This window comes from Uloborus diversus, chromosome 2, assembly GCF_026930045.1.
Source record: "Uloborus diversus isolate 005 chromosome 2, Udiv.v.3.1, whole genome shotgun sequence".
NCBI classification, from domain to species: Eukaryota; Metazoa; Arthropoda; class Arachnida; order Araneae; family Uloboridae; genus Uloborus; species Uloborus diversus.
The window spans coordinates 17,761,202-17,814,176 of NC_072732.1; the positions used below are offsets into that span (position 1 = coordinate 17,761,202).

At 32.0% G+C, this 52,975-nt stretch overlaps 1 protein-coding gene across 1 annotated transcript; it reads right to left on the minus strand.

Annotated features, from left to right (window-relative positions):
* Nucleotides 1-375: 375 nt before the first annotated feature.
* LOC129216882 (V-type proton ATPase subunit H-like) lies at nucleotides 376-45,630 on the minus strand (the record flags this gene model as incomplete). The annotated part of the gene is given in 10 exon segments (XM_054851097.1): nucleotides 376-2,012; nucleotides 17,579-17,692; nucleotides 20,242-20,343; nucleotides 21,339-21,464; nucleotides 22,689-22,867; nucleotides 25,631-25,715; nucleotides 36,587-36,694; nucleotides 38,952-39,049; nucleotides 39,334-39,438; nucleotides 45,529-45,630. Coding segments are annotated over 10 exon segments (1,080 nt in total), but the record flags the coding sequence as incomplete, so codon positions are not given.
* Between the last annotated feature and the right edge of the window lie 7,345 nt (nucleotides 45,631-52,975).

Genomic DNA, 52,975 nt, shown 5'->3' on the forward strand with positions numbered 1-52,975 from the left:
GTAATACTATATATACCACCGCCCGATGACAAAGTTATATTGCGGTTGTGTAATTTGCAAATTTGTGCTTCTTCTAACGTTGTTTTGCCTTACTTTAATGAAAGTGCTTGCAGCAAAAAAGAGGTAGCTTCAAATTTTAACTTTCAAAACGTGCACACTAAAGCTTAAAGCACCAAATAACATTTTCCTAAATTTATATTTTTATATCTCCTCTACTATGACTATACTGAGAAGCATAAGAAGAAGGTTATTACAATACTAAAAAGTGGACCGATATTTTGAGCTCTATTGCAAACCTGAAGAAACATTGAAATAGCTACTTCCTTTTTACAGCAAGCCCTTCAATTAGTAAATTTAGCAATGAAAATAAACATTTCGAAAGCATTTTATTTTAACAGTCTGGAATACATTGGAATAGTTGTTTTTTTAATAACACATAATTTTGAACTCTTTCTGTTCAACAACAGACCAAAGTATGAACACTGAACCAGCTCACAGTTTGAAATACCAGATAACAAAATTTTTACTTTTATGAGGCTTTGTATAAAATAAGTTAATTGCATAAAACATTTACATAATAGCCAGAGGCTCAGAAATCGAAAGATGTTTGTTGAAAAATGAACTTATTTTATAAAACATCAACCAAATTTCTATAACTTGTTACTTAATGCATATGAGAAATACATAATACAAAAATGTATATTATATTAAAACTATTGAGTTAATTTCGATCATGCTTTAGTTTTTAAATACATCCTAACTTTTTTTATTTGAACTAGTCGGCTGCAAAAAAATAACTGTACACATTATTTGAAATTTCTAGCTATATTTAAAAATAGAGTAATAACAATACAAATGACAACTATGAGAAAACCCAAAATCAATGCCTTTAACATTACTGTACCGAAGAGGAAAGTGCATACCAGAAAATGAGTATGAAAGCATTACATTTGTTTACAAATGTTTAATTAGATGAAATATATTAGTACTGATGATGTAATTAAAAATATTACAAGAAGTAGTTAAACATCTACAATTATATGGATCATAATCATAACAAGTGTCATGATTTATTTTCAACTTCAAAACATGCAACTTCTTTGAACAATTAACCTCAAAAAATATAAGGATTCATACAGAACAGAATCTTACTTTTACTTTTGGATAAAAACTTAAATGTTGCTTAAGTCCAAACTACTATTAACTTATTTAAATATATGTAGATACAAAAGTACATTATATCTATTTGTGCTCAAAACTATTTTACTAATTTTATTTAGCTTATAATCAATAAAATACAGCATCACAGCATTTCATTTCAACAATAAAGAATGTTTAATAATTTATCTTTTGTTATAAAATAAGTTTGATTTATTATTTCAATAGGAGTTATTGAAAGATGAAACCTGCAATTAAAAAATTAGTTTAAAACAGTCCTGCACAGATTTCTGATGAGTTTTTACCAAAACTGAAAATTCAATTTTCTAAACCATCTTTGTACTTATGCTCATATTTATACAGTAAAATTTGTGGTTTTCAATGTTCCATAAAACACAACTATACTCAGAATAACAAAAATTAAAAACATGCCATGAATTGAAAAATTCTAAACAAAAAATGGTGTCTAAAATCAGCCAGAGTACTCATTAGATGATTGAGAAATTATTACGAACAATAACAAAATAAATCACTGAATCAAATATTAAAATTATTTATAATCAACAATATATGTTCCACATTAATTCGCGAATCGAATACCAGTATCTACAAAGTTAACACAATACCATCATTCATGACGTAACATCATGGCTTTCTGGAATGTATAGATCAAGGTGCCTTGAGCACGATATCGGCTCAGAAGAGCGGAAAAGCAAACCTCAAAATCTGGGCTATAAATAAATATATTCTCTATCCAAACACTGAAATGGTTCCTCTACCGAAGAGCGTTTCTTTAAGCTTTTGCAGAAACTGCCTGACTAGTCTCCTTCTCGAGCTGTTTACCCAGATACTCCCTGGAAAAAAAGACACAATGACTCTTAATAAAGAGATATAAATTACTGGAAAATGTTACTGAACTCTATTACTATCAGGGCAAACAGTTTACATCCGATTTTTACTTCCTTTTACAAAAAAGGAAGTATTGTATTCGCAAAATTATTTTCACTCAAAAAACGACTTTAATCTTATACATATAAAATCTGAGTATCTATCTATCTATCTATGTCCAAGCTTCTTCTCCCGAACGACAGTGAACTGACCATCGAACCAGGTATCGATGGATTCGTCATCTTCCCGTCTTCATGTTTGGCTATTTAACATAATCCTCCGATAATAATTAGCGGAGATATCAATTAAAAATTATTAATTATGACTCTTAGATTTCAAAATAAAATCCATATTTTTCGAAGGCTTTCCTCCATTCAAATTATTATTCAGTGCTTCATCTCAACTTTCGGCAACAATGCTTTTATTAAAATTTATAGCGGGGGTAAAGAAAATCATTCAGACGAAAGATATGTTGCCATTTTTTTTCTCGAATATGAACAGGTAAAATTCTTGTTTTTATTTTGAGGCTTTTCCTGTAATCAGGGGATTTAAAATGTTTACTTTTTGGGGTTTTCCGCAATCTGCCGCAAAATTTCAGTGACTTTTTTTTTTTTTTGGTTCAAGCCTGAGTGTTGAACTCGCGTCACTTGATATAACTTTTATTTTCAAGGTGGACCGTGCAAAGCCGATCCACACGTGGATAAGTGCCTAAGAACGTATAGACACTAGAGATGAGACGGGCTCAGCCCGGGCCCGACAGCCCGAGTCCGAGCCCGGGCCCGAAGCGGGTTCGGGCTCTAGAACCGAAAATAGGTTTCGGGCTCGAACGGGCTCGGGCTCAAGCACAGATATTCAATTGCCAATCTCCATACAAATTCAAAGCAAATAAACATTTTCCTACTGTGAGAAAATGAAAGGATCAATCAATGTCAAATCCCCCCCCCCCAAAAAAAAATAATTAACGCTTATTTATAGTATTTTTTTGTGATTACTACTGCAATATATCATACAGTAATGGTAATGCATTGAAAGTGGAGCATTTTAAGAAAATTTAGAAACTTCTATTAATGAAGAAGATTTGACGTAACATTTTTCATTAACAGAGAGATAATCTCAGACTGTAGAAGGCTCAGTTTTTGATACAAGAAAGTTTCTTTCGGGCTCGGGAGGGCTCGGATTTCGGTCAGAGACACTATCACTCGGGCTCGGGCGGGCTCGGTTACACATTTTCGCGCTCGGGCGGGCTAGGGCTCTCGAAAATGAGTCCGAACTCATCTCTAATAGACACGCCAAATATCCATTTTGACGATTCCCGAGTTAATTACAACAAACTTTCTCATGACCTCTGTATGTGCGTATATATGTCGCATAACTCAAGAACGGTCTGTCCTAGAAAGTTGAAATTTGGTACATAGACTACTAGTGGGGTCTAGTTGTGCACCTCCCCTTTTGGTTGCATACAGGTGTTTCTAAAGGGATCTTTTGCCCCTTTTTGGGAATCATTGTTAATTTCGATGTAAACTCAAGTGGTGTTATAATTTAGCAGACACTTCAGGGTTTCCGCTACGGTCGCATTTTTTGCATAATGCGAAAACACTATCTGAATTGCAAAAATAAAGCAATGTATTTTCTCTTTTTTGCTCAAATAAAAAATAAATTGTTTTTTTTTTAAATAAAGAAGAAATGTATGATCCTAGAGAGGAAGCGTGCGTGGCGATAATGAACTTAATCTTTTTTAAATCTTAGCTAAGATGTTTAAACTACAATTAAGTTCAATAACTATTAGTCTTATCCAGCATTATGTCCCCCCCAAAACTGCTTTATTAGGAGGAGGGGACTGCAACGTTCTAAGCACCAATCATATTTTCTTTTTTTTATTTTATGTTTTAAAAAAATAGCTGTTGTACTTATTTCTTCAACGATGTCACAGATGAAATATGAATTTTATTTTCAACTGGAGATGAAACACACTGAGGCATATATAAATATATGAGAATGTGTAACATTTTAGCATTTTGCTAACATTTTTCCATCAATTTTAGCTTTTATGCTAAAGAACTTTTGAACCCAGCTTAAACCCTGAGACACTTAGCGATATATCGCCAGTATTTTGGTCGCCAAGTTTTGTCACCAACTTGGCAACAAATTTGGCGATTAAATTTTTTTTTTTTTAAATCTGGTTTCAATTTGGCCACTGTTGGTGATATTTAGAGAGTAAACTATTGAATCACATTAAAAATGACAATAATAGGGAAATGACATTGAATAGGAGTAAAAGGAAGTCATGTGATGCACAAATCAGCTTGTTTTTCAAAATATTTTTGTAATCAGGATCAATATAACTGATTACTGATATATAAAGCCTTTTATATCAAAACCGGGTCAATTTATTTTTTTTAAATTTTACAGGAGAGAAAAAAAGAGAACATTTCACACTCTGCTCCTGTAACTTTTCCAAACTATTTTTCTTTTTCCTCTCGTTTAAAAAAATTCTGTGTATGGCTTCAGTTATTTTTTTTAAAGCAGCATCGTCTAACTATTTTAACAACTAAGCAAAATTGCCCACTAAAATGGACTCAAGCAAATGCCATTTTAACTTACTATTAATTAAAATTACACCTACTAAATAAAATTTTTTAAACTAAAATTATCGATGCTGGCATACAATTCTTCTCTTTTTGCAATTTGTATGAAATCAAGATTATTTTACTTTTTGCTACTTATTCAACACAACCTTTGATAAACTCAAATAAAGGGGGAAAAAATCATGCAACACATGCGAGTGAATGTGACGCATTTACCTTACCATTAAAGCCATAGATTCATTTGAGCACTGCACACAGACAAAACAAACATACCCATTACCACTTTCCTTTACAATAACATGAAAATTACTTCAGTTTCAAGATGATGGGGAAAATATCTGGATGATCATTAAGAAAAAGAGAGAAGGGTGCAATAACAGGAAATATCCAGCATTGCTTAACACAAATACACAGAGCACTGAATATACATGTTTCAGGGTTTTCAGGAACCCCCTTTTCAAAGTTGTGAGCTTTTGGATGTAAAGACATCCTGTAACAGCAACAAAAATGAACGGCAGACAGCTGAAATAGCAAAAAAAAAAAAAAAGAATTAACAGAAACAAACAAGACGAAATGGAACTCAGAGCCGAAATTTATTGCATGATTCCCTTCAGAAAAAACCGTCAAGCAATAAACTTCTTAAAAATCCTGTAAAATACATTTTGCTGTCAAAATGAAGCCGCTAATTAATAAATTAGCAATAAATTTTATGTTCGAAAAAACAACAAAAAAGCAAACATGTACAAAATAAAACAAGTAATGGAAATGTAAAGACAGATAAAAATTAATTTAGAACAGCGGTTCCCAACCTTTTTCTCTTTGCGAACCCCTTGGAACAGGCAAAAAAGTTCGCGAACCCCCTGATGTTGAAATTAGTAACATGTAAGAAACAATAAAAAAACAGCATGTTTGCTTTCCATTTTTTGCAGCATTTGATTGCAATAAACAAAAATATAATTGTAAAATATCATTAAGTGCAAACATTAATAAAAAGTTAAAACTACATCTACAAGAAAAATTATAAACAAGAAGTTTTACAAACCAACTATTTTTTAAGCATACTTTAAATTGGGGAAAAAATCCTTAATGCGATATTTGTGGCTGTTTGACGGAACAAAGAAACTGAAAGTTTGGTTCAATGTCTGACAGTTTGAGTCTTAAATCAGGCTCTGCATTCAATCTGCTTCGGTATTTATCTTTGAGATAAGTATAGGAGGAAAATCCTTTCTCGCACAGATATGTTGTACAAAATGGTAATAAAATTCGAATTGCTTTTTTGGACAAAACGGTATAGTCATTTCTTACACTGAGCCAGAAGTCAATTAACGAGAGCTCTTTAAAGGTAGTTTTCAATGAATTATCACAGGATAACTCGATGAGCATTTCCTTTTCAGGTAATGTCAGGGTGTTCTCTAAGCATGGATTTCCTTCAAAAGGATTGTGTATCCAGTTGTTTGAGAGAGGGACGTTACGCCTATTAGGAAAATACTCGTCAAAAGTTAGTTGAAGATGTTGCAGATGTTCACATACATTTCTTTTAACGCTTTCATCAAGTTTCATTGAGTTTTCTGATAAAAAACTACTAAGAGAAGTGAAACAAGAAAACTCACCCATTTCCAGGCATTGGATCCAGAAATTCAATTTTTTTACCATAGCTTCAATTTTATCATATACAATGAAAATATTAACAACTGCACCTTGCAAGGATAGATTTAATTCATTTAATTTTGAAAAGATGTCAGCTAAATATGCAAGCCTTTGCACCTAAAGAGGATCGAATATGCAAGTGGACAAGTGAAATGGATGATCAACAAAAAATGCTTGGACTTCTGACTTCAATTTAAATAAGCGTGTCAAAATTTTGCCACGGGAAAGCCATCTAACTTATGTGTGAAGAAGTAAAGTAACATGAAGGCTTCCCAATTCCTCACAAAGCGCGTGAAATAGACGGCATTTTGTGGCACGTGATTTTATGAAATTTACAATTTTTACCGCATCATTCAAAGTAGCGGATAATTCTGCGGGAATACGCTTACATGCTAATGCTTATCTATGAATGCAGCAATGAGTCCATTCAATTTTCTCGTTGACCTTCTTTACTCGCACCACAAAGCCAACAAATTTTCCTGTCATTGATTTTGCACCATCCGTGCACACACCCACACACAAAGACCAATCTATTCCATTTTCTTCAAAGTAACTGTTGACCAGCTCGAAAATTGCTTCTCCAGTTGTGTTGGTTTTCAAAGGTTTTGCAAATAGTACATCTTCTTTAATTGTATCGTTAAAAATATACCTAACATAGACAAGTAATATTGCAGCGTTTGCTACGTCAGTCGACTCATCAAGCTGGATTGCAAAATTATTCTCTTTTATTGTATTCACAAGATCTTTCTCCACATTACTTGCCAAATCAGTAATTCTGCGTGATACTGTGTTGTTTGATAGCGGAACCAGGTCAATTTTTTTTGCTGACTTTTCTCCCAGCATACACTTAGCAATATCTTTAGCACATGGTCCAATTAAATTTTCTGCAATTGTATGTGGCTGTCCAGATCTTGCAATTCTATAACTGACTCGATATGAAGCTTCAAGGGCCATTTTACTATCTTCGTTGGATTCTAACAGGAACGTAGAGACGCTACACTTTTTATTATATTCCAATTTTCTTTTAAAATATTCGATAGGTTTGTCCTTGTGTGTCGGATGCTTTGTTTCGAGGTGTCTTCTCAGAAGTGACGGTTTCAAACTGCTGCTCGCTAGAACTTCGTTGCAGAGAAGACAAAGCGGTCTAGGTTCAGACTCTTCTCCAGTAAAATAAAAGCCCATTTGTAAATAGTCACTATCATATTTTCGCTTTTTTCCTTTTTTCTCCCCTAGTTCACTTTTCTGTTTAGTCGGGGGAGGCAGCAGTTCATTACAGCTATCTATTTCAATATCCTGTGTTGATTCGAAAGTTACTGCTGATGTTGAGGGTTGATCGATTGACTGCTTGTCCATTTGTCGCTCAACCAAACTACCAGTTTTCAACCATTGATCCATAACAGCAGAAAGTTATTAAATCATAAAAATTACCAACACGATTATAGTTTCACAAACAGAGTAGCAAGTTCACGTAGCAAAACCAATTGCAAACAAAATCACTTGTTTTCAAGCATCTCTAAAGTATCTCTAAATACGTCTGTTAACAACTATTTCCCTAGAACTATGAGCATGCTGATGTTATATATTTTTGAAAACGAACAGATGGGTAAAATCCAGTAATAAATTTTAAGTTTTAATAAATTTTAAGCCTTTTGCTGTCATGTCTGCTATTCGATGACTGAATTCGACGGAAATTCCCGAGTTATATTTCAACCAGATTAGAAATAATACCCCTATGATGCATTGTTTGAGAATTCTTTATTTTTTTCGACATATGTATATTATGTATATTGTTTGATTGACTCCACGCGATGGTGCCATTTTCAGGTCATCGTGATCCCCGCCACAGCTTAATACAACGTTTCTGCATGGCGCCTCGCAATAAAGAAGCAAGGATGTCTCTTTTTGTTGTCTATCGAAAAAAAAAATGAGAAAATTTCTTTTTAACCAAGATTATAAAACCGCTGAAAGATTTTTTTTTTTTTTTTGAGCTTAATACAAGAGCCTGGCGCGTTTTCAAATTAAAAAAAAAATTTAGTAACTATGTGTGCAAATTGAATATTTTATAATTTTTTACCAAACTAGGAAAAATCCGCCATTGCACCGAAATTTTCGCGAACCACCGGTTGGGAACCTCTGATTTAGAAGAACATGACAATAATCAACTGCAACACAAAAAACCACAGTTGTTCACAGAAGAGGGCAAAAAAAGATTGCCCATTAAATGAAGATGCCAAACTGCAGAAAAATACGGAATGACTTTAAGATCGTTAACTAAATTAGAACAATTGTTCAGAATGCGGAAAGACTCCCAAAAATCAAAGTCTGACAAATTTAGGCATTTCTGGATAATTTTATATGAGTTAAAATCAAAGGAGTGATTTGGGTCCCAGCAGTGTTGAGCAATACTAGACTTATTCAATTGTTATTTTTTCAGATAATTTTTATGCTCTTAAAAGTGAATTTTCTAAGAACGGTCGGTCTGTCCGATATAGGCAAGGCCACAAATGCAATCAATTTTATAAATTCCACAACAATTAGAAGATGAATAGAATTCTTAAGAGATGAGAATGAAGGTTTATTAATTGGAGAAAACACCACCTGGAATCAGAAACGTTTAAGAATCTTCATGACCAGCCAATTTTCTGTGTCTTTGTAAATTCATCCAATGGAGTCGGGTTTGGACCCGCACCTTTGGACATGCTTTGGAAATAAAGAGTTCAACAGCTAAAAAATACACCACTCTGCTGCCCTTGACATAGTCTATCGCAGTAAATAAAAACTACATCAGAATTTATAGAAACAGTACCCGAAAAGATTTGAGCACTTACTTGAATGTGCACAGAAATCAAAGTGGTACTCAAAAGCCGCGTTCACAACAAACTTTTCGACCCGGTAAATCCTCACTCTGCCTCCACAAATAACCGATTGAAAAATTCCCCGTTTCCATGTAAAAAGAGGTTCTCCCATTATACCAGAGAAAGCGGTTTTTACCCAGCATCCTTAGCGGCTAGTAGACGAACTTGTTTCGGGTATTGCATTCTGGGTAAAAACACCACTTTCACTCCAGAAGCTAGCAGGAGTAGAAAGATTCCATATAAACCCCACAAATAACCGGAATGCGGTGAAAAGCAGGTTTTTTTCTGGGGTCGAAAGTGTCCATGGAAACGGCCCTAAAGACTTCTTTATAGGATATATAATATAGATACTTAAAAAAAACCTTTAAATTAATTACTCAGTTTGCATCAAATCAGGGGTCTGTCCAGGATTTTTCACAGGGTCCGTTTTTTGTGAAAAATCAAATAACTTTGTGAAAAGTGAATTAATTTTGTGAAAAATCAAATAAATTTGCAAAAAAAAAAAAAAGTTTTTTTTTTTTTTGTTAAAACGAAATTTTAGAATTTATAGTGGGCACACTGTATCATTTAAACTTAAGTTGAGTGTTTTCCTCTTCTATGCTGAGAATATCATTCTGGGGTGTTTTTCTAGTATTTGGCGGGGGGGGGGGGGGGCGGCATCGCTCTCTCAAGTATCAATATTTATCTACCATTTTACGTTATGTTAAATTATACTAGAAATATTTCTGTACAGTATTTAAAATAATTGTAACAAAAAAAGAAAAAAAAATCAGACAAGGTGTTCAGCATTTAACTTTTTGACCTAAGACACTCTTAAAAAGCACAGAATTTCTTTTAAAACACTTAAATTCCGTGATTTTAACAAAAATAAAAGGAGATTTTGTTTACCTCTAAACAAAGCGTACTAAACATCAAAAATTCGAAAAATCGGATTCCCATAGCGGATGCAAAGAGATCGCAATTCTCAAAATGAAGGCATCAAAAGTATAAAAAACGGCTTGTAAAAGAAGTATTTTTGATAAAATTATTTAAAATTGCATTTTAAAGTCCTATGATAAACATATCATTAATATCTATGGACACAGTTGAAGCAAAAAAAAAAAAAAAAAAAAAAAAAAAAACAAGCCACCAATTCAGCATTTTAATTTTTGACTCATAAAAGAAAATGAAATTTTGCTTTAAAAAACTTGAAGTGAGCGTTATATTAAAAAAAAAAAAAAAAAGACTTTTCATTTATTTGCATTCTAATAAAGCGAAGTTAGCTTGAAAAAAGAACAAAATATGATTTTCATATCAGATGTTAAAAGATTACATTTTTCAAAATGTAGACATCTAAAGAAAAAAAATCGGTAAGTAAAAGTGTTTATTTCAAGTTAATCATCCTTGTTAGCATCGAAAAATCAAACCCATATAACTTTCTCCCAAAATAACAGTTAAACATTGCACGGTACCGTAAAAACGCAAATATTGACAAGCTGGTAAAATGATGAGAATATTTTCTAATCAAGTCATTGTAAAGGTTTAACACCAGACGCTAAGTGGCGATAATTTTGAAGTTGGTAAGCCCATCTGAAGCGATCATATTTTTTCCCCACCCTTACTATCCCTTTGCAGTTCTAAGTTCATTTCGCTGATATATATTATTATTATTGTTTATTAAATCATGAGTGCTTACCAACGCCTTTTCAGAAAAGTTTACAACAACACCGCTGCTAATTAGCTGTGATAAAACAAACAAACAAAATTATTTAAAACCAAACTTATTTTCAACTGTTCATTTCTTTCTAAGAAATAAACAAGCATTATATTTATTTGGCAGTAGCAATTATTTATCGCTTGCAGGCGCATCACAAGAGTGCCGATTTTTTTTTCTTAGCAAAATTAGCAGATGTTGTGTAAGCTGATCCGTCTAATTTGACTTTAAAAAAGGTTCCAAAAATTATCCGTTTTATACACTTCATACATGGGAAATATGCCTTATTTTGCTTTCAGATTTGCTCCTTCAGTAAACAATTTGTGAAAGATCGGTTCTTGTTTATCAGAATTTTGTGAAAGGTCCGTTTTGGTTGATCGCATTTTTGTGAAGGGTCTGTTAATGGACCCAAATATCCTCTGGCCAGACCCCTGCCAATTATTCATTAAATTCAAAAATATTCTCTTAAAACATAAGAGTCTGAAACAGTAAAAATAGCCTGTAAAAGTACTTCTGAAAAATTGGCTCTCAAATTTCATTTTTTAAATGAAAATATGAAACATTTTGTAAAAAAACATATGTTCTTACATTTGCAATACATAAGAGATGCAAAAACAAAAAAACTCTTATCTTTTTGACACAACTTCAACAGGCATGCTCAGAAACAAAACAAACAAAAAAAAAAAAAAAAAAAAGCAATAAATGAACATAAAAACCTACCTCGTGGTGAAATTCAAATTTCTTTCTCAAACAAATTGTTTCTACTACTTAGTAGCAAAATCAGTTTTAAAGAAACAATTTCCGTTACTACACTCGGGAGATTTTATACGAGCATCTAATCTAAGTCCACTACACTTTAAGCATAAGCTAGTCCTAAGAGAAAGAGAAAGGGTTTAACGCAAAAACAAAGAATAACAAACACAGGGATACATATGCAGGATAACAGAGAAACAACATAAGAGGGTCGGCAGAAACAAATACCAGAATGCAGATCACAAAGAGTAGTCCCTTGCTCATTTGACTTGCTCAACTACCACTACACATCTCTACATAGTATAAAATGAAGTCTCCAAAAAAGCGTCTGTGTGTTTGAACTCGCAAAACTCGAGAACTACTCGGCCGATTTCGCTGAAATGTTCACAATTTGTTCCTTTAAGTCCTGAAAAGGTTTGCATTCCAGTTTGAAAAAAATTCGAAGAATAGTTCTTTCTTTATTTCAATTTAGTCCCAATTTTCACAAACATTCCCGAATATGGAGGCGAAAAATTACTTGCACATATTAATATTATATATCATTGGAAAGAGTAGAATGTTCAGAGTTCTACGTAATTTGTACACTTTAACACTTAATTGTAACACTCTAACTTAATTACGGCGGGAGTTATTTGCGTTTTTTTCTCTCAAATTTTTTTAGGCTTAGTTGAAATTTAGGCACTACTTTCTTCATTAAATCCATCAATAAAAAGCGAAGGAATTGTCCCACAGTTTTCTTTTTGACTCCATTGGAAAGAGCTGCTTTTTTTACTCCAGATCTAACTCGACCTAAGGTCGAAAGTTTAACACTCTATCTCCATTAGAAAAAAAGTTACAAGCGAATTAAATGAAGTTCAAAAATCTGTTCTCTATTCAAGTTTTTGCGTTTCCACGGTAACGCTTTTTGAATCCATTGTTTATTTCCATCTTTCTCATTTTCAATTCTTAAACTTATTTTATTTTGTGTTTCCATGGTTATGCCTTTTAAATCCATCTTTCACATTTTATTTTAATTTATTAAAGGCATTTTAGTAGCTATCGATATTGTTTGGCGGGGAAATTTTGCATGATGGTTTTTTTTTTCTTCCATTTAATCCTGGTTATTGAATATACTTCACTTGACACAATGGTTTTTTCTAGATAGACCGAGCAAAGCCGGGCAACGCAGCTAGTTATAGCTAAGATTGAAAAGTCAAAACTAACCAAGGTCATTTAATTTATAATTAAAAAAAGAATATTAAAATTTTAAGTAGCACAAAAACTTTAACATTTAATTGGCTACGGGAGGAAGGACAATCAAATGCAATGAAAGGGCCCACAAAACTGAACTATTTTTATTTTGGTTGCCAGTAAACTATTAATACTTTGAGATCAAGAAACCAATCTGCTTATATCTTAATCATACATTTCATTAAGCTTAATATATAAGTATATACAGGGCGAACTTAAACTCCTGGGCTAAACTTTATGGGGTGTTAGAGACTGGATCATCAATTGAAGAAAATAAATATCTTTAAAGTAATAATTAGGTGATTGAAATTTAATACTCAATTATAAATGGGGAAAGTAAGAGGAAACGATGTTCATTAGATAAAATAAAGAACACTTAAAAGTATTAAGAGTGTTCCAACATAGTCTTTGGTGAATCACTCCTAAATTTTACTATGTCTAAAAAGAATTAAAATACTGTAAACCCCGATTTATCGAATATCGTTGGTTCCAAGAAATATTATTCGATTAAGTAGGGTATTTGATAAAGCGGAGAATTTTTTTTTTTTACTTTTGTAAATTGACAATATTTGACTAAAAACTTAATAATAACAAATCAATAGCTATATAAAAGAAAAATCTGATGTTTTTGGTAAAAAAATAAAAAATACAAATAAGTCAAGTAAATTACAAAATTGTTTAATAATTTGCAATGAAAATTAGAAAAAAAAGACTAACAACTTGAGTTATGAAATGTTAGTTTTCACACCCTATTTCAGCATACTATGTTTATAAAAATTCTATGAAGGTGGATTGCTTGCTCAAGGTCTTTTGGAAAACTTATCTAACTCCTTTTCTCCCCTCCTTTTCTGTCATGTATTACATTTGATTTTTATCACTTTTTAATATCGTCTAAAATGTGTATATTTTTTGGTCTTATTAAATTATTGACTGCGGTATTTGTTTTTTTTTTTTTTCGTAATTGCTACAAAAAAATAAATTAGATAGAATAGGGAAAATGCTTTGATGGAAAACAAAAGTTTTTTCTCGCCGTTGATGGCAAAAAATATTGTAACATATTTTTGCATCAACAATTGTTTTTACTTAACTCATTTCTAATTCATTCAAAAATTTTCTCAGCAAAAATATTTGGGAAAGCTGATTCATATTATTCGATTATCCGGGGAAATTATTTGATTATGCGGGGATCTTTATCATTGCGTCTATGGGGAAATATTCTGTTCCAGGAGGATCTATTCGTATAAGCAGGGTATGCGTTAATCCGTTACCCGATTAAGCGGGATTGACAACATTCCTCATTTATTTTTTCACTTTAAGCAAGCCAAAAAAGCATGAACTTTCTTACTAAGCATTGTCATGAAGGAAAGTCACTACTAAACAGAAGATAAAGAAAAAAGAGAAAAGCATAAGTGCACATTAAAGTCTTTTTATTTTTAATGTATTGCATATGATAAAAGCACATAAATAGATTCAGTATTTTGATTTTGACAGATTACAATATCTGTTTGCCTCTTCATTATTTTGTATTTTGTTTCAAACATATGAGTCTAATTTTACAACATTTTATTTCAAAAGCATTTTATCCCAAGATATTCAGTAATACATGATGCCATTCATGTATTCACTCAGTTCAAATTAAAGAGTTTTGTATTTACTATCAGTTTAAGATAAATGTAGTTATTAATTTTGAATGAAATCTTACGGTAAAAACAAAAACATACCATTTGATTATCCACTAAAAGTGATATTTCAGCTTTGCAGTAATACATTTTTAATATTTTTAATTAAATCAGGAAGGGGGGGGGCACTGCTTAGTAAAAAGGGAAAACATAAACAGCTTTTTGAAAAATAATTTATTAACCTCAAAAATATAAATCTTATTCTTTACTTAAATAGGCCTATGAGGGTCATTAAAACATTAGGGAGTTTTAAACAGTTGGTCTCTTCTTTTGAGGGAAGGACCCTTTCTTTGACTATTCCATACCATTTTCTGAGGGGTGTGCCATTACTCTCAGGAACAGCATAGCCATGCCAGCATATGCCATGTGCAGCATAGCATCATGGGATCACTATAATATTTTCTCTGACAAATTTATTCAAATGCACATGAAAGGAATAAACAAATCACGATTGAAAAATGTCAATCAACATGAATTTTAAAGCTAGCAAATACAACACAAAGGCAAAGCAAAGTTAGATAAGAATAAGTGATAAAAGCAAGAACCCAAAGTCTTTAAAGAAAATGCTGCAAAAGACACAAACCCTTAACCAGACTTAAGACCAACTTTACCTCAAAATACATTCTATAATTAAAGATGATATGCATTTATACTGCAATATTTCTATCTGTTACCTGCAAATTTATATTATTTTCTTCTATTTATTTGCGTATTTAATTGTTTATATATGTAGTAAATAAGTTAAATAAGGGTCATTCTTCAAAAAGTGTAACTTTTCTGCACACGTCTTTTACAGTAAAAACTTTTAAGGAACAATTCATTTAACCATGATTTTTAATTTCATCAAAAATATATCTATTTAAAATTGCCAATAATTTTTTAATAAAATTTTTTATTTTAGCATATTTTTGGTTCACAACATGTGAATTCTCACCTCCGTGGCATGTCACACACCTTGTACGACTGTTTATGTTGCTTAATAACTTATTTAATTAAAAGTATATACTTATTTATTGATTATTCCTTTCACAAATGTCTCAAATACTCATTGTTTAAGTATATTTAATTTTTTTATATTGTGTTTTAGTTAGTTTTAATAGGACAAGAAGTCATGTCACACAATAAATTCTCACCTCCCTTATCTAAACACAAATGCCATTCCTCATTAACACGTCGCAGTAATGACATCAAATTTTATTTTCCATGATACAAAAGAGCCCCCTCGTTCATTTTCAGTCATAGTTGAAGTTGTGAGAGTTTTGTTGAAAAACAAGAATTGCTTTAAAGATTTTGTTTTAAAAACTTAGTATGGTTATTCTGACTAAATTAATGTAAAAAAAAAAAGTGAACATGTTTAGATTTTCTATTATTTTTATGTAAACGTCGTACATTTCTTACTTTTATTTTTTCATTTTTTGCTTTCTTATTTCGTTTTGTGATTAACTAATTCCAATACGTTTATCCTTCACTCTGTTTTTTCTGCATTTCTCCATTTGATACATTGCTTCCATACATAGTTTTTCCCGCTGGTAAATTTATTGCTAATTTATTCAGAGTGGTTTCATTTTTGGACTTTTTGCATTGTTTATGGGTTTTCTTTTAAAATTTATTACTTAACGGATTTTGTTTCCTGATGGAATTATATAATAAATTTTGTCTCCATGTGTCATTTTATCATTTTTGTTTTGTTTAATTTCTATTTTTTGATATTTATACTACCTCCTGTTCCACCGTGTTGCTTTTCTCGGATGACTTTTCATCCAAAAGCTCACACTTCTTTGCATTGAAAAAGGTGTTCCTTGTAACAAAGAAACACGTGTCTGCAATCATTTGCAAGTTTAGTGCTTAATAACGTTGGATTACTGACATTTTAATGTTTTTATATGCTTAACATGTGCAGATTGTAGCAACAAAGAAAAAAAAACATTTCCTTGAAAATGTATCCATCAGGCCTATATTAATGGCAAATTCCTCACCTCCATGACAGACCCTTAACAATGTCATTTCTGAGGTGAAAATAAATGATGGAGGGAAAATACATCAATAATAGGCATTCAACCAAAATTATAAATTGCCAGTTCATCCTCAAATTTACTAAATACAGTTTTTTTTAACATACATTTGAAACTTCTAACTAAGCCGCACTTTAATTAAGAGAGTTTAAAATTATATTCCCACTAATCATTAAAATAGCTGATTGTTTGCACCATTTAACAAAATCACTACTTTGATATTAAATTGGCCTCAATTTTTAAATTTTAAAAGTTTTTCCTTGTTTTTTAATTTCTGTGAACAAGGCATTTTTTTATTTATTTTTTTAATTTATGAGTAAAATAATTGGAACTTAACTGGGCCATTGCTTATAGTAACTTCTAGTAGGTAACACTTTCATGTAAAAAAAAAAAGAAAGAAAACAAAAGGTTTCAAAATTGAAAAATTTTTGCGTTCAAAAGTTATGTTTTCTGGAGGTTTTCTGGTTAACCATAAATGTCATTAAAGAAAAAAAGAAAATACACAAAATTTATCACATTCCATCAACTACAATATAAATGCTAAATCACACAAATAAGTAATATATAAAAGAATGGTACAAAGTTTTCATCAGCTTTTGTCTAAATTAAGCATCAAACACCTGAAATGTGAGTTTATATTTTTTGAAAAAAAAAAAAAAAGAAGAAGCTAAATTTAAATAAAATAAAGTGCCACAGAAAACTTTAACTTCTAATTATAACTGTAATATAAAGATTTATTAAAAATCAACCTATTAATGAGCCTACATTCATTCACTCTATCATACGTAAGACAGTCAAAGCAAACTAAGTAGAACAAATGAGATACAAATTTTCGAAGACATTCACAAAAACTACTTTTATGAAAAATTGTAATATATAAGACCAATAACTTTATTTTAGAGAAATGAAATAACATCGAGAATGGTAATGCTATACAATTTAACAAAGAATCTTATATTAAATCGAATCTTTTGAAAATAAATTTATGAAATTTAATTAGCAATCAAAATCATGATTTCACTTAGTAGTTTTGAAAGAAATTGATCAAAAAAGGCTTTATATTTAAAAATATACTGACCAATTATGAACCATAAGTTTCTGTACACATAGTAATGCTTGATATCTAACATTAGGGTCTTCATGTGATAACAGATGCATGACTTGCTGTTTACCACCTAGACCTTCTATTACACTGAAATTGAAAACATACCAGCAATAAATATCTTTTTTTTTTTTAACAAAGAAAGAAAAAAAAACACAAAATATTCTTGATCACATAAACATTTTTTTTTCCTTTAAAAATGAACTTGAACCAATGTTAAAAATTTACAAGTAGAAAAGTAGGAAAAACTGGAACTGCAGGGTAATGGCATAAACAATTAGGGATTAATGACTTTTTTTTAAAAGTTTTTTTTTAGCAATCACGATTGCTTATTACTTTCATTTGACTGTTTTGATGTGCTATCATTTTATTTTCATGCCAGCACCCTCTGCCAGCATCACCGTCGACCGGCTCCTCACGATGCTGTGAAGAGGATTTTCGCCCCTTCTTCTTTGTCACATTTCCCATGTATCAACTTTGGAGAGGGAGAGAACTGAAGAGACTACGTTCATTCACAACACACACAAACTAATTTATTTTCTATATACGGAAACAGTATACATGATGGGCAGCCAATTTGCCCTTTATCCCGAATAGCGGTCAAGAGATATCCATATATTTATCCCGCTATTCGGTCAGGAGATTTTTTTTGGCAGTCATGCCTTCATAACTGCCTATAGCCGTATGAACTCAGGCGCTCACATGCATCTGCGCAGAAGTCAATCGCGTAAAGCCCCATAGCGCAATTATGGAGATCCCGAGTTATTAATCTTGGGATCCCTGTCAAGTTTTACGCAATGTAACCACGTGAAGCATATTGTTGCGCGTCAAAGTAAGTTTCTAAATTTAAAAACTCTTACCATCTATTTAACTTCTTCAACGCTTCCAAAAGTCGCGGGGCAATGAAATCATTTGTACTGAAGTCTTCAGATATTCCTTCGTGTAGAAATTGTGACACAAACACTTGAACTTTTTTAACTTAGAAAAATTTAATTACAGCACAATAAACTACAATGTTAGTTGCAAATAAAAACTTGTTAATTAATAAACACAACATAATGAAGATATCGGCAACGAACTCTCTCGAAAATAAAATCTCCAGAATTTTGAATATTACATACTGCGATAAGAACTGCTACGAGGTGCGCGAGTCCGGCTAATTTATTTAAACTTAACTACTCAGTTCAGTTCAGTTCTTGGGCGTTTTCCACACATATAATTTCTTACATGCTGATCCTATAGCAAAAACCACCTCCAGGTTGCATCCATATCCTACAAACACGTGCATCATACACAACTACACACACACACACATGCACATACACATACACCTACACACAACACAAACACACACACAAACACATACATACAGACACAAACACATACACACAACTACCCACACATTCATGCCTACACACACATACCCCCACACACACATTCATACACACAACTATCGCACTTATGCCTGCACAGACACAAACACACATGCCTACACACATACAAATACCCCTACACACAAACACACATACCCTCCCACAAACACACACGCCTACAAACACACACTTGTGATTGCGAAAAACATAATTTGAATTCAAGATGTCAAAATTCAAATTAATTTTTTTTTTTTTTTTTTGCATCAAAATAAGAACAGTAATATTATATATATGTTTGAACAGCGACATATCAGCAGTAGGTCATCTAGCAGTATAGCACATTGCTTCTGTACTATGGCTGCCGGATTCGAAATCCAGTCAAGGACAAACATCAAAAACACACATTAAAATTCAATTTTCTCATGGGTTGTGAGCTAAAAGAATTTAATTGTTGCCGTTATGACATGCTGGCTGCGTTTAAATTGATTTGCCTGAGAAAGACCAGTTTCTTTTGATTGTTCTAAAATGCATGTGTGTCAAAGTACAATCTTATTCAGTTTTTCAGAATAAGTAATTGTTATTTTGAAAGCTTATCAAAAATTGTTCTCCCTACTTAAAATGTTATGAAAGTGTTTTAGAAGTGAAGTGACTAGAACAGTTTCTGGAGGTGTTATTTCAGCCCCTTTGAAAATTTGTTTATTTGAACCTTAACAGAAAGGGCAAGTGAATCCACCTCTTTTTCATTATTAGTATTAGATGTTATTTCCCACAGTTTTTTAATGGTTGAATATGCTGCAAAAAAATATAAATTTCATATTGTATGTTTGCTACACACATTTTTAAGAAAATAGAAAAAAAAAAAACTTTGTAGTTAAGCACACTTATCCAACACCTTCAGAAGTTAAAAATTCAGTTGAATTATCTAGCAGTTATTTCTAGAACAATGACAGACAATTTATGAACAGGCATTTAATCAATATTCTCAGTAAACATTGCAAATACTGAGAAATGAATCAATAATCAATACCATTAAACAAAGACAAAAACAGAACAAATTAAATACTTCTTATATACTTTAGAAATTTGATTCAGTATATTTAATATCACATTCCATTATAATGTGCAATATGCATTTCCATGAAAACTGTAAGGAAATTTATCAAAATACATACTAAAATTCAATGGTGCAAAAATAAAAATTACTTTGCAAAATCAGATCAAATTTTTTACAACTACACAACAAACAGAAATGAGGACAAAACTCACTGCTTCCCACGAGGATAATGGCGTACATATTCTCCAATATCATGAGCTGCAACACTTAAGACTAGAGGATCTTTACTATTTTCAAGAAGACAAATTAAGATCCTGAAAAGGGAAATTGATTTTACAACACAATACAGTGAATATTAATTTTTAAACAATATGATCACTAAATTGGTAAAAAATAACGTATGATACCATCTTTCTGACAACAATTAACTATATCAAAAATAATTAAATAAATAAAATGCAAAATTAATAAAACACTCATTTTTAAAAAATAGCAACAGTAATTCAAAGCATCAGCATGTACATCTAGTCATTCAAATTTAAATAAAAGTTACTTCAAAATATTAAGACATACAGTAAAGCACCGTTTGTACGTTTCTCTTTTGTATGTTTTTATCAATTACACGTTTTTTAAATTGGTCCCGGCAGAGCCTAATACACATTAACGTACACCTATTATACGTTTTTTTTCATTTATACGTTTTTTTCATACGGTCCCTTCAAAAACGTATAAAAGGTGTTTCACTGTATGTCTAAATACAAAATGAATAAATGCTTTTGTGCAATGAAGTAACAATGGTAAACAACATATATCATGTGCAAATTAATTTCAGACACATATTTTGGGCTTGCAGGAGCTTCATTGCTTTTCTGGAATAACTTTTCATCCTAAAGCTCACACTTCTCCGCATTGAAAAAAAAAGAGTTCCTTGAAACCCCAAAACATGTGTCTGCAATCAATTTGCAGATACGTGTTTGATATAAACCGTTTCCAATTGCTAATATACCTGAATTTTTTAAGGCATTTATAAAATTGTGTCCAAGTGTCCAGAAATAACACAAAAAGCTGTTAAAATATTTAATTGTTTCTGAATTTTTTTTATAAAGGTAAAAGTAGCAAAACATAATAAATTACAGATCATTTTGTATATTAAAAATATAATTAAACAAAGAAACTCTCTTTGAAAATAATTTCCTCTTGAATGTACACAGACAATAAATACTTACTGCATAATTTTGGCAAACATTTTTCAAAAACAAACAGGATTTTTTTTTTTTTTTTTTTTGTAAAATGTATTTCAAGAGCTTACTTTAATAGTTCATAATTTTTTTCATTCAAGCGATGAGTGTTTTCTCGCCAAAATTTCTCAGAGTTGTGCACAGGACTCCACTCTAATCTGCCTGATTTAATTTCTGTAGAATATTCATCAAAAGAGCTATAAAAGACCAATTGAATTTTGTGATTAAGTAGTTTAAGAAATTTGTTGAAAATAATTTTTAACACTGTCATCTCTCTGATAACAGTTCAATTATAACTGAAACACAAAATTTATAAAATGTCCATTTCATTAACTTTTCCAAATAGTTGTATTTCATGACAAAAGATAACAGCATAATATTTATTTGGCGTAACTTTGATTCACAATTTCTATATTTTTAGCATCCCACTCATATTATAATAGTGTTGTTACATATATTGGCTTAAAACCACAGAAAAACTCCTAAAATACTGTGTACTAACCAAATTTAATTAACGATAATCATAAAAAATGCTTAAAAGGAATAATTAACCTGGTTTAATGTTATTCTGTTCTTTAGGGCAACTTTGAACCATGTGAGAACTGAGCTGTAAAATAAATTGAGACAAAAAATTCTTCAAGAAACAGGGAGAGAGGTCATTTGGAACTTACTACTGTAAAGTTTTTAAGGGTTGACTTCACACATTCCTATGGAAAAAGGGGGGTTTAAAAGCTATTTGCCAAAGCTAAGACTCCAACCTAAGTACAGCTCCTCATTGCACAGGGGGCTTAAGCATAAAGACATCAAAAATTGCTTGAAGATAATAGGTTGATTGAGGCTTTTATACAATTAAAAATATTTCTTTTAACTTTTAGCCCTATTATTTGATAGGGGGAGGGCAGATCATTCTTCCCATATTTAGACATTGATATATTATACTTTTCTCAGCTTTGACTAAAATCAGATGAGGTGAAATAGTTTATAATGGACACTAACATTCACTTCCCACTGATTTATTTACATAAGGCAAATGAAGTGTATAGCTGAAAAAGTAGGTATGTATCCCAAAAAAACAAATTTTCAAGGACAAATTCACATATCTGCCTAGACAAAAAGATATTAGTAACAATAACTTTTCATGTTTTGTTTAGGAAAACATTTAGGAGACCATGTTGAAACTCTTGGGTTGTTGGCCTACTTAAGTAATGCACTGAAGAAACTAAAAAGCGCATTTACACAACAATTGGAATTGGAGACACCTACTTTGCTGCTATGTGCTTCAAATAATACCTTGGTTAGCAAATGTTTCACTAAATTCCACAGCTGTACTTATTCTCTCAAATTAGAAATTTCAGATATCAGCAGTTCATAGCATTTTAGAGTCGGGATAACATATTGCAGCATGAAATTTCAATTCTAACCTTAAATCTTGAACGCTTGTCTGAAGCTTTTCATTGAGGAATTCTAAATCTTCCACAATGTCTGGATCATCAAACCTGCGACTCTGAAGTATGTCCAATTGCTTCAGCACTTTGCACTGCACCATGGCAATGGCATTATCTCGGCTAATGCTTAACTCCTCTGGCTTTTCAATCAGGTTCTGAAATACGAAAAAATATTTCACAAAAGGTGCAAAAAATAAGGGAGGGGAAAGCAATGGAGCATCTTTAGAAAAACTTTTCAATAACAACTGAAATGCTCCAACTAAGATTTTAACTCTTCAATGCAAAACTTCACACAAGTCAGTTCCATTCCTTCAAGACATTTTATTTTCATAATGTAAAAATTTAATCCAAACATATGAAATATTTGTTCTCACTACTGCTGATAACTTCAAGTGAAAATATCTGAAATTATATATTAAAATGCAAAAGGAAAATTTCAAATCTTGGTTTCCTTTAAGACAGTTCTTGTTCAAGTAGTTAACTAGTACGTTGTAACTAGAGATGGAACGAAGCTTCAGCCATTCCACTGAAGCTTCAGTTTGGCCAAACCATGAGCTTATTATGCAAGCTGTTGTCTTTTAAATTCAAAATTGTACCTTATGATAAACTATAACAGAAATGAGGCAGTGAGAAGCATTGGGATGTAAGTGGACATTTCCAAGTTTTGCATAAAATGCGTTTTAAGTTGTGGGTCTAGGTAGGCTTTCATTGAAAAGTTTCTCTAATTCATGCTGTATAGCAGCACCTACCAGGGCTACAAGCAAGGGCGCCCGTATAGGGGGGCAAAGGGGGCTTGAGCCCCCCCCCCCTGGAAATTAGAACTTCCTTGCTTTTAGTACTTTTTTCTTTGCAAAAATATAAAAATATTTCTTCTCCAGCCATTAATGAATATGTAATTAAAAATGTCAAATTTTAATGACACTAATCTGTCCTGAAATCTGCCTCTATGGGAAAATATTCTGCTAAACCATGGTTAAAATTTCTGAGCTCCCTCTTACAATTTTGTATATGGGCGTCCATGGCTACAAGGACTAGCTCTTGTTCAAGTAGTTAACTAGTATGTTGTAACATGGAACGAAGCTTTGGCCATTCCACTGAAGCTTCAGTTTGATCAAACCACGAGCTTATTATGCAAGCTATTGCCTTTTAAATTCAAAATTGTACCTTATGATAAACTATAACAGAAATGAGGCAGTGAGAAGCAATGGGATGTAAGTGGACATTTTCAAGTTTTGCATAAAATGCATTTTGAGTTGTGGGTCTAGGTAGGCTTTCATAGAAAAGTTTTTCTAATTCATGCTGTATAGCAGCACCCTACAAGGACTAGCTCTTGTCCCAAGACAGAAGAGAGGTTCACCTACTGGTTCTCTCCAAATTTTACATTTTGCCACTTACATCCTTTGCTTCTCACTGCCTCAAATGTATATTTAATTTTAAAATGCGTGTATATTGAACCCTTAGAGCCAGAATTAATTCAGCAATTAATAAAATGTTAATCAAGAATATATTCTACTGAAAGTTATATAACATTATAGTTGGTTTATAATTTTATTAAAAAACTCAAGTTCTAAAATGAAGCTATATAAATATACTGCATTAAACATTCAAATGTTTCTAGCTTTGAAACCTATAACAATACTATCTGACCACGGACGGATTGTATGGAAAGACAAACATCCGTTTTACAGCCGAAAAAAGACGAATCTATTATTTTTTACCGATGTTAGCTTTTGCGAAGCAGAGTCTCGTTCAAATGAGCGGAATACGCGCTTCAAATTTTTACTTTTCCCCCTTATTCACATAGATTCGTCTTATCTGGACGTTTGAAAATTCCATCCAATCCGTGGTTGGACAGTAGTGATGTTATTCATACATACAAGGGCGGATATGCAACTGATGGACATCCTTAAGTAATTTATTTTAAAATTACATTTTGTTTAGAGGTACAATATATAGATGCATTAAACTGTCAACATATTTTAACTCATTTTGTATTCATTAATCAAGACTATCAACAATTGAACCAGGATTGTAAAACATGCAGATAATTATCAGAACATAAATTAAAGCTACATTTTACTTTATTTATTTATTTACTAATTCATTTATCTTTTTAAATAAAAATATGAGGAAGGTTTCCTGTCCAGTTTATTAGTTGCACATCCATTTTAGATCTACATTCTAAACATTTGTTCTAAATAATTAAAATCCTAAAATGTATTCCAGAATAGTTGATTAATGTAAAATTCTATTATAATTAAATATCTCTTATTGGATAATTCTATTATTTAATATTTGATCATATCAGTTGGTTAATATAAACATTAACTTAATTGTAGAGCATGCCTTTAATATTCCAAATATAGCTTTATATTACTTATTCTAATGAGAAACTAAAAACAAGTGTTTTTCTGGTGCTACCAGCGCAAAGCAAAAGTTGGGGATAGACATTAATAAAAAGAAAAAGAAAAAACAGACAACAAGTTGAAAATTTTGAAAAAACTAAGAGTAGTAAAGAATATTCAGAGTGACATGATGTTGTATATGCATTTATTGTGCATTAAATGCTAAAAACTCAACATACAGAGCAGCTGAAGCTTTGGTATTCAGAGCTTCGGCCAAATTGCACTTTGTGCCATCTCTAATGGTAATCTTTACGAAAAACTATATATTTCATTTGAATGCTCATACAGGGTATACAGAGTTCATGATTTTAAAATACCCCAATTTTTGAAAACTTTGAATCAAATTTTACATTTTAAAAATACATGAGGAACTTGGAGTACTGTAGGATTGTAACTCTATATCTATATCCCAATAATAAAGAATATTTTAAAACTTTGCTTTCTTTTACAATTTCCAATCCAAGTTACACATCTAATACCAATGACAAATACATAACATGCAAGTTTACTTACTCTTAATGTTGCCAATATTATTCTTGTTACTTTTTCTTTTGGACATTCACTTAATATATCTGAGAGTATTGGAATAACATTAAATCTGTAAACAAATAAAAATATAAAATTAAAGCATTACACTAATATAATCAAATTACTTTTTTTTAATATTTTCCTGTGAAAATACTATTTTTTTTTTAAAAATTTTTTAAATTCGAACTGAATATCAAAACAATTGTATATTGCAGATTAAAGCCTTTAAAATGAAATGGTCGTCGAATTAAAACACAACAGTATTTTTTTTTTAATATTCAGAACAGAAATAGAGAACTAATAGTAAATTAAGAGACAACTAAATATAATTATGAATTACACTTCAATAGAATTCTTCAGTTACTCATTTATTTCATGCTAATTGCTAGATACTTATACTTCAACTCAAGGGCGCCCATACAGAGGGGCAAGGGGGGGGGCTCGAGCCCCCTTTGAAATTAGAACTTCATTGCTTTTGGTACTTTTTCTTTGCAAAAATGTAAAAAAATTTATTCTCCAGCCATCTTTACTAATAATAAAGCAGAAAGTCTCTCTGTCCGGAGGATGTCTGGATGTCTGTAGGATGTCTGTGACGCGCATAGCGCCTAAACCGTTCGGACCCGATTTTCATGAAATTTGGCACAAAGTTAGTATGTAGCATGGGGGTGTGCATCTCGAAGCGATTTTTCGAAAATTCGATGTGGTTCTTTTTTATTCCAATTTTAAGAAAAAGAACTATCATAAATTACGAAATTATCATAACGTGGAACCGTAACATGGGCACAAGCCAATTGGCGAGATACGAAATGACCATAACGTGGAACCGTAACGTCGGTACAAGCCAATTGGCGAGAAAATTCACCATACATCATTTGTAAATATACAAGCGAACCAAAAGACCTTTAATTTTTCTATTACGGGCGAAGCCGTGCGGGTGCCACTAGTTAATGAATAAGTTATGAATATTTTAATGACTCTAATCTGTCCTGAAATCGGTTTCACTGGAGAAAATACACTCCTAACACATGGGAAAAATATCCGAGCCCCCCCCCCCCTCTAACAATTTTGCATATGGGCGCCCTTGCTTCAACTATAAACAATATTGAACTTTTGAACTTTGGGGTGATATTTCAAACTCATCTTTTCATGCATTGATAGAAGGGCTCCTTTGGTGCTTTGTAACTATGAAATGCAAGTATGCAATCTTTGAAAATTGTTATTTTATAAACACTGCTTCTTTAATCAAGTTTTCATGGATTCAGCACTACTACAAATGTTTTTACATTTTAAAAATTGCAATTAAATTCTAATTGTTTTGTTGTTTTTAAACAATATTATGCTGTTATAGTGCATCACTATTGTTTTCAATACAATACTTCAATAGTGAATAAAATATGACAACGTATATAAAGTACAAATTCAAAATGAAAAAAGGTTAAAAAACCAGCAAACAGCTGTTTCGGCACTCTAAAATACAAGTGCCATCATCAGTGCAAATAAAAACGAAGACAGGTTCAACCCGACTGAACCTGTATTTTAGAGTGCCGAAACAGCTGTTTGCTGGTTTTTTAACCTTTTTTCATTTTGAATTTGTACTTTATATACGTTGTCATATTTTATTCACTATGCAGTACAAAGTTTTCGACTACTTTTTATGTAATACTTCAATACTTCAGAAAAAAACAACTGAAGAAGCATCAGAAAAGGATATCTTTTTTTTCTCCCTTTAATTTGCCCGAAGGCATTTTATAACTGTTTAGCTTTTGTATGCAGATTCTACAGGTTTGGATCCTGGTATTCCTTTACGAAATTTTTTTTTAAAAGAAACTGTTATAGTTGAATATGAAACAAAAACAAAACATAAACTAAAAAAGTTAGCAAAAGCATCAAATATTAATGCAGGATGACGACAGGAACTGGAAAAAAAAAGTTCCCTGATTTCCCTGATTAAGTTCACCGAATTTCCCTGATTTATGTTACCAATGATAATGGTTTCTTTTCTTTTCTGAACCTGAAAAGCATTGCATATTAAATAAAATGCAGTGTTTAAAACAGTTTAAGATGTTAATTAAAAATATATTTTGAAAAGATGCACTTTTTTTTTGGCAAAAATAGTACATTAAACTATCAACAGAGAAATATTGTAGGAAATCTAAAACAAATACTTTATTTCCAGGAACCAGTTGACATAACAATTGTACGAAATTATTAAAACCACTCTTTATGACATATCTAATCATGATGAAATTAAAAATTTAAATGGAAATAATCTCGAACTGAATTTTTAAGCAGTATAATTGTTGCTGCAAGAATAGCAAGTGATAGTTAAAGTATAGAAGTAATGTAGTTTTACTTACGTAAATAATACTGCCGTGTGCAGGTAAATGGCAGTATCTGCAGAAATTAGTTTTCGAGATATTTGAAGAAATGTGCGGTGGGTTCAGTACTAACAATAGGAAAATGATGGAATTTGACGTTTTTTTCGCGCCTCTTTTTCAGCGGAAACCAAAAAAGAGAGCTTGTACAATATAGATAGTGTACTATAGATGACAAAAATGCAAAAAAATTAAAAATGTGCAGTTACTGCCCTTTACCTGCACATGGCAGAATAGACATATTTATGTAAAACAAATTGAAACCTTTTAACAACGAGGAACGAGCAATCTTGAGCTATTCCCTAATCAATAACTTAGGTTTTAATGAATGAATACAGAACTACTAAAAAGTAAGAAACATATTTACTTATGTACACAACCCAAATTCAAATGATTTCATTAGTTGTCGAAAAAAATCTTTACTTTAGTAACAAACAACATTGAAATGCAAAAACAATTATTAATTTCAGAATATATATGTCTATGGTTTTAGAATAAAAGAGTTTTAAAGTCTAAAAAAAAACCCTTCGTGTAATCTGAAGTGACAGTGAATAACACCATGGCAAAAAAAAAACAAATTTGGTTTGTTTTCAGTCAAAATTCAATTTTAGCTATTAAATTAAAAACGCCAAGTTATAACTTTTAAGATTTTTTCAGCATTAATTTTATTTTTTTTAAAGAGATTTTTTCTTGAAATTGTGATATCAGTATGTTAATTACTTTAACGCTCGTATTAACCAGCGCGAGTTGAGGAAGAGTAACTGCCGAGTAGGTGAACCCAGGGCTAACTCAAACCGCGAGGTTACTCACAGTTGTTATTATCCAACAGCGAGTCACCCAGACCGCTGATTTTTTTCTCCCTAGATGTAAAAGCCACTCTCATTGGTGGATTTTGGTCATGTGATATTGTTTACAGGAGAGTCAAAGCCGACGGTCGGGGGCACGGCTAGCACGGCCTCGTTGTTGATTTTGAAGCACGTTGTTATTAGGTGGATTTTCGAACGAAAGTGTCTTTTTTCCTTCTATTATCACTAAAAGATCAATTTCGCTTCCACAAAAACAAATTATACTCCTTTCGAAGCCAAAATACTGGCTTCGCTGGGTGACAATTACAAAGAATTCAGTGCAAGAACTATTTTTCATTAAATATCTTGGGGAAATTCCATGAAAATTATAACTTAAACGTTTTTGTTTTAAAACTAATTTTATTGATATGATTTAACAAATTGTTCCCCATTATACATATTCACTAAATTTATATGAGCCAAGTGCAATATTTTTTTTTTTGTTTGTTTCATTTAAAATATTGTTACTTTAAATTATTCGTTATTAATAGAATTTAAACATTCTTATCATCTCGTCACAGCACCTAAACCTCAACTATTTTAATCCGAAGCATAAATCATTATTCAGATTAACAGTTTCTTATTGTTACTTCGGTATCTTAAAAGTACCCATCACTTAAAAGAATTAATTTATACAGAATTGAGAATTCACATAAATGTCGTTTTGTAATAAGAAGTTCGAAAACTTCGTTGACAAAAATGTCACTATATATACTCACGAAACAAACGATAGCGTAAAAATTGAAAAATAAAACCTATAAAAATACTATATTTTTCTGTTTTTGTTTTAGCATTTTAGTTATGAAAAAGGAAATAGAAAAAGAAAAAATATCAGTTTTAATGAAAATTATTTTACTATATAATACCTCAGACTATTGTTTTTAATCAAAAATGTCATTCAGTCACACATGAGTTTGCACAGTTATTAATGAATAGACTTTGTTATAGATTGTGCTGCATATTTATGGCTGCTTATTATCAATTTTAACCAGTTATGCGCCAATTGCAGGAGAATTGTGGAGGGTGGGAGGAATGGGACAGCTGTATATAAACACCGAAAGAAACTGTTTCAGGCTCTTTCCTGATTCTGACTTGTTACATTTACTTGACAAGAAATAGTTTTTCTTTTATTTCGGTATGATTGCAGCTCTCTCATTCTTCCATTTCTTCTCATTTTTTAAATGACAATTAACCTCACGGTTTATGTTTGAGTTATAAGATTTAAATAGTTTTTAATTAGGAGAGAGAAATAATGGAGAGTTTTTACCAATCATAGTGTAACAATTCACTTAAGGTAACGCAGAAAAATATTTTAAACAATAAAAAATTGAGACATCCCTTATATTTAAAAAAAATCTCCAGTTATTTCCTCATCAAACTTTGATTTTTCTGTATGTTTATATCAGAACAAGATCATTTAAGCACTTTTGACCAACACTGCTCTTTAAATAGATCTGACCCTCTTAAAATTTTTTAATACATCAAAAATTTCCTTTACCACCCTTTCATCTTCTACACGATCCATTCTCCTGATAAAATCGAAACACTGGAACTCACTAAATAATTTGAGTAAATATCAACGATTGGTCTCAGTTCGGAGAATTCTGATTTGATAACTGCCCTAGAATAAGTCTTCAAGCAGGGCGTTAAAAATCAAACAGCATGATAATACAAGCAATGTTTAAAATAAAAAAAAAATGATACGCATATTGTCATATTTTGTTGTCAAAAAATATTTTTGGTAATATTAAAGGATAAAGTTTTTGTTATTAACGTTTGAAATATTAAATGACACCCACTAATATTCAGTGCAGCATTATTTGCTTAATATTAAGCATATTTGTATAATAAATGCTGTGTACAATGAAGCATGTCCTGTCCATGCGGAGCAAAGTGGATGGGGCTAAGTGAAATAATTTATATCATTTACTAATTCAATCTTTTATCAAATCACGTACGTGTTCATTTATCAGAGGTTCCCAAATTTCAGACTCTCGTGGACCCCCTCCGGAAAAATTACGAACTTCGCGGATCCCTTCCCCCCCCCCCCCCCGCCCCCTCGCGCAAAAAAAAATGATATGACACAGTTAAATCTATTCTTTTTTTTCTACTATATTTTCACGCTTTTTTCCCATAAAATGTATTTATTCATTGTTCTGTATATTTTTCAGAGCACTTATCTGGTTTTCACTTCTTTTTCTAAAATTATTATTCTGAGTTATGGAAGTAAATTCTATTTGAGATTCAATTAGGAATAAAAATGTTATCACCAAATTTCTACAATAAGTTTACTATTAAAAATGAACTTTTGAAGTTGTGGGCAAAACAGTGATGAACTTTGGCGCGTACTCCACTAGCTCGCTGAATGCTTACACTTGCTGTCTACCGCGCTTTCAGATTATGATATTTAAGAAGCGAATTAAATACTGCGGTCTGTGCTAATGGCATCAGTGAATGCTAGTCAGTTGTGAAGCCTTGTGCAGAAGCGTAAAAAATGAAATCGAATCTGTGCACTGATTAAAATAATTGTTGAAAAATATTAAACTTTGTCAAATTATTTCAAAAATTGCCAAATCCTATGTTTTTAAGCATGCTCTTTGAGAAAAAAAAATACTTTTAAAATTTCGGAAACGATCCCATTATTAAAATCGAATGCAAACTATAGCATTTGATCTATTTCAGCCATTGCTAGAAATTTTGAATGTTGACTATTAAATTCAGTTTAAAAATTCTTGGAGCAAAAGTTTTATTTGAAGTATAATATCACAGTTGTAAAAATGTGCTTCAATGTTTGTACTTTCCTCAATCTAGTTTTGTAACAATATGAACTTCGTGATATACACAAAATTAATTAATGTGTAGTGTGTTTACTTCTGAGAGTTCCGGGGGGGGGGGGGGGGATTGCTGCGTTCTGCATGTACCTAAGCAAGAACTTTTTATTCCTCATAAATGGGCTTTCTTTTCAAATTAAAATATCGTTACTCGTCCTTCACTGTTTGGGAAACTCTGAATTATAGTTCATTTACATTCCTTTATTTAATAATTCCCTTATTTACTCATTCTTTCATTTATTTTCTTATTAATTTGCTATTTTATTCACTCATTTAAGTTATTTTCGTTTATTCTTTCATTTTCTTCTCATTTATTAATTCACTTTTTTATTTACCCATTTATTTGATAAAAAATTTCTTCAATCATGATACTGAAAACAGTTCATTAGAAAAATACTTCATTTTTCACTTTGCCCCATGAAAAAAAATAGATGAAAAATTTCCACTTTTTTTCTGAGGCACAAATTTACAGCTAAAAATAAAAAATAATATTTCATTGCGAGTTTTATCGTAAAATATATTGGTCTTCCTTCATGTACCGTAATTTTCAGAAAAAAATTTCAGTTTGTTCATTTTGAAAAAAAGTAAGTTACCTTAAATATTTCACTTTGCCTCCATATACAAAAAAAGACGTGCAAAATATTTAATTTATTCACAAATCACCATTATCAAGATAATTTAGTTTGTAATTACTAAAAATCAAGTATATTCGATTCTCATCGCTGATTAGTGTTTAATGTTAAATAATTTAAAATTTCATCACCAGAATCAGTGGCAGATTAATCATGTCGCAGTTGCGAGGAGTCCCTATGACATTAGGGCCCCTTTCTTTTATTTAAGCCGAATTTTTCGAGGCTTACGTTCAATTAATTCCAGCAGTTCCAAATCCTCCAGCATAAACAAGTCTTAGTTGCGTTGTTGTCCGATGTCCGCCATCTTTAGTAGCTCGCTGTCGGGAGTTAACTCGCCGAAACCGAGGGGTTAGATTTGGAGCTGAAAAACCGGTTCACAACACGGCGTTAACTCCAATCCGCGTTGGTTAATAACGTCAACCCTTCGATTGGCAGGTAACCCTTGGACCCCAGAGTTACTCGCGCTGGTTAATAAGAGCGTAAGACAATGAGTAAAGGCAAGAGAGCTAAGTCATTAATGACGGCTTCCTCTTTGCCTGTAGGGTTGTTTATTTTACGTAGCATTGAATGCGTGAAAGGAAAATTCAAGTTAGGTAAAATAAACAACTTTACAGACACAGAAGCAATTTAAGAAGCTCATCCTAAGATTGAATACTTAGAGCTTGATTTAAAAAAAAAAAAAATGCACAAATATGCGGTACTCTATAATTGCACCTCATTAATTTTACTTTTTCAAACAAATAATTGGTGGAAAATTCGTGGGGAATCAAAGTACTTCATTTTAAAAGGAAAAAAAATTTTTTTTCCTCATTTGATCAGTTTTCCCTGACTTTTTGTTATTTTTTCAAAATTCCCTGATATTTCCCTGAGTGATAAAGTTCCCTGACTTTTCCCTGATCTGTCGCCACCCTGTAATAGGATAAGTAAAACAATATGTTGTTATTAAAAACTAACAGGCAAAGGCAGTGAAGTTAATTAACAATTTAGCAAATGCTAGCAAATACTTTTGTTGATTTAGTCAAAATAATTAATAGTACCTCCACATTATGTATTAATCTTGTCAAGAAATCCCCAACCCCAAAAAAAAAGCGTTTATGCATCCAAAATCGCGAAAACTGAGGGAGATAATTAAAAGTAATTCATCTAAACTAATTAAAAGTAATTCATCTAAACTAGCACTTAAAAATAATAACCTAATTTTCATATTAGGATGAACTTCTAAATTAATAAGAATTAAAGAACTTATCAACTGCCTATTTAAAAACAAAAAGAGCTTTAAGTATTTGTAGTTTCTTACTTAAATAAGAATCTAAAGTTGGAGCAAATTCAGACAAATAGGTTATATATTTTTGGTACGTAAAAACTGTCCAAACTTCATACTAACTTCATACTCAATGCTGTGCAATGCAAGTAAAAACAAGAAGAGTTAAAAACTCAGAAAAATAGCCGTTTTTAAGAGTATCAAAGCAGCTGCTCGCCCTATTTTTAACTCTTTTTATCACTTTTACTCAAGTTACCTAACTTTAATACTCATCCTTGGTCATAAAAAGTGATGGCCTTTTTTTGAAATATTCTATACTTTTATTGCTTTAGTGGTTTGTAATTGTACCTAATTGCATGAACATAGCTGATGGTTTCGGTTTCATTCCAATGTATACTAAATAATACTTGAAATTTATTATATGTATTTTTCTCAGTATATCATTCTACACATTGTTAAAAGTCTACTAATTATTATTTTGTTGCCTAATTGCATGAACATAGCTGATGGTTTCATTCCAATTTATACTAAATAATACTTGAAATTTATTATATGTATTTTTCTAAGTACATCATTCTACACATTGTTAAAAGTCTACTAATTATTATTTTAAATCCTTCTACGTACACATTAGTTTAATTCTAGATTTTTAAAAAAAGTACCCCTATGTATGCTTTAGTTACTTCTATTTCTTAAAGAAAAGAGAGAGAACAAATTACAGGGAAACCTGTGTAAGTTGACCACTTGCGGTTCACTACTTTATTCATACTTGCCAACCTTGGAAGGAAAAAAAACAGGAGATTTTACTAGAGGTATATAGGTGATTCACCATCAACATATCCTTGCTACAGAATTATTAAATTATGCTTTTAAATAACATGAATACTGAATTTAAAGTGATATGGGGATTTTTGCAGATATAAGCAAATTGGTAGCAGCAAGAAAAATATACTGCAAAGGAAAAACTAAATAATAAGGACTGAATTTGCTTAAAGTTTTGTACATTCTCCAGTCTCTACCAGAAAAGTACCTACAAAAATTTAATTACTAAAATCCGAAAAAAAAAAAAGAAAGGAAATCAATATATAATGAAAATACAATATAAAATAAGTAGGTAATAGGGTAGCACACATGTTCAAATAACTTCAAACATTAAAAATAATTGAAATAATTTCAAGATGCAAAAAGATTGAAATCTGCTGCAATTATCGGCAAAACACGTGCTTCGTTGAACATGCAAATGTGGAACGCTTCTAAAAAATTTATTTTTACTAAATGAGTTATTAATTGGAAAAATTCCTATTTCCTGACATTGGTAGACTAGAAAAGGGCGCCATCTATTGAGAAGAAAGTGAAACTTTTAATGATTGACTGAAAAAACCACAAAAAAGGGAGAAAATCGTAAAAAACGGGAAATTGGGAGATGGAAACAAAAAACGGGAGTCTCCCGTTAAAAACAGTAGAGTTAGCAAGTATGTTCATTGGTCAACTTAAACAGGTGGTCAACTTACATAGGTTGGTTTATAAGGTAATGGCTACTTTCGTGTCTGATAAAAGCGATCAACTTAGACAGGTGGTCAACTTAAAAGGGAGGTCAACTTCACAGGTTTTACTGTATCTTTTTTAGATGCTGGCTATGCAGTATTTTTTTTTTTTTTGTAATATTTCATTGCAACTCCTTAGGGATCAACTTGTTCAGATTCTGAGGTGTTACATGTCATACTGCAGTGGTTTTGTTTTTTTGTTTAGCATTTAAGTTGCAAGTCAAAATTAAAATGAGATGTAAACTAGTATGTTGTGGCCATCACGAAACTTTCTTCTATATTTTTCTTTTTTTCTGATCCTTCCCCATTGACGAGGAAGCAATATTCCCAACAAAAACAAAATTACACGTGCAAGAACTAAAAGTTATTTTAAAAGCCTTGCTTGAATTAATTACAAATATTTTATTTGTTAACAAACATAAGATGGCAACAGTTAAAAATTTTAAATCATTGAGATAATATTTCCGATCATTTCCATTCAATTAAAATCATGAGAAATACGCAGACGACAATCTATTACGATTTATCTTTCTTATTGTTGCATTAATAAAGCTATTTTTATTCGCAAAAAAAAAAAAAACCTTGGAGCGATTGGTGTCAAAATTGAACCAAAGCCTGTTTAAATATGGATTCACATACATTCCAAATTTCAACCAGAACGTAGCATTACTTCTTGAGATAGGGCACTCACAATGGAAAAAAAGAACGGGCGATTGCGCTACCCCCTTTTTAGCTATTGACACCAAAATAAAATCAGCTCTTATACCCACTAAGGGCTACTTGCCGATAAATTTTTCTTTCATTCCGTTCATTATTTCTTGAGATACAGCATTCACAATTGACGACAAAAAACGTTCTATAGCTCAACCCCCGTTTGAGTTATTGACACCAAAATTGAATCAGCACCTGTTCCTGTTAATGGCAACATATGGACCAAATTTTGTTTGATTCCGCCAGTTACTTCCTGAGGAATAGCAATCACGCGTAACTCAAAAAACGTCCCATTGCTCCACCCCCCTTGGAGGAATTCGCGCCAAAAACCAATGGGCACAAGTTCACATAGGGGCACATATGTGTACCAAATTTCGTTCGATTTCATGCGGTAGTTTTTGCTGTAGAGCGGCCACAAAAAACTGGTCACACACAGACGTGACACACACACATACACACACGCATACACACACACAGACAGACATTTTCCAAAAATAGTCGAAATGGACTCAGCACACCTCAAAACGTTCGAATCCGTCAAAATTCGAAATTCGAAAATTTGCACGAATCCGATACTTTCTTCTATATATTAGATATAGAAGAAAGTAAAAAGGGAGTAGAACAATGTGGAGTTACTATAAGCTTTTAGGTGTCTGACTTAGTATTTTGTTTGTGTTAAATTATTTTATTGTTTAGTTCAGTTTTTCAAACATCCAGCAAAGATTATTTGAAAGATACTCACTTGTGCATTCTTTCAGCTAAAGTTTCATTGAAAGTCATGACCCAAATACAAAAGATCAGCTGATATTGGATTTGGTAATTGCCTTTCCCAGCTAACACTGTCACAAGCCTGAAATGATATTTACAAATTTCCATTAATAATGTGGTTAATTTAAATTCAGTGTCTTAAATATTTTTAACGACATACAAGCAAACATAAAATTATTGAATGAGAAATTTAAACTAAAAGCATAGTTATTCAATGTTATACTTTAGGGGAGGTCCCCTTGTCCCTAATTAAGTTAATCTTATATTTTGGTAAATGCAGTATTTGAACAAGAAGATTGAATTCTTCTCTATTAGAACTAGCGATTCAAGTTCTAATACAGCCAACTATTAGCTAGAAAAACAAGAAACTTTTGAAAGCTTCATATCAGGGTTGGGTTTTGGACTGTCCAAAACTGGTTTAGGACAGGACAGGTGGTTTTTACCGTCCAAAACTGTCTAAAACTGTCCAAAACTATGCTACAGGTGTTATCTAATCAATTCGTATTTACTGCAATATTTGTAATGCATAATTATAGATAATAATGAGGTTTAATTAATGAATATTTGGTAATATTTTTCTCCAAAATGTTAATTAAAAATACTTTACTTAAAAAAATTGCCAATAACTACTACATAAAAACTTTCTTATGTAACAGTTGGTAGAGTTATGAAAGGAAATTCACAACACAACCAAGACAACTAATTTCAGTTCCATTTATAACTCAAAGGAATATTACAAAATGTGCAATATTTAGGAGCCAAAGAAAAAAAAAATTTAAATGGTTTTTCAAATAAGTTTTACATGACGGTTTAACGAAAATTATTTTTTAAATCATAGATGAAAAAACAAGAAATTGATGAAGAAACACTTATGTTATAAAACTAGTGCTATTCTTTTTTTGTTCATATTTTTAATATAATACATTCTGTAACTATAAAAAAAATTTGTAATTTATTGCATTTAAGTCAGTTATAGCACCATATTTTGAACACTTTCTTTTGCATACATGCATAAATGTTGAAAAATTTGGTTTGTGGAAAATAAAAAAAACTCCTGCATGCAAATTGAAATTTTTATTGTAGAATTTAATTTCTATGTAACTAGATTAAAATCAGCTACATAAATAAGTTACACACACACACACACACACACACATATATATATATATATATATATATATATATATATATATATATATATATATATATATATATATATATATATATATATATATATGTTCTGTTTTTGATATTTTCTCACAAAATCTCAAAAAGTAGTTTTGGACACAATGGTTTTGAACAGGATGATAAAAACCCTGCTTTTATTTGCCCACCTGCATAAACATAGGGAAATTTGGTTACTAATATAAAAAAGCTAAATAAAATCATGCATACAAATTGAAATTTTAATCAAGAATTCAATTTCTATATAACTAGTTTTAAATCAGCTGCATAAAAGAGTTGAATGTTCTCATTGAATAAATGTTCTACCTAAAACATTACTTTGATACATTTTATTCTGTTTTTGATGTTTTCTAACAGAATACAATTTTTCTAAAAATATAGTTTTGGGCACTTTTGGACAGTTTTGGACACAAGGGTTTTGGACAGGACGGTAAAAACCAGGGTTTTTACCGTGGTTTTTACCGTAGTGTCCAAAACCTTGCCAACCCTACTTCATATCAATCAACCAATCCTGTTAAGAATAACTATATTTTGAGGGCAGTTGATAAGATTACATGACAATTTTGGTCTGCCAAAAGTCAGTTTCATAAACTGAAGTTCTAAAAGACTGTATGCACATTGCACAATTATTTGGTCAAAAGGATTTACTGTTTATTTTTAATATAAATAATAAATAGAAATTTGAGGGCTCATTGAGGCTGGTCTTAATCAATTTATCAATCTCCAACGAAGATCAAGAGCCTTCTTATAAAACTGTTAACCTCATCTTGATTCAAAATAAAGCATCAACCAAATTGTGCCCTATAGTTTTAAAACTTTTGATATTGTATCTTCGTACAATTAAACTTATTTTGTATTTAACAGCACAACCAGATTTTCAGATACAAAGAAGTTGTAACCCCTGTTTAAAGTAATTTAGTTAAGAGAAATTTTGCCTTCTATCCACCAAAATAAAAAAGAAGTAAAGTGACCTGTACTGCAACAAACAATAAATATTCAATATATAATCAGTGGTTTAAAAACACTTTAACTCAATATAACACGTCAGTCATTTGCTATTTCCTAAAAGAACAACTTTGTTTTTAATCCTTAAAACAGAAATTAAACATTTCAAATCTGTCAATTCATTAAATCATGAAATAGTTTTCACTCACTTAGATATTCCATCAACAGTTACAAAAGCCAGCCTATATTCATCAATACGAAGCATCATCTGCAAACACCGTGCAACTGACTGAATGTACTCATTGTTCTGCAAAAGAAAATAATCGCAACTTTAAATTTTCAATAGTTAAATATGTTCATTTACCTAGCTTTTTTGTAAAAGAAACTATACATAACAAAGTATTGCATACATCAACAGTTATCAAAATTCAAAAAGGAAAAATGCAACGGCAAAATTTTAAAGAACATCACAGTTCAACAGTAATCTTAACCTTCATAGTACAAAAATTTTAAACTAAATCATTAACTGCTTTGTAAAAAAAACTTTGTCACATTTTAAAGCAAATAAGGAAGTGCAGAAAGAAATCTTACTGGCTGTCTTAGCTGATCCTTAAGCCAAGAGAGGTATAAATTAAGATCAGCACCATCCATCAACTCCTTGCTCCAACAGGCCAGCTTGGCAATGATCCGGCTTGTCTACATAGTAAAACAAACTGTGAGGCACCCAGGAATAAGATTCTGCATACAGTACAGTAAATACACATGCTTAAAGAGGCAAAAAAAAAAATGTTGTATTTTTGAGGTTATTGAAGAAATATTCCTGCCCACTGCTTATTTCTAGGAAATAATCTAGCCACATTAATGAATGCATGAAAAGCGATTGAAAAATCTATGTGCTAAATTATAAATGGATTTGAAGTTGTAGATTTTGAATAGGCTATTTTACGGTGATTTAAAAAAAAATTAGCCAAAGGGGTTGCCCACAAAGGATGTCACACTTTGAGCGGGAGAGGGATGTCAAATTTAAAGTTTTTGACAAAGGGGAGGGAGAGGGTAGTAAGAAGTGCGACATCATGCATTTCTTATGACAATATGTTTAAAAACTATAATGGGACATGTGACGAGAAGAGGAAGTAAGGCGAAGTGTAACTTTGGTGATAGGGAGGGACGAGGGGGTGAAGTATAACGGAAAAAGTGCAACGTCATTTGTGAACAGCTCCAAAGAGGTAAAACCATAGACTAATAATAAGAGTAGACCGAGCTTTCTCATTCTTGCTGATGAAGAAAATTGGTTCATAGATATATCATGTGACTGGTGGAAGGGCTTGGCGAAGACTTTGGCAGCATGGTTGCTAGATGGCAGCATTATCTATAGTTTGGCACTCGACATGTATTTTAAGACAATGTGTTTTCATTAAAAAAAACTTCCAGGTGCAGAGATTGAACTGTTTTTCTTTTAGTTATGCATTATTTTGACATTAGTAATAGTTTTTCATCAGTTTTCGGTAACTTTTATTTCATTTGGAGCTGTCAGCGTTGGCGTGAACGAAATGGCGTAAACGTTTTGCGTTAACGCAAAAATGTACTAATCGGTATCTTAAATTGAAACTGTAGGTAAAAATCTTACCGTTTGCTGATTCTTCTTGGTCGCTTGCATCTTTTATTGCTTAGAGAGTTATTGAAATTGACTAAAGAATATGCACAATGCTATCTAAACGAAAAACTCACTATATTAACAAAATATTTACAACTTAGAATAACAAATTTACAAATCGGACTCCATAAAAGATCATTCTTCCGTGTTCTATCAATTCTATTTATTTTATTTCTCGCTGGCGTTGATCGTCTGCTACGATTAACGCCCGCTGTTGCTAGGATATCCACCAGTCACATGGTTTGGTTTATGAGCAGCAAAGGGGTTGCCATAGCTCGGTCTACTCTTATTATTAGTCTATGGGTAAAACAGTCTACTTTCATGCAAGGGCGCCCATATGCAAAATTTTAAGGGGAGCTCAGATATTTTCCCCCATGATTTAGCTGGATATTTTCCCCGTACAGATTAGAGTTATTAAAGCTTGACATTTTCAATAACTTATTCATTAATGGATGGAGAAGAAATGTTTTTAAAATAGTACTAAAAGCTAGGAAATTTAATTTTTATGGGGGGGGGGCCCTCCTGCCCCCCTATATGGGCGCCCATGCTTTCATGCACACAAGGCGGACGTCTCAATCAACAAGTAATACCTACGTAAGTGGGTTGTTCTTGGATTTACCTCTTTCAGCTGCCATTAGCCAGAAACTAGTATCTTCTATAGTTTATCAACCAGATATGAAGTGGGTTGAAGTATAAACTGTCAGAAAGCTTAGAGTAAATGTGGATCTCTAGACTGCAGTTGAGTCTTTCTATAGGTGCAAAAATGCTCAACACACAATAATTCCTGTGCCCAAGTTGTTACAATGTTACCCTACAGTCCCTTATACCTACCACTAGCTATTGAACCTACAATGACTAAGTTATGAGTGGGCATGAAAATCATTTACTACATGAATTATTTAACAACTTTTGTGCTACCAAACATATGTCAAACGAAATTAATGGAATGATAACGGGCTAAGGAAGATTATGACTTTTCAGGGTGAACCTCTAGGAGCTTCCAGCATTCTCCTCTGCAACTGCACATACCAGGAATGTACATGAATTTGTTTTGGGAATGGACCAATCCAAATATAATGAGAATTTCAAAATTTAAGATTGAAAATATTGAAGCCCTTATTCACAATGAGTCGTTTCAAATTCATTTCAAGAGAAGTCCGAGCCCCTTTGGCTTCCCCCTTAAATACGCCCTTGACAGATCATACATTTTCAACTCAAATACAATAATAGTAAGTTCACTTACGGCTGTCACCATATATAATAACAAACCACTCAGGAAAACTATTACTTTTTTAATTTTTACATTAACTATTTATTACCTACTTACAGCATCATTTTCAAAAAAGCAAAATCGGTACTCTGTCTAAAATAACAATGCAATAAATTTGTTTATTTTTAACCGACTTCAAAAAGGAGGCGGTTATCAGTTCGTACCGTATGTACGTTTTTTTTTTGTTTGTCCACTTACAGTGTCTCACCTAGTCGACCGATTTTGATGATTCTTCTTTTAACGGATAGGGGATGGCTCAACTTAGGTCCCATTACTTTGTTTGACCATATTTGTTCTATAAGAAAAAAGTTATGGGCAAAAAACAGTAAATTTCATGCAATTTCCCTATTAAATGATTAAACATAAAACCCATTGTTTCAACAATTTGGTGCCATACAACAATAATATTAACCTTTAGGCTACGGCAACTATACAATTATCTTTTCTCTCTCCCTACGGCTCAAAGCTTTCTTAGTTCCTTCCCCCCCGAATAGGACAGCATAAAGGGGGCGATGTCCACTTCGACCGCTGAGCTCTCCGCAATACAGGGTTACTATAGTGGGACACTATACTTGGCTAGTCATCACTTATTCAATGGTTTGAAAATAATTTTTTTCCCTCCTTGTTCCTTATGAGGTTCTCTAGGTTTAGATTTTCTGTAAGTATATTTGGTTCAGTTTTTAAATTGAAATCACCGAAATAACGCTTCTCATCTAACCTAAGGCTAACGAGAACAAAATAATAAATATCAAACTCTATTTGTGAGGTAGACCACTGGATTCAATAAATGCCAGATGTCCTTATCTATGCGCTAAAATGCGGAGGTAAATAGAGTTCAACTGAGACCAAAGCCATTGTAAATACAATGTAGAATACCTTAGATTCAAGGGAGGCAACTTTGCTTTTCAGCTTGGCTATTCAGAAAAATGATGACACTAATACGTGTGTCCAAGAAAGAATCCACAATAATAGCGAACAATTCCTTGCTTTGCTTTTCTGAGCAGGTGCAAGCGGAATATGCTTGAACACCGTATTCATTTACATAAAGAACGTTAGCGCTTATCTATCTTTTAGAGCATGCAAGGCACCCTTTTTAGTATATGAAGCTGGCGTTTCAAAGTCAATCACTGTCGAGCGAGATAATATGGAGAGACAGCCTACAAATCCCCTGATATCCCCATTCACTCTTTCTTCTAATTGTGGTTGAAATACCTCTAGTAATTGTTGAAGGATTAAGTTCCGCTCCCTTCACAATGCACAAGAAAAATATCTGGGCAAATTTGTTTTAGATTCCAAGTCTTTCCTCTTTTCAACATTTCCTATTTATGTACTATCTTTATAATACATTTTCACTACCCAGTATGTTGTTATTTGTGAGTAAGAGAAGATAAGTAAAAAAAAATACGTATGAGTAAACAGAAAACCAACCTCTTTCTTCCATTTTTTACTGGCATAAACAGTTCCAAATGTAAGAATTAATTAACAGAAAAAAAAATAAACAGACATTAGACTCTCATTGAAAACTGAGTAAGATATATCAGGTGCTCTTATAAATCTTTTCACTTAACCTCTTTTTTTTTGCGCAAGGAAGAAAGAGGAGCAACCGACTTTGACTTAAAAATTAACATTTTAAGCCCCTTAAATACAAACAGGGGGAAAACTGAATGCACAAATTTATACTTTATTAACTGCTTTATAAGGCCATAATGTTTAAGAATTCCTAAGTTGAACCATAAAATTAAAAAATTCAGCGAAAAAAAAATCCTCGTAAACGTGCCCCGGTGTACCATACTTATTTTGTTTCATTCAGCATATCCTTAGTCCTTTTGACTTTCTACTGAAATAATATTCGCTATAGACAAAATATCAAGGAAATAGATTTATATTTTCTAAAATATCAAAATTAAGTTTTTATGCTTTTCACTCAATAAGTGATCAATTAGATAGATTTTGAGGCATAGCGAAGGGGGGGGGGGGTAAAAACACCAGTCAGAGCCCTTGATTTTAACATTCTTGCCATCTCTAGTGCAATAACTTTTACATATGAAAAGGCTCGTTTTGAACAGAAAACCCCCTCCAGAAGATTATTCTGGCTGTGCTAGTGACTCTTTTTATAAAAAAAAAAGAGCATTTAGTCTAACTTTCAATTTTCAAACCAAAAGATTCACGCCACAGATTCTTAATTGAACCTCTCTTTCAAATTTATTGATTTTAGAATGTTTTCCATGTTTTGTTGAAACGGTATTACAAATAATTTTCAGTTAAAATGTAAATAAAGAAATAAATGAAACGTGGCAAATCGCAAATGATCACAATTGATCGCAATCGCAATTGATAAGTTGTTTCTTATTCAGCATGATATTCATTTTCGAAAAGTTAGCAAAATAAGATATGCTTTTCAAGTGTTTAATTATTTTTATAAAACTATAACAAAAGAAATATTTTGGAGAATGATGTTTCTTGCGCTCTGCTCCCTAAATATCTACACTGCTTAAACTAAATAGGTGTTTTGTACTCAGTAAAATATGCTGTTATTAATTATAGGAAGCCTTACTATTGGATTATTAAACAGAAAAAGGCTATCAAAAAATTTTCTTTGCTTCAAGTATTTTACTTCTGCTTAACTTTCTCCCCTCTTTTTCGAAACTTCGCCACACATTCCTTCACTGGGAACAAAACTATGCCAAACGCCTCTGATTGACAGACCCCCAAAAGGGGTGTAGTGCGTTTCATTCATTTTCTCCCTGCGTAGGCGTGTGTGAAAGGATTATCAACTGCGGGAAATAACTGGAGGGGGAAGGGAAGGACTGGTACAGACGTTGTACCACAGCCGTAGGAAGAGAGCACTTTTTGTCGGTACAGCATATGTACCGCCGTTGGCTAAAGGTTAATAGTAATTGTGGTGATAATTTTGAATGGAGGCTTCTCTGAAGCAAGCATCAAGTTTCTTCAGTGTCATTGCTCTATAGTGGGGGTAAACCTAACGTGGAAGCGAGGTTTATGCAGTGATTAGGATCTGCTTAGCCTTCACAATGCTACTAGGTTAGGTTTGCTTCAACTATAGTAGTATTTTTATCGTTATCATGTATGCCAATAACAGATGATCTGGGCTAAGTAAGGAGATACAAGATTGATTCACAAGCACCTTGTATGCTGTAAAATGTAAATTAGTTAGGGAAAACGTAATATTTAAATGGTTATAATTAAATTAACACACAAATGAATTCCAGCGAGGAACAAAGATAAATTTTTATTGTCAATCGCTTAAAGTTTAAGGCCTGTTTTTATTTTTTTTAGTATGGAGCATTTTTATGAAAAAAATAAGGTAAAGTTTCGTTATGGTAACTTCTTAATATTTCTGAAATACATTTACACTAAAAAGAATAAAATAAAAAAAATTTGAAAAAAAAAATAGAACCAACTTCAAAATTGCTCTAAAAAGTGAAAAATAATTTTATTCTTTAAACACCATTGATAATACTTTTAAACATAATTTTTGAAGTTGGAACAAAAACTATCGATAAAATCATTCACAGCCATAACTCAGTTACAACTATAAATTAAATCAGGTCCAGTTTCTTCACTACCACATGCATTACGCATTGATGACAGCATATTTGAGTAACGATATAAATGCTTCGTTCCTAACTTTGGATGATTTTTTGATAACAATATGAACGAAGCATGGTTACAATGGATATTAATTTTTGTTTTTGCGCCAACTTCAAAAAATATGTTTAAAAGTATTATCGATGGTGTTTAAAGAATAAAATTATTTTTCACTTCTTAGAGCAATTTTGAAGTCGATTCTATTTTTTTTTTTTTCAACATTTTTTTATTGAGTTATAAACTATGTAGTTACCATGTTCATAATGAAGCCATCAGGTCTCGTCAGTAAAGTCAAGAAGGGGCTCCAGATTGAATCACTTTTCTTTTTAGTATGCTTGGTGGGCTTAAACAATTCAACCCGAGATTTGTCCTCCTGAAATGCAGACCGTACTTAATTAACTTAGACGAAAGAATGAACAAATGGATGTTCTTTCATGATTACAGATCAATGAACAACACACTACAATGAAGCCTTTTGTATCAAAAAGCATTGAATACATCTTTAATGTAGCAAAACTTTTAACCACTAGAGTCATGGACCCCTAATTGAAGAGGCCAGGGGATACAGCAACAATGGAGCAAGTGAAGAGGATTTTCGCCCCTTCTTCTTTTTCATATTTTCCATGTATCAACTTTTGGAGAGGGAGAGAATTGAAGAGACTATGTTCATTCACAACACACACAAACTAATTTATTTTTATACTCACAATATACATGATGGGCAGCCAATTTGCCCTTTTTCCCGAATAGCGGTCAAGAGATATGCCATAAATTTATCCCGCTATTCGGTCAGGAGATTTTTTTTGCAGTCATGCCTTCATGACTGTCTATAGCCATATGACCCAGGCGCTCTCATGCATCTGCACAGTAGGCATTCGCGGAAAGCCCCATTGCGCAATTATGGAGATCCCGAGTTATTAATCTTGGGATCCCATTCAAGTTTTACGCAATGTAACCACGTGGAGCATATAATTTCTAACAGCAAGGAAGAAGAGAAAAGGCCTGTGGTGCAAAAAAAACTAGATTATAACTGCACCTATTTCAAGGATTGACAAAAGTGTAAAAAAGCCTGTGGCATGATGTGGCCTGGGGGTGCTAAAACAAATCTGTGAGCCAAAGGTTAGTTTTCTAAAGAGAACTTGTATCTAAATGAACCAAGCGGCTACAAATTTGACTTATTTCATCTCAAATATTGGCAGAAAATTTGCAGAAAAGTACAGAAGGTGGTGAATTAGTCATGATTAGGGTTTCCTTTCCTTCATATCGGAAAACAGAAGTACAGTGAACTCTCTAATCCGAACACTCATGGGACAGAACAAAAGTGTTCAGATTATGAGGGTGTTCACTAATAAATGGAGACTGGAAATATATGTATTCTTTTGCGTTAATAGACTGCGTTCAGTACTTTTCCTAGTAAATTGCACCAGTTACTGAGATAGACGTGCTGAATTTTGGATTGGTGGCAAGAGTAATTAATGCCTAATCCAACTCAGCAGGGCCTAAATTCTTGAATTTCTTTATCTTTTTAACTTGAAAGGTTTTACATAACACTCAAGTATAAAATATTGCAATACAGCTGTTAGTGCAATATCTAGAAAAAGAGTAATTTTTAGCCTACATTTGAATTGTGTATCTGCACGCAAGGTACCGTTATCATTCAATTGTTCCGTTTCTGGACGATTCTCAGTCTCATATTGCTTAAAAGTAGTCCCACTTTTTAGGTCTTGAATACTATTTGATACAATGGTAGGATTTTTGAAATATAGATCAGTGGCATAAAGTTAAGGCTTATATTGCTCAGCTGAATGGTTTTATGTGATGGAGCGCTAGCCAGGAAAAGAATTTTCCTTCTTCCTCTTTAGTTCAGAGAGGTCAGCTTATGTTAAGTCTTTGGAGTTTTCGCTGGGACCATCAAAATGTGTTCATAATATTTGGGTGTTCACATTAGGGAATGTTCAGATAGAGAGAGTCACTGCAGGTTTTTTCTTTTTTTTTTGGAAGGATGCTAAATGCTGAAAGATATGTCGAAGTACAAAAAACTACTTTCTAATAGTGATTAATAATTTTCTTCATTAGAAAAATATTTTTCAGCATAAAAAGTTCCCAATCACACTGAGATATATGAAAGAATTATTACGTTCAAACTGCATCTGCGTTTGTAAAAATGTTAAATGCATGAGATGCCAGGGTTTCACTGTATTTACAAAGTGGCAATGAAAACTGAGGAGATATAGTCATTATTAATTGAGATTTGTTTTTTTCTTTTTTTTTTTTTTTTTGCTTCCACAGTGGGGCTGTGTGTTTGCCGAATAAATTCAAAGCCAAACGGATAACCAAGGAATCTTTTATGTGCCACATAATCATAGGACATGGGCACCAATTATTTTCGGCATCTTCAAAGTTGAGATATTTCTTAAAAACATTTTGACATTTATATTATTTTGCATTTTAACACTAGAAAGACGGAGGCGGTCATTTTGACCGCAAACGATTTTCAAACACTCATATTTGCTGCGTTTTAATTTCAAACTCGTTTCCCTTTATTGACTTTTCCTAACTATTTATTAAGATCTCACAAAAGTAAATTTTATTTCTCTAGGCCCATTATTACAGTCGCTATAAGTGTTTATACCTAGAAAGACTGACGGCGGTCACTTTGACCGCTGTTATTTATGCTTCCGGTTTTGTTCACTTTTCTCTTATCAGATATGCGCACTATGGATTTTTTGTTAGTTGTCAGGGTGAATAGCATTCTTTTGTAATTAGTGGGTTTGAGTAGCATCTGCTGGTCAGGTGCAGTTCTTTGAACCATTAGGAAAATGCAAAACACCTGTTAGTCACTTGCTTCTTTTTTTTCCTGCTAGCAGGGGCAAAGTTGAGAAAGGTGACTTTGAAAAGCATGGGATCGGACACATATTCTTTTAGCTTTGAAAAGGGATTAGTTTATAACAGGTGGATTCTAAAGAGTTCTGCTGGAATTATTTTGAGCACTAAAACATGTGTTTGGCTTCAAACATGAGAGAAAAAACAAAAACGATATCAAATGAAATAATGCGGAAATAAAACTATGACTATTTATTCTGATTGCAAAAAAAAAAAAAAATGCAGCTCATATCCATGGAAAGTGATAAAGATGATTATTTGTAAATATTGTAAAGAAGAGTAATGTAAGTATATTACGATATTTATGCATTTAAGAAATGAATCACATGAATAGTTGAAAATACTTGTTAGTGATTACTTGCTTAGAAAATGTAATCAGGGATAGAAGTGACATTTGCCAACAAAAATATAGGAAAATATAGGAATTTTCTGAAAAAAATATAGGAATTCGATGGAAAATATAGGAATTTTCTGCAAACAATATAGGAATTTTTCGAAATAATATAGGAATATTTTGAAAAAAAAAAAAGGATATACAGGAATTTCGATAACAAAGCTCGCCAGTATGACATTTTTTTTTCAAAATGCAATACTACTATTTGATTAAAAACATGTAATTACACTACCTGACATAAGTGCAATACATACGCATAAATAAGTCTAAAAATACACACAAAATCAATTTTACAAAGAGTAAAAGAGCGTAAAACTGTAATTTGTACTAAACATATTAAGGCATACTTCTTTAAAAAAAAAAAAATAGACGAAACTTTTTGTAGATGAACACAAATCTTTCTTAAAATAGTTGTGTCACTAATCTAATTTTTAATGAAAGATTTTGCATGATCCGATACTGCGATGGGCAAGCTGTGCAGTAGAATGAAATTCGTGAAGTTCTGTTCTAATTTATGTTATCACTTGACAATGCAGTAAAAGCCAAACTTAAATTTTATAAGTTGTTGAAACATGTGCTATGCTGAAATCAAAGTCACATGTCACAGTAATATCAGGGGTCAATCCAGGTTTCATTTTTTAAGTCCCCGTTATGCGAAAAAGCAAAATATTTTTTGTGAATTTTCTTTATTTTTGTGAAAAAGAAATTATTGTGAATTTCCTTTTCTTTTCTAGAAAAAAATGTTCAGGTAAAAATTTAAATGTATGCAAATTAAAAATTTAAATGTATACTGTGTTTTTTTTTTTCAGAAAAATCTCCGATATGATACTTTTTGACCATTTTCCCCCCCTGAAAATCCTGACTTTTCAGTACCAAATTCGATCATAGTTGAAATCCACGATTTCCCATGACTTTGAAGGACACCCAGTAAAATATATATTTGATTTAGAAATATTTGGTCATTAAAGCAAAATAATCCAGACCTAAAAAACTCGGTGGCCACCACTGTCCCAAAGTTTTAAAGTACAAAAAGTGAGGGGGGGGGGTTAGTTTTTACTACTTTCATAAAAAAAATTAATAAATAGAACCTTGCACTTGTTTACAAAAACATGCATTTTGGAAAATTTAAGTTAGAATAGGTTTTTAAATTACTTCAAAATAAATAAATGAGAAGTCGTTAGGAAACTGCATTTTAGTAATCAAAACCGTTTCTTTAAGTTCATACCAAAGCCTCCAAATCAATGAGGATCGAATGCAATTGTGCAGATAAAATTTCACTTTTCTAGAAACTAATGCAGGGCTCCCAACACATTTTAGTTTTAGAAAAGGGTAAAAGAGGACCAATTTCATTCAAAAAGAGGACCAGTTAGGATTAAAAAGAGGATCTTGAGAGGACCATTCATTTAAACACAAGGAAGCATCAAAAGGCAAATTAGCTGCCTGCTGCTAAATCCCTGAAAATAATTTGTTAATTAACCATAATACTGATTTTTAATGATACAATTCCTTTATCACCTTCTGCACAACTGATCTTTTTATCCATTGAATAATATTATTTACACAAACATTTGGATGGGAGGGGGGGAGAGGCACTTAGCGCAGCACTTAAGGCAGCCTCCATAGAACTAAATGGGCGTAATGATACATTTTGAATTGAACCAGGGATGCTGGTAGTCTCACTGAAGGATAGATGAAGCTGTGCTTCATCTTTCTATAGTTTAAAATTATTTTTGTGTTTTTCTGTATTGTGATGCTTCTTTAATAGCATTCATATCCCTTCTCCACCGATATGAATCCATCACACACCAAACAGATCTACTGTATTGAAAGTTTCCCTAAAAATATCTGAAATTCTCAATCACAAAGAGAAGCAGATCACATGAGGCATAGTTTTGCGATTTTCATATTCAAAGTATATTTTCAAGAATCATAAAGCTTACATTAAAAAAAATAATCCATGATTGCAGGGCCATGAGTGCTTTGAACTTTTATGGGGGGGGACAAATTCCCCCCTTTAGCAGGCATCATGCCGCCTGCCTTGTCTAGTGGTTAGAGAAGTCTGACTGCGATAGGAAGGTCCGGGTTCGAATCCCGGCTCGGGCATGGACGTACTTTCTCTCTCCTGTCCTTGTCCCCTATAAACGGGTCCTTATGGCATGTGTGTACTGTAGAAGTCGGACTTCACACCAAATTACTCTACAGTTGGAAAAGTGAAGCAGTGCACCTCAAATTGCCAGCCTACTTGGCACACGACAACAGCAGCAGGCATCATGACAATGAAATGATGTACAAATTCAACTTCATATAATTACATAATTCAACTTTGTTTCATATACAGACGCTACTTTAAAATGTTATGTGCTCAATTGTTTAAATTTTATACCCCTCCCCCTCCCACACAAAAAAACAGTAATAACCGAAAATAAGCTAATGATAATCAAAATTATGTTTGGAAAACTAAATAAGCTTGAATTAAACACAAAAAATACTAATTTTTTAGTTATTTAAGTAAAAATTTAATCGAGTTAATCTGACATAGCATGTCAAAATAACTTCTAATTGCCATAAATATAAAAATATTTATAAGATGCAAAACGATTGAAAGCTCAGAGAAGCAAATTTTCACGAACCAAGTTCAATGCTGGCATGCTTCCCATAAAATAAATTTATTTATTTTCTACTAAATTAAACCTAAAACATGCTAATCTAAGTTGGAATATGGGAAAATAACATTCGATTGGGCAAAATATTTTAATATTTACATGATTCAAAAAGATTGAAATTTCAAACATTAAAAGCAATTTTCCGCGAAGTCCGAGTAAGTTCAATGTTACCATGGTTCCTAAAATAATTCCTACGTTAATTATTGAAATTAAATGAAAAATAAGCTAATCTAAAGTAGTATATGTCAAAATAACTTCCAATTGTCAAAAACATCTAAATGTTTACAAGATGCAAAAGGATTGAAATTATTTTCGCGAAGTCTGAATAAGCTCAATGTTGTTATTGTTTTCAAAATATTTCCTTCGTTAATTATTGAAATTAAACGAAAAATAAGCTAAACTAAGGTAGCATATGTCAAAATAACTTCCAATTGTAGAAAACATCAAAATATTTACAAGATGCAAAAGGATTGAAATTTCCAACGCGAGAAGCATTTTTCCGCGAAATCCGATTAAGTTCAATGTTGCCATGGCTTCCAAAATAATTCCTTCGTTAATTATTGAAATTAAACGAAAAATAAGCTAATCTATAGTAGCATATGTCAAAATAACTTCCAATTGTCAAAAACATCAAAATGTTTACAAGGTGCAAAAGGATTTAAATTATTTTCCGCGAAGTCCGAATAAGCTCGATGTTGTTATTGTTTTCAAAATATTTCCTTCGTTAATTATTGAAATTAAACGAAAAATAAGCTAAACTAAGGTAGCATATGTCAAAATAACGTCCAATTGTGGAAAACATAAAAATATTTAGAAGATGCAAAAGGATTGAAATTTCCAACGCGAGAAGCATTTTTCCGCGAAATCCGAGTAAGTTCAATGTTGCCATGGCTTCCAAAATAATTCCTTCATTAATTATTGAAATTAAACGAAAAATAAGCTAATCTATAGAAACATACGTAAAAATAACTTCAAATTGCCAAAAACATCAAAATGTTCACAAGATGCAAAAGGATTGAAATTTCAAACGCGAGATGCAATTTTCTGCGAAGTCCGAATAAGCTCAATGTTATTGTTATGGTTTCCAAAATATTTCCTTCGTTAATTATTAAATTCAAACGAAAAATAAGCTAAACTAAAGTAGCATATACTAAAATAACTTCTAATTGTGGAAAACATCAACATATTTACAAGATGCAAAAGGATTGAAATTTTAAAAGCGAGAAGCATTTTTCCGCGTCCGAGCCGAGTAAGTTCAATGTTGCCATGGTTTCCAAAATAATTCCTTCATTAATTATTGAAATTAAACGAAAAATAAGCTAAGCTAAGGTAAGCACATGTCAAAATCACTTTGGATTGTAAAAAAGAATCAAAATATTAACAAGATGCAAAAGGATTGAAATCTCAAACACGAAAGCAATTTTTCGCGATAAATCATATCGAATATATATGTTCAGAAAATTGCACTAATGAAATATTTTTAAAAGAATTACAAGCACAATCCAAACAATAAATAAATTGAAGCGATAAAGAAACTTTTTATACTTTTTCAAGGTTTTCAAACACTAGAAAATGTGTGTGTGTGACCTTTCCCCCCCCCCCCCCCCAAGAACTTTTCAAGGTTTTTCATGGGCGTACGAACTTTGTTTAACACGCGCTGCGGCGGCGTGCTTGGGAGAACAGTAACTTTTAACGAAATGAAAAACTTTTAAAATCTGATATTTAAGTAAAAACAATATAAAAGCGAACTAATCAGACCA